Here is a 72,089-nt window from a genome sequence, read left to right as displayed (position 1 = left end):
AAACTGAAAACAGACAACAACAGACTTCCAGGATTAACTGCCTCAAGCTGGGGATATAATAATGAGAAAAGTTACCTTTGAACACACTAGAATTTAATTCTTGGAGGCAATTGCACAGTACCCCATTCAGCCTGTTCATTACAGTTTTTAAAAAGTGAGGGTGACTGGCTCTGATGCTTCTCAAGGAGGTAGTGAGTCCATGAGTTGTCTTGCTTCCTTAAAGTTGTCTTCTCAGAATTAGGGATATCTCCATAAGAACTGCCTATGAGACCCTTGGAATCCTATCTACTGTAGGACCTCATAGAATCTCCTTAATGCATCTTTTTAGAAGGTTAGAGGAAAAGCAGCTGAAAATATAGCTTTAACTGTGCTGGGTAGTTGTATTGGTTGTGTTTATTTTATAACTTTTGTCTGGTTATATGTTCAAGACATGAAAAGAAAAAGGTGTTTTACCCTACCAAGTTATAATAGCTCATCAGAGTTTGGAGGGAAAGCTCAAGGTTGTTATTGGTTTCTATTTGGGTGAAGTAAGTAAATTCTCTCATTTATATACTATATAAAACTTGTATACAAAAGATAACTAAACATTGCACTTGAGATCAGAAATTTTTTAATGGGTATTATTCCCAAATCTTTGAGTTTTCCAAATATTTCCAAGTACAAATATTTAAAACGGTGGTAGTAATTTCAGCTTTATATATGTATATGCCTTATTCATTCAAGGAGTTTCAATCTCATTAAATTAGCTCTCTTTGTAAATAATTTATACATTTGATTCTTTCATAATTTCACGTGGGTTCTAAGAGTATACCTAGACTCTATTGCACTGTTAACAGACTTGCAATTTTTAAATGCTGTCTAGCCCTTAAAACATATTTTAGAACATATTTTCTTTATATCGATAATAATAATCTTCAAAAATGAATTATACACATGAACATTGCAATCATCTTATCTGATTTCATATGAACTAATTTTAATAGAATCCATCTGATTCTAAAATAAATGCTGTCAATTGTATATTACTGAAATGCAGCATATGTGTGTATCTGATGAAAAGGAAGTAATATAACTGATATCTTGTTTTTGGTTAGAAAAAAAAGCATGTTCAATTAAGGAAAAGTAAGCAGCATTTAAGTATGCATACATATTCAGAGACTGTAGGTGCAATTGGGAACTACCCATCATTAAAATAATGAAACACTTCATACCAAGGAAAAACAGCCCCTCTCCCCAGCCTTAAACTGTGTGCCCCTGCTCTCCTTAAGGGTCTTAGAACTTCCTCCAGATGCTGCAGTTAAAGGGATTTAACTGACACAGCAAGGGGCCTCCAGGACTCAGTGGAGCATTATCTGTAATCAGCCCACATAACTAAATCAGGGATAAGCCATGGCCAAATGAATGCATGAATGTGCTATCAATAAATAGTATGGGCCTTCAACTAGCATTCTAGCTCCTCCAACTTCCAGCTGTGTGACCTTGGGCAAGTAACTTAAACTTTCTGGGCCTCAGTTTCCTTATCTGCAAAATGAGAAAAATAATAGTATCTATCTCATGGAATTGTTGATACAATTAAATTGAGTTTCTGTGTGTAAAATGCTTCCAACAGAACCTATAGTGTAAATGTCAGAGATGATGATAACAATGATGATAAAGTTCATGAAAACAATGACTGATCTGAGCTAGAACACTGCCTAAGAGGGGAATCTCTAATTAAGTGAGGTGTTTGACACTGAATGATGAGAGCTAACCTGATCATATCCTCTCTCTTGGAAATTATGGTTTACTAATTTGCACAGAAATAACAGGTTCTCTTCATTTGAGTAATAGTTCAAACACTGTCAAGCTACCATTCATATTATCTATGAGGCCAAGTGACTATCCCACAAGGATGGTAATGAAACCCCCATTATCAAAGTTATTCTGTGTTTCTGGGTTCTTCATGATGCATATAAGAACATAAATGATACAGCTAGATGAAACAGAGTTCGAAGCAGTGAAACATGTATCTATGTAAAATGCTTATTACATATAGAACATTACCGTATTTTTCGGACCATAAGACGCACTTTTTTCCCCCCAGAAGTGGGGGGGAAAAGTCCCTGCGTCTTATGGTCCAAATATAGCCTACACATATACTTTTAAAAAAAAGTTTTTTTACTTGCCCGGCTCTGTGTGGTCTCTGTGTGCTTGCCCGGCTCTAAAATGGTTCTAAATGCTGCTGTTTACTTTACAGGGTTGATTACATGTGTTTATGACTGTGATGTTGGGTTTTAATGCACATAAAATATTTTAGGACACTATTTGTTTCAGAATCTTTTTTTCTTCATTTCCCTTCTCTAAAAACTGGTGCGTCTTATGGTCAGGAGCGTCTTATAGTCTGAAAAATACGGTAATTCCTAGAGCAGTGGTTCTCAGCTTTTATATAGAATAACATTTGCTGTCTCCTAGAGTCCCCTACCAGTGTTTCCCAAACTTTTGACATATGTGTACCCCTTCTATACTTTTCGTAACACTGAGTACCCCTCATACTCATGAGAACGTAGAATTAAGCGCAACTAATTCTATAAGCATGGTGCAGTGCATATCCTCACCAAACTCCAGTGCAACGCGTACCCCTGGGGGTACGGGTACCACACTTTGGGAAATACTTCCAGACCAGTGTTGTGTGTCATTTCTTGTCTGAGCGAAGTCCAGATTAAAGAAAGAGGAAGAAAGAAGTGGGGAAGAATGAAAACAAAAAGAAGATACACTAGTACACCTTGTGTGATTCTAGAGCAACTTCTTGCCATTCTGGTTCTAATGGCTTATTGGCATGTGTGGTAATTTGCAAAGCTTGGCAGATAGAGCTAGGGCAATAATGGAGAGGGAAGGAGGCAGTGAGAGGAAGTATGAGTGCTCTGGATGGGTTTAGAATGGTGTTGCCAATATTATTACTGGTTTAAATGGAAGGTAGACCATAAGGCCCTTTGAGATTAAAGCAAGGAATATTGCCTGTAAGGTTAGGAGCAGAGTGAATGTTAAAGGAATCAAAGTTTTGCTACCCTGAAGCTGCCTTATTGGAATATTGGTTTTAAGTTGTTTATTAAAAAACAAGACTCAGAAAATTTTTTTTTTATCCCTCCTCCCTTCCTGCCCAAGAGATTCAAACAGAGAAACCTGCTTCAGGAAGGAGATCTTAGCCTAGTTTGAATTAAATGTGATAAACAAGAAGAATTGAGGCAGGGTCCTGTTAGCTAGATACCCCATGTCCCATTGTTTTTGAGTTTCCCAGCAAGGATTTTCCTGCCATGTGTGTTCTGCTCTTCTTCAACTCACTTCTGAAATCAGTTACCATATTTCACCTGGCCCCTGCCCTGTCCCCATCCCAAGCCCCTTCTCCTTTGTCCAAAATCTTATGTACCCAATGATGCCTCATAGTTTTTGTGAATTCCCCATGTGCATAAATTAAACTTTGATTTTTCTCCTATTAATCTATCTCTGTTAATGTGATTATTAGCACAACCAGAAGAATTTAGAAAGTGGGAAGACAAGTATTAATATTTTGTTTAACTCTCACAATGCAATAGTGGGGATAAAAGAAAATACATCTGATGGGCTGACCAAGGCCTACCTTTTATTTCCCTCCCATTCTCTACCACTCCTCCCCCACATCTTATTTTCCTTCTTGGTATACCACCAGGAAACAGAAGCCACAAATGAAGTAACAGGGCATGACCTTTTTAGGATAGGGAGTAGGTCTCCCCAGAATGTGCCAACATGGCCTGCAGATTATTTCAAGTTGAAAATCATTAAAGCCCAGCACCCTTAGGAGGAGTTTCTTAACCTTCCCCTCACCTGCCTAAAAAGATTCAGATAGAAAAATCTGTTTCAGGAAGGGAACCTTAGTATAGTCACCTTAGCACATATGAATTAAGTGTGGCAGACAGGGAAGAGCCAAGTAAAAATCAGTTCCCTATGTTAGTGTAGGTAGCTAGTTACTATCCATAAAGTAAGGGAGCAAGTGGAATCAACATGAAGCCTAATAAACTAGGGACCTGAATCGGACATTAAGCCTCATTCACTAGGAACCTATAACATTCACAGGCTCCCCAGGGAACCGCTTCAACCTCCACACTCAGGACCTAATCCCAGAGCAATGCCCAAGCAGGCAGGAAGCATCTCCCCAAGGAACAACCGCAAGATATGGGGACTCTTAGAAGGGGAAGTGAGCAGGAGGGGGAAATTCCTTTGTTAGGTGCATGTGCAATAGGAGCCAGGGTGGCACAGGGGGAGGTAAGCACACACACAGTAGAAACCAGATGATGCAGCAGAGCTTGGGGTGTGTGCAGTAGGATCCAAAATGACAACATAAAGGGGCAGAGTCTAACCCGGGAAAATAATCAGATTGGATAAGGGTGCGGAACCCCAGAAGTTCCAGAATAAAGACTGGTTATGGGGAGAGCCCAACACAGGCCCGAGGAAGCCCAGGAAGTAGGTTGGCTATTTTGAAAGAAAGCCTCTTCCTTCTGGAAAACCAAGAAAATGTATGGAGGATTCCCAAGGATCTCAAAGTAGTTCCTAGAAGATCCTGCCCCCCTTCTACATCCCTGAAGGCATATTATTTCCCTTCACTCCAATAAAGCATGCCACTACAATTCAACTTCTCCCACGTAGGTGCTCTTCGAATCTCCTTTCTCATGACACTCCAATAACCAACCCATTTACACCAGCAACCCATACATCCCCCTTTGTGTCCCATTGTTTCTGGGGGGCCCTGTGAGAATTTGTTTGCCAAATGTTACCAAATATTTGCTCTTTCTTATCTACCTGTGAATTTCCTACTGCCCTCTCCCTTGCCTCTTAGTCCAGAAATATATATATATATATATATATATTTTATATATATATATATATATATATATAATATTTTATATATATATATAATATTTTACCTCACTGTCTTTGGAATTTTCATGCTTATGTGAATTCCCTGTGCACACATATTAAGTTTTTATTTTTTTCTGTTAATCTGCTGTATGTCATTTGAATTATTTACCAGCCAGAACTAAAGGGGTAAGGGGGAATTTTCCCTCCCGCAGCAACCCTAATAACCATGACTGGAGGGCATCAAAGGGCTCTGTTGGAAAAACCACTTTCCCCATGACTGTTTTTATCGATATATCCATACGCCATGCCCTCTACTGCAACCAGTAGGTACACAAAAGAATTCAGGAATTTCATACCAAAGAGATCCATGTAGTCCAAAATCTGCACAAGGACTATTCTAAGAAAAAAATCACAGAGAGTCAGATAAAGAAAACCCTATAAGAAATGAACATAAGACCAGCATATGTCATTGGCATTCTACCTAACTGCACTCCTTTCTCTAATCATAGTCTTCATATGCAGTAAGATTATGTCTGAAAGATGGAAAACAGGGGTCTCAATGCATTCGGAATCCTAATAGGATTTTTTTTCTTGCCTCTGCACTTTGAGCTGCACAAGAGTTCTTTGCCAAATAAGAGGGCGGACTTGATGCTGCTATTCATCTTCATTATTATTATTATTATTATTATTATTATTGTTATTATGTTAAGATTTATTAACCCACAGCACTACAAAGAGAAAATGTTTGCTTTTGGGGTAAATAAGAATTATATTTACTAAATAGTCAAAAAGTACAAGTTCAAATGGAAGAAATAAAATGCAGGTGCACTGGAGGAATTTTGATCAAGAGAAGCACACACATTTCTCATTTTTTAGAGCAGACTAAGAGCAGAATAATTTTTTTATTCTCCTAAATTCCCAAATATGTCAAGGTCAGGGAACCCACCTGACCTCTGATTTGTGCAGAAAATACTGACGGAACAGAGCACTATGAGCGAGGAAGGGAATACAGTGCGCAAACTTCCTTCCATTCAATATGCAGCCTTGAACAGCCTGAACAGATTTTTGAATGTTAGTCACCGAGCTCAGAGCTGTGAATTGCTGCAGATCCTTACCCTTCACTGTTTTATCCACTGGCGCCTTTGCTCATCAAGGGGCTGAGGAATGAGGCAAAGCTGTCAAGAGGACATAAAGATTACCCCCAATTGCTGACAGCAGATGGTGGCTAATGGCAAGTGTTTCTAACTGAGCTTTATTGTTCCAGGTTGAGGCATTAACGTGTCGCTGTGGGGGTTCTCATGGTTTATTTATTTATTTTCAATTTTAAAAAGTCACTTTGTAAAATGACAGTGTGACACGCATTGTACTTTCTTGCCTGCACTGAGTTCCCACGTCATGTTTTTCTCTTGTTTTCCTGATGTGGGGGTCACATTGGGGGTCCACCGAAAGTGAGGTTGTATTATTTTAAGTTGTGACGACTAATAAGGAAAACTTTGATCCTTCCAAATCAGAGAGAGGAATTTTCTCCATTTCCTGAGCAATTGCAAGAGCTTTGAAATCTAAGTAAAGGCAGCCTGTTTCCACATGTCAGGTGGGTTTTCCATGGCTCAAACAGCCCCACACTTATTTGTTCCCACTACAACTGTTTAGTAACCATAGAAGAAAAAGCTTCTTAACACTATTATTTCTCTAACAAAGCAACTTTAGTCACTGCAGATTTATCTGATTTCTGGATGATTATCTTTTTGTTTTGCAGATTTATCTGATTTCTGGATGATTATCTTTTTGTTTGATTTCTAAATCCCAAGTGTTTTGTTGGACTCCAACAAGGGGTGACTAAAGCACAACATAGTTGGTTAAAGCAGACAACAAAAGAAAGCTGGAAACAAAGTCTGATACTTTTTTTTTTTTTAACACATTTCTCCCCATCATATTCCATCCCAGTTAATAATAAAGGAAGATCATAACAGGTGAGAAACTAACCTCCCTCCCATCATCCACCCTCACCTTTTGCACTAGTCAAAGGACTTAAGGAGTCTTAGACTCAGGCGAAAAGGGAGATGGGGACAACAGAGATAGTCAGGAAGTGCTGCATTTTTTTTTTTTTTAATCTCCATAAAAAAACTGAAACTTGTTGCTGGGTTCTAGAATATTCCTTCTCCATTCCCCCTCCCCACAACCTTTTCCCACCCACTGATTAAGACATGTCTTCCTGTCTTAGTGAAACCAGATACAGTAGAGTTGTGATGACGGGAAACTTGGGGATCCTACTTGCAACCAGTCTTCATGGCTGTTCTTAGACTGGTTGGAGGATGAAGTAGGAAGGACGGGTATCTGTTGCTCTTGGGGTATTTCCAGAGCAAGATCTTCCCAGGTAGGATTTGGAGCAAGTCCTTGGTTCTCATGTGGATACCTGCCCTGCTGCACTGGATTCAGGCCAGTCCCTCCCACACCTGCCTAGGTGCACCCAGGACAGCTTCACAGTTGGAGCCTGAGATCCTGGGCCACCAGCTGTTTCCAGTTTTAAGTGAAAATAACACACAAGCAAACAAAACAAAACAAAACAAAACAAAACAAAACAAAAGATCAGGTTCTTTATCTGGCAGTCAACTGCCACTTAGAACTGTTGTATTCACCTGGGAAAAGTTGGAGAGATTCTCCTTCCTATTTTTTATTGCAAAACAAGCAGCTCAGCCTCTGAGACGCCACTATTGCCACCAGGCAAAGGTGCCAAATAAACAGATTTTCTGCATCCCTCCTTTCTCCCTGCAGAGTCAAGCATCTTGGGCAGTGTTATACCTCAGCAGAAAAAGGAAAAAAATGAAGAATTTTGTACTTTTGATGCAGGCAAGAGCCTCACTACTAATTAAACCACAGCAGCCTGAACACCAAATCATCAGTTAGTGGCTACCTCCGGCAGCGTTAGAAGGTTCTATGGAGATGAGTTAATGGAGTTTTTGTACCTCAGAATTCTAGAAATAGCCTGATGTCAAGCCTACGGCCTCCTCATTTCACATCCATCATCTCTTCCCATCCGGGAAGTTAGATCTCTCAAGTCGTTTCTGCCCTTGGCCTTCACATCACACAAAGACCAGTTAATTAAGCCAAAGGTCCTTAAAGATTGCTATTGTACCAATTAATAAGACTTGAAATGCTATAAAGCATCCTGAAATATGACAGAAAATCCTACCTCACCTAGCTTAAACAGTAAGGGCAATTACGACACAAAGAACAAGAAATTCTAGCACCAGTTGGCTGGGGGTGGCTCCATAAAACAACTCAAGAGCACCAGGGCCTTGTTCATTCTTCTTTTCATTATGCCAACCTCAGCATATTGGCCTCATCCTTGGCAAGCTCCCACAAACGTGCAAGAAGACTTCCAAAACTACAAACATCATTGGCAAACAACAAAGTACAATGTACAAACAAATGAGAGGGTTGTTGATTCTCATTTGTCTTTTTCATAAGGAGGGATTCTTTTGCTATAAAAATCCCCCCAGATCTCCTTTTAATTCTCATTGGCTGGATCTCATGCCACTTCCAGTCCCACTGACTGGTTGGGAAAATAGGACTATGGTGACTGTCTAGGATGAATCAGGATTTTCACCATTACCACATGGGGGAAAGGTAGAAACCTGAATGAAATCAGAGATTTGTGAGCACATGGCTGTTGGGTATGTAACTAACATAACTGGTTCAGCTTCCAAAGCCAGATAACCTCCTGAATGCCACCGACCTGGTATTCCACGGGCTCTCTTAGCAGTAAAGTTCTGTCTGTCAAGGATAGGGGTGTAAGTAAGAAATTATTACTTATTCATATTATCTGGGTCCAGTGCTCAAAAGCTCATAGTCATAAGACTGCAGGGATGATCAAGACTAGAATAAAAATCACACATATGCTTTATTCTCTAGGCTATTTTTTTCTTCACACTAAGACCTTGGGAGTGTCAGAGACATTATGTTGGTGAGAGTATCTTATTTTTAAGATTTGTTTTCTTCGAATTTTTTAAGGAAAGCAATATGCTTCCCTCCTCCCCCTGCCAATAGCTCTGGTTATGGATGGATGGCAGCCCCCACGTTATTCTAAACTAGAATGTGTGAATCTTGCCCAGCAGAGAGACTCTCTATGCCATTAAGATTTGCAGATGTGCACTTGCCTTTCCTAGTGGGTCTCCTTTCTTGAACCAACAATTCAGGATGGGCACAGTGTTGTCTCAGTCAGAGCCTTTTCTCATAGTGATGGGAGACAAGATAAATATCAATAGATAGAGAATATAGTCTCCATAATTACATTTAAGAATGTAATATTCTCAAAATAAATATCAAAATGCATAGTGATTGAAGACACCTCTCACAGTGATGAGAGGTGGAGAGCTGATCAATGCCAGCATTTTCAATAAACAAATGCCATTATTTATATATCCCATACCATGCTGTTTGGATCATTTTTCTTGACTACCAAGGCCTTAAAGAGGAATTTCTTGCATCTGTTTCAATAATTATGTTTTCTATTGCACAGTATAGTTTTAGAAATAATTTATAGAAGTAGTGAATCATGCTGTGATGGCAAATTTTATGTATCAACTTGAGGATTCTAAGGAGTGTCCAGATAGCAGGTAAAGCATTATTTTCAAGTGTGTCCATGAGGGTATTTCCAGAAGAGATTAGAATTTCACTTGGTACACAGAGTTAAAATAAATAAATAAATAAATAAGCAAATAAATAAATAAATAAATAAATTCCTGTGTGTGTGTGTGTGTGTGTGTGTGTAGGCAGTACCTAATCTGATGAGGGCCTGAATAGGACAAAAGGGCAGAGGAAGGTGACTGTCATTCATTTTCTCCTGCCCTTGGGCAGGTTTTGGAGCCTTCAGACTAAATTACACCATGGGCTCTTCCTGTTCTCCAGTTCACACATAGCAGATCATGGGACTTCGTAGCCTACATAAATGTGTGAGCTAATTTCTATGGTCAATGCCTCTTATACATCTATCTATAGCATATTGGTTCTGTTTCATGCAGTGTCCATTGCTTGGCAAATCTGTGTGTTCTATCAACTTGAATCATTTAGAAATTGCTGGGTTCTATGAACTTTATAGGCTAAGTTGCTGCAGGGCTGGGAGGAGTTCTGGTCCTGGAAAGACAGCAGATGAAGATAATATGACAATTCTCTAGCTATAAAGCCTTAGAGAATGCTGCAGAAAATGATGAAATGAACCATTTAAATGTGCAATAAACTCACAAGTCAGAGAACCCCAAGTTGCCTGAAATGAAGGTGAAACAGGAGATGGAAGAACAGGTGGGCCAGGACTGCAGTGGGGGCTGGGGTGGGGCCTCGTAATGCTCGGTGTGGGATCAGCGACAGGGCCTTGGAATAAGTGAGTGGAGAGCAGGAACCCAGGCTCTGAAGTAAAGCTGGGAGCTTCCAGTCTTAGGGTCTCTAACTTGTAACTGGTGAATTTTGTTCATTTAGAATAATTATGATTACTGATATAAATAACTGTTTCTTTCATAATATTTGTTCTTCTAATTTACCATAGTTTTTCTTTGCCTCTCTTTCCTTCTTAATTGCATTCTAATGATAATTTTCAGGGTCTGTAAAATAAAGCTGCTAGTAAAACAGTAAGCACAATAACATGTAAAAGTCAGATAATTGCTAAGATGCAATTTACTAGGCTGTGATTCTTTCATTTCTTTTCTTTTTTTTTTTGTACTAGTTTGGAAGTTATATACTCCATCTCTAATATTTTTTTAATGGTTACTCTTTGAACTTTAGATTGTATACTTATCTCAACAAAGTCTAAAGTTAATCAGTTTTCCCTAAATGAATCTAAATTCAATATAATTACAATAAAAACACCAGCAGGCTTTTTCTGGAACTAATTAAGTGAGCATTAACAACTGTAATTTGATTCTAAATATATATAGAAAATAGCAAATGACCACCACGAAGAGCCTACATAATTTGAAGATGAAGAAGAAAGGGGGAAGAGGATGGATTCACTTTCCTAGATAATAAGACTCACTATAAAGCTAAAGTAAATAATGTGATATTAGCACAGTGACAGATAAACAGAGCAGAACACAGAGCCCAGAAATAATCTTGCCCTCCCCCTCTTTCCTCTCCCTCTTTTCCTCCCTCTCTCTCTCATTAGCACATGCACACACAATAGTGGAGTATGACAAATGTGCCATTTTAGTCAATGAGAAAAGAACAATCTATTTAATATATAATGCTAGAACAATTAGCTATCTAAGGAGATAATTTTATAGAATAAGGTGAAATTAAATTTTTAACTTATTCCATGATAACACACACACACACACATACACACACACACACACAATATCAAATGAGTTAAAGACTAAATATAAAAAAAGCAAAATCTAGCATTAATAAAATACTCAGAAGAATTAAAAAGTTGTAATAGGGGAGAATTTTAAAACTAAAATATAAAATGTACCTAATAAAAGAGTAACATGCTAATTGACCATAACTTTGTGACACCCACCAGCCAATCGGAAGTATGTATGCAAATTAACCCAACAAAGATGGCAGTGATGATGCGGGCGTTCTGCAGGACCCCAACCACTCTGGACCTCTAGGCAGTGTGGAAAGGTGGAAAGGTGGCTCCAGGCTGGAGTGAAGGTGGTGCCAGCAGCCAGAGGAAGGAAGGCCCATTCTTGCATGAGTCTTCATGCATCACTCAGGGCACATGCCCAGGTTGTAGACTCCCATTCCCAGTCAGGTGCATGCAAGAGGTAGCTGACTGATGTTTCTTTCTCCATTGAGGTTTCTCTCTTTTTCCCTTCCTATCTAAATTTAAATTTTAAAAATATATAAAAAATAAGAAATAAAAAAGATGTAGATTAATATAACATTTAAATATTAATAAGGAAATAAAACTAAGTATTGTTTGAGGACATACACATATATTGCAAATTTTCAAAATAAGCATTGCTGTGATACAAATTAACTTCAAGATAGAAGTTACCATTGTAGATGGAAGGAGGAGAACACTTAAGTGTATCTACAACATAGTATTTCTTTGAAAAAGGCATATCTGAAGAAATATAGAAAAAGCATTAATATAAGTTTATTCTTGATAATTCATACATAGATACTATTGTATTATTTTCTGAGTCTGAAATCTTTCATAATTAATTTGTTAAAAGTTTAAAAAAAAATCTCACCACCTGTTAAATTCATTGAAACAAAAGTTTAACCTTCAAGAATGACAAAGTATTTTAATCACTTGCTGTGATCATGTAGATAATATCAATAAATCCATTCTCTATCTCTCTTTTGGACAATGTTTTATAATTGTACAGGGTGGTCTCAAATAATAGGTCTTCGAATCTGTAAAGTGAGTTTTGCAGAAATCACACATATTTCAAGTGAGTGTGGTATTAATTTCAGCAACAGAAAACTCCAAAACAGGGTTTTTTGTAGGTTTAAGACAGATTTTTGTTATCCCTTAAGGAATCATGTGAATTGAATCGTTCTTCTCCATGATAGCACATTGTAGCCTCAGCTTGTAAATGGATCATGTTGGATTGCTTTCCCAAGATGTAGATTAGTAGATGGCAGTGGTGGCAGTGGTGGTAAGAGAAAAGTAGGCATTGGGACCATTTTTGAAAATCAAAAGAGTTGGGAGTCTCTCGACATACAATCTGTCAAAACATGAACTTGTTGGTTGTGAAAAATGTAAATGTTTTGTAGTCTAACTAAATCTCAGTTTGAAAGTGAAAGGCATATAAAAATCGGTGTCGTGCTCTCATCCCAGAAAGGACCTCTTTTATTATAAACTGTAAAATAGACTCTGCTGCTCTGGTCCTTCTGAAATGGCATATTAAACTGATAGCTGCAATGTTCTGAGGATATCGTGAATATAGCAAAGTAAATGATATAAAGCTGTGCTGTACAAAAACAAACAAACAAACAAACAAACAAACTAATTGCAAAGTGCTCACCATTCTGGGATTATTTTTGTCAGGAAATAGAAGTCACTCCTTGGATCTTGTTTGGGGAAGTATTTATGGTCAATCCCTGGAGTGTCTGAAATCACTGATATAAGTTGCTGGCAAAATACACTTTGCTTACTGGCTTAGCTGACCATCACACCCAAGAGGAAATATTTTTATGGAGAAAAAGTCTTTTAAATATGTGACTGACTGCTAATAGATGGAACCAATTACCCAAGAAATTAAAATGAATAGATGGTTAGTCATCACTGCTTGGATTACTGTAATAGCCTGTTTGTGACTAGGACTTCTTCCTGCATAGACAATGAGATATCCTCTGAGGACAAATACCAAGTTCTTTCATAATTTATTTCACTAGAAATTACCCTTGGTGGACCTTCTACACCTCTGTAATCCACCAAGCTGGTGGTTTATAAGGAATGTCAGCATACTCTGAACATGGCCCTTGAACTGGCCAGAATTAAGTCTCTCCTCTTTGTCCTGAACCATTTTTAAAAGAAGTTTTTGAACAATCAACTTGGCATAAAATCAATCTGATGTGTTCTTAAAACAGCCTAAAACATTGGATCAAGTATATTTGGAACTAATGTTTAAGTCACATAAACATTTTCCTGATGAACGAATGAATAGAGCAGTCCCGAGAGCCAGAATAATTTGTTTCAGATGCAGTACATAAAGGTATTGAATCATTCATACTTTTATGATCGACATCAAATTCACATTATGTCAGTGAAAAGGCTAAGAGGAATGGAATTTTTTAATGTTTGTGGAAAGTTTCTGAAAAGGGTCTCCAGGTTGGCAACTTGAGAAATATAATCCAATATCCTTGCAAAATAATAATAATAATTAAAATTTAGACATTATGTAGACTACCATATCCTAAAATGTGTTCATTTTCATATAAATCCCAAGAGATGCTACTAAAATGAGAGGAGAATCAGAGGAGAGGAGTCCTATGGTTTAATATTGTTCAGGAAACAGCATATTCTAGGCTCTTTTCAGAGATCCCAAATGTATATTCCCATTGTAAGGACTCTGAGAACAAAGAAGACTAGCTCTAACTCCGAATCATTCATATACATTTGATCAATGAATCCTAATTTTGCCTAATGCTTATTCCACACAATACACATTTGTGAACACCAATAGTAGAGACTAATCTCTCTCTTATGGATAAAGGTCTAGAAAGTTTAAACTAAGTGCCCAAGAGCACATGAGCACTAAATTGAACAGTCAGGAGTCCTGTTCCCAATCTGAGCTACTTCCTAGGATGATCCAATTTAGGTTATCTAAGTGATAGTCCAAAGTATGTGAATTTTCAAAAATAATAAAAAGTAGCCCAGCTGACTTGGCTCAGTGATTGAGTGTCGACCTATGAACTAGGTTGTCGACCTATTCCTGGTTGGGGCACATGCCCAGGTTTCAGACTTGATCCCCAGTGTGGGGTGTGCAGGAGGCAGCCAATCAATGATTATCTTTCATCACTGATGTTTCTCTCTCTTTCTCCCTCCCCCTTCCTCTCTGAAATAGCTTTATAGTGGATAGAACTAATCAAATAGAGATTCAACACTATACAGCAGGTTATATTGTCTCACTCTGATTTAATGCAAAGATCCCTCTCTTCTCTTCTTCCTCATCATCTATGTTAATACTGAAGCTCTGTGCCCAGCTCACCACTGGAAAACATGCAAGAAGCAGTGATGGGACTGAGAAGTTGATAACCCAGAAAGTTTTCTTCTTTACATCATGCTTCCAAATATACATCAGTCCTTGTGGGAGACCCTCAGGAAAATCCCCGTCTGTGCCCAAGACCCTCTGACTTCACCATGTAACCATTTTCCTTCCCATCAGAACAGACGGAATAAATAGAATGTGACAATTGTCTATTGTTCTAAGCGAGTTATGCCATGATCTGTGTGCCTCTTTCCCAGAAGATGGACAGCAGAGTGCAATGAGGAATGAGAATGTGTAATGTCTGCAACTTTCCTGTTAATAGTCTCTCTTTGTTTGGAAATTATGCTAGCTTGACTTTTTGTGCTCTATTAGATAATATAAGAATCTTGATCCCCAGTGTCCCTGATAAAATTAGACTCAGGATTGGGTGTCACTAAGAACTCACAATTTTCTGCCTTGAGGAAGCATAAAGCAGAGGACAGAATGTCTCCTTCATTGGAAATTAAGTTATTCAGGCCTGTAGACACCCTATTACTGAGTCAGTCTCCCATTTGTCATCAGTCTTCACACCACAAAGAAAGATAAGTCCATTGGGAATCAGAAATATTTAGATACTTAAAAAACCTAACTTCATGCAGAGGGCTAGAAGCTGTATGGGTAAGATCTGACTTTCATTCTTTAGTCTTTGATCCTATCAAATGTTAAGGTTGGTAAGGCTCTTTACATTTCTATGAAAGTTTTACCTGTCACCCCAATCCATGAAATTTCTAAGTCAACACTATTACACTTTTTCACAGAGATTAAGTATATAGTTCATGCTTCTGTTGTAACAAACAATGTATGTCAACCATTGATGCTTATTTACCCTTGCATTTACAAAAATTGCCTTCCTAGAACTCCAAAAGGAATCTGAAAAGGTGGAATAAAATAAACTATTATGTTTTTAGCATCTAGTGTGTCTTCCATAAGACACACATCTAGTGTGTCTTACCAACCTTATAAAAGTAGCTTTCATTGTCATTATAATTACAGATGATAAAACTAAGAACCGGGAAGGATCATTTTGTCTCAACCATGAGTATTTATTACTCCCAATTTGAAAAAGGAGAAATGGGAATAAATTAAGAGGCAGAGAAGCTAGATAATCTAAACCCTTGCTCCTCAGATGTGGCATGCATCTGTCTCTCCCAGATGCTTGTGAGAAATGCAGTCTTGGGCCACCCTGATCTCCTGCTTTTACAAGAGCCCAGGTGATCCATGTGTACTTTAAAGTCTGAGAAGCAGTGTCTACTCCACTGGTACCTGACCCAGAGGGAAGAAAAGGGAAGGGAAGGGAAGGGAAGGGAAGGGAAGGGAAGGGAAGGGAAGGGAAGGGAAGGGAAGGGAAGGGAAGGGAAGGGAAGGGAAGGGAAGGGAAGGGAAGGGAAGGGAAGAAGAGAAAAACAGTCTCCATAGGCAAGATGGAAAGCAAGGGGAGTTGTAAGAAATTAGAGAATAAAGGTTATTGTGTTATGTCTGGGAGACTGAGAGGGTGGTTGGGGAAGTTTAATTTGCTTTTCCTCTAGCTTTTAAATTAGATAGCCTTTTTATATTCTTTAGGAGAATACACTACACTTTTGAACTTTCTTTTTAATTATTCTTGATTTCTGGTCTCATTCTGGCTTTCCATTGTACCATGAATCTGCCCAGCTTTCAACTAGATTAGGGGTGTCGAACTCAATCAGAGAAGGGGCCAAAATCTAAAATCCAGCCTAAATCACGGGCCGAATGGTTTACTGAACAGTCATAAACTGACAATGTTAACCAGAAATGTGAATTTCAAATGAGTGGAACAATCTTTTCCTTAACAGTGCTGTTAACCAACTCACATGCTATCAAGCAAAACAGTAATATTGGTATCAAGCAAAACAGTAATATTGGAATGTACCTAAAATGCTCATTGTTTTGTTTTCTGGCTAGATGTCTGACACCGTTTTCCCCGGATCAATGAGTCAATGTTCGGTTTTATTTCTTGGGCTGTAGCAACCCGCAAAACAGCATGGAGGTTGTCATCGGTAATGCGTGATCTGTGCTTGTTTTTGTTCAGATTCATTATTGAAAACATCTGTTCACAAAGATAGGTGCTCCCGAACATGGATAGAATACGGGCAGCATGAAGTCGGAGCTCTGGCATTGAGTCAGGGGGCAGTAGAGGGTAGAAGTCCTCAATTTCAACATCCTGAAACCTTGATTTCAGGCCACTGTCAGACTGAAGCTCGATTATCTCCATCTGAAGGTGATGGGGCACATTGTTGACATCAACTGTAAAAGGATTGGCAAAGATGTCAAAGCCTGAGTGCTGTGTTCTAAAGTCAGAGAAGCGCTGCTCAAATTCACTTAGTAAATGGCTAACTTTGGTAGCCAGCCGACTGCAAGGAAAAGTACCAGAAATAGTGGTTGAGATACTCAAACAAACGGGAAAGTGGGCAAGATTGTCCTGTTCCAGTTGGGACTTCCATAGTTGAAGTTTACGCTGGAATGCTGTGATCATGTCAGACATCTTCGTGATGACTTGTTTGCGTCCCTGCAGCTTCAGATTCAGTTGGGCGAGATGCTCGCATATGTCACACATCATAGCAAAATCACATAGCCAGGCGGGATCCGACAGTTCAGGCAAGGGCTTTCCTTTACTTTCCATGAAAAGAGCAATTTGTTCTCTGAGCTCAAAAAATCTTTTGAGGACTGCGCTCTTGCTCAGCCATCTTACTTCTGTGTGGTATGGCACGTCTCCATGCTCTGCACCCACCTCCTGTAAAAACTGCTGGAACTGGCGATGATTCAGGCCACGTGCCCGTATAAAGTTAATTGTTTTAATGACTGTGGTCATTATGTCATTCATGTCCAGAACTTTTCCACACATAGCCTCTTGGTGGATAATGCAGTGATAAGTAATCAAGGGTGTGTGGCAGTGACTTTTTTGCATTCTTTCCTTCATTAGTCCAACCAAGCCTTTCTTTTCTCTGCACATTGAAGGTGCGCCATCGGTAGTTAGCCCCACCAACTTTTCCCAGGGTAATTTAAAATTATTTATAGATTTCTCCACAGCCTCAAATATATCTCTACCAGTTGTCGTCCCATGCATGGCAGCTACATCCAAAAGTTCCTCAGTGACAGAGAGGTCGGTCTTCGTAGCACGTATAAAGATGGACAGCTGCGCTGTATCAGTGTTGTCTGTGCTTTCATCGATAGCAAGTGAAAAAGCGAGATAACTGCATTCCTGTTCGGCCAGCTGTGATGATAGATTTCCTGAGAGTTCTTGAACTCTATCTGCAATGGTGTTTCTTGACAAACTGACATTTTGAAAACTCTGTATCTGGTCTGGGCATACTTGCTCACACACTTTTAGCATGCATTGCTTCAAAAAAGCACCCTCTGAAAAACACCTTGAAGTACGGGCAATTTCTTCAGCCACTATAAAGCTTGCTTTCACTGCAGCATCATTTTTCACTGTAGCCTTTGTAAACATTTGCTGCTGTGATTGTAGTTTGCCTTTTAGTTCTTTAACAATTTTATGCTTTTCTTCCAAAGTATATTTGCCATACTTAACATTATGTTGGGTGTCAAAATGACGACGTATATTGTACTCTTTCATCACCGACACTGTCTCATAACACAATATACACACTGGTTTGCCCTCTCTAAGCACAAACATGTATTCATTTTCCCATTTGTCATTAAATTGTCTGCCTTCACCGTCAACTTTTCTTTTCCTGGACATTTTGGGATCAATATTGGCAGGAAAAGATGTAGTTTATTGGAAATCTGCGTTAGAAGGAAAAAGTTGAAAACTGCACAGGGATAGCTTGATTTGGCAGATGGAGTAGAGAAAAAAAAAAAAGTCAGTCAATAAATGCCTGGCTGGGTACAGATAGCAGATTCTGTTGTGATTTTTATGCCTGCACTTTATGCCAGGAACTGGCAGCTTCTGCTATGTATTTTTTATGCCCGCACACTCACTCTCTCCTCTGCTCTGCCACCCGCACAACCACATCGGATGCCGGACTATAGGTCACACCTCCTGAATCTCGCGTGACTTGTTATCTATGCACATGCGTAATAGATAGCAAGTACGGCGGCCGGCGAGGCGGCCAGCGAGATCACAAGCCTCCTATGTCACCGCGCGTCATTGTGATGGAACACAGCGGAGTGCAGTGATGACAGCGCGGTGCGGGCCACATTGCAAGGCCTGGCGGGCCGGATTTGGCCCACGGGCCTTGTGTTTAACATGTGTGAACTAGATTGTCACTTAATCAAGCTTGTGGAGCTTAATTGAAAAGACCAGATAAGATTTGCTGATTATATAAGAAGAGATCTAGGCTTATGGTGCTCATGTCTTCCCTTCTGTTCTCTCAGTTTATTAGGTGTAGTATATTTGACCCTAAAAAGCTTGATTTCACCTAGAAAGCCACACTGGAGTCAAATTTGCCACTGGAAATTGGGATCCATGAACTGCTCAGCGTCTAGGAAGCCATGCCACCTAGCCTACCCTTTTGCTGCCATGGGGTCCCATGGAGCCTTGTTACTTAATGTGCAAGTCCATGGACACACGCATTGACACTGCTTGGGAATGTGTTAGAAATGCAGTGTCCAAGCCTCTTCCGGAGGCCTGCTGAATGAATTCGAATTTTACCAACACACTCAAGTAATGCATGTGCACACCGAAGTCTGCCAACTCTCCCTCAGCAGTTCACATGTCATCTTTTATAACTTCCTTCTTTAAATTGATCTCCCTTTCTTCCTAGCCTGTTCAGGCTGCTATAACACAATGCCGCAGACCAGGTGGCTTATGAACAACTGAATTTTATTCTCACAGCTCTGGAGGCTGGAAGGGTGAGATGAGGCTGCAGCACAGTTGGGTGAGGCCCTCTTCTGGGTGACAGACTTCTTCTTGTGTCTGAGAGGGCAGGGCGGGGCTAGGATGAGTTCCCGACTCCACCCCACAGGGTTCCCGACTCACCCAACCAATCAGGGTTAGCCGAGGCAGTGACATCACCACCGACCGGAGTAAAACCCCTGGACTGGGCGAAATTCGCTCTCTCTTCCGCCATGCTGCCGGCGTGAGTGGGACAGAGCCCATGCTAGCATGGAAAAGGCTCTTTTGTTTATTGCATAGGACTCGGCTCCCTGGTGGTCCTTGGGGATCACGAAGTCTGGGTGTAACAGTGTCCTCCCATAAGGAAAAGGGAAAAGGAGCTCTAATTCCAGTCCTTCCTTCAAGACCTAACCACCTCCCAAGGCCCCATCGCCTAATACATCACTTTGGGGGTTAGGTTTCAACATATGAATTGGTGGGGGGCACATTTAGACCATAGCACCCCCCAAAGCTCCCTCCTCCCCAAACCTGACCTAGGCACACCCACACATGGGCACGGTTAATTTTTTGCCTGTTTTTCTACAAATATCTTCTAGGCCAGACCTCCCAATGTGCCTCAAGAGAGAGTCATTTTGAACAGATGCCAAATACAATGTTTTGCAGAGGTAGAGCAAAAATCCTGACTTATCTATTCTAATTGTGCTGGAGGGCAGAGGGATGGTGCCTTTTTCAGGCTTTGCTTATTTAATTATAAAGCCATTTATGCCATTGCCCTTCCAGCACATCTGACTTTGAGTTTTTAATCTAAACATAAAATATTTCACTACTATCTAATGTGGACCCTTGTGGCTTTTCATATTCAATGTCTAGTTTGGTTTAAATGATTCTGATAGTAGGGTCTTTTTTTTCTTTTTTTTCTTTTTTTAAGACACAGAGAAAAAATGATGGGTTTTACCTTATGACTCAGAAATTCCACTCCTAGGCTTACACTCAAAAATGAAAACATGGATCTACACAAAAACCTTGTGCATGTATGTTCATAATGGCATTGTTCATAACAGCACCCAAATAGAAACCATTCAAATGTCCATCAATTGATGAATGGATAAATTAAATGAGATGAATCCATACAATGGAATGTTATTTAGCCATAAAAATTAATAGAAATTACTGATATAAGGTATGGCATGGATGAACCTCAAAAACATTATGCTAAGTAAAGTAAGCCAGAGACTAAAGGATACACACTGTATAATTCTATTTATGTTAAATATCTAGAATAGGCAAATCCATAGAGATACAAAGTAGATTAGCGTCTGTCAGGGGCTGGTGGGGAGGGAGGAGTATTGGACAGTGACTGCCAATGGGTACAAGATTTCTTTCAGGGGTGTTCACAAATTGACTACGGCAATGATTGCACAATTCAATGAATTACTACAAAACACTGAACTGTATACTTTATTTATTTTTTTAAATATATATTTTATTAGTTTCATAGAGGAAGGGAGAGGAAGAGAGAGATAGAAACATCAATAATGAGAGAGAACCATTGATTGCTGCCTCAGGCATGTCCCTCACAAGCCTGCAACCTGGGCATGTGCCCTTGACCAAATCAAGCCCAAGACCTTTCAGGCTGCAGGCTGATGCTCTGTCCACTGAGCCAAACTGGCTAGAGCTGAACTGGACACTTTAAAAGGATGAATTTTACACTATGTGAATGGTGTCACAATAAAACTGTTTTAAAAAGTGACGGCAACGATGGAGAGCAGCTCCAGGTGAAGTGGAAGTCTGCTGGAGGGTTGTAAGCAGCCCCTGTCAGGGACGTGGAGGATGCAGCCCTCCTCGCCATCAGCTCTCACCTCACAGGCTCCAGCAGGGGCGGCTGAACCCGAGGTTGCTAGCTCCCCACCTGGCAGAAATGAAGGTGTTCTTGGTGTAACTCCCTTCTTCCTGACTCAGGCAGGTGTTTCTGACACTGATCACATCCCCCTCTCCCAAATGAACCTCACTTAGCTTTTCACTGAGTCACATGGCAGAATACAGGTGTTTAATGCTATAATAATAAAGAAGCTAATTCTTACTGGAAGTCTGCTATTAAGTCTCCTCTGTTCTGAGTTTAGCTGAAGCCCCTGTGGGAGGGAGTAGACCCCAAGGCCACGCCGCTTCTCCATGAGTAAACAACTCTACAGTGGGAGGAAGATGGGGGCTATGTAATATGTATAGTGCAAACTGAAATGCAGGGTCCCTTGCTCATAAGTAATTAAAAATTCCATAATAGTGCCAGCAGTGCACACACAGGCCTCCTGAGTGTGAGACCCTGTGTGGTTGCATAAGCCACACACAGGGAGCTGGCTCTCTGGGCAGATAGTGAGGTGGGAGGGGGAGAGGGAAGGGGTCCCATTCTTCTGAGCTTAAAACTGAATGTGTGACCTTTATTGGACACGCTGCATCTTGTTAATCAAAGCTACTTCAATACGGCATATTACTAGGGAGAGCCTGGAGGTAATAGTATGAAGTATAATCTGATTTTTAAGGAACGCTCCCCATATTTTATTAAAATAGCATTTCAAGGGCCTTTATTGGTAAATTATTCTATTTTACCTCCCAACATTATTTTGATGTTAAGAAAAACTAAATTTTAACATCCATGGTACAAACAGGGAACTTGTCACACAAATCCCTTCGGGAGGTATCCGAAGGTAAGGGAGCGCCCCAAGAGGCAGTGTTTTGCATTTCTGCCACCTCTTTCTCTGTAAGCAATGGCATCCCTGATGGTCTGATTGAGAAACCATACTAATTCATAATACTGACATATGATGTAGTAGTAATAGTGACAATAATAAACATGTGATTAAATGTTTACAAATACCAGGCACCTTGATAATCCCTTTTTATATTTTATAGTATTTGATTTTTACACCAAAATTATTTGTGCACTGAAAGAAAAGTACTTGTCTGTGTCAAATTGTGTGTGTGTGTGTGTGTGTGTGTGTGTGTGTGTGTTGGCAGAGTGCAAGCCTAAATTAACTTCAGTTAGCAGTAATTTTAATCCATATATTTCATGTAAACAGTTCCCCAAAATGCCCAAAGTTGACCATCGATTATATTGTGAACCTAAAGTGACCTCCTGCTTCAGAGAGGCAGCACAGCCTGATGGTGATGAATGTGAACTCGGAGTCAGAATGCCGGCTTATTCACAAGGCTTGCGTTTCACTGGCTGTGTGACCTTGAGCAAGTCAATTACCCTGTCTGTGACCTGGTTTTTGTCCTTATAAAATGGAAATTATAATAGTTCTAAACATACAGTTATTTTGAGGACCAAATGAGTATATATCCAAAGTAGTGTATGAAGCCATTTTTAACTGTTGCTGTTACATAAAAAAATCAGATCACATCACAGGTTATCAGTTGAGATTGCCCACCAGCATTGTTCCCAGGCACACAGCATGTTTTGATAGTTGGCTAAATTATACTTAAATACAATGCATGATGGTTATATAAGAAGCAAGATAACAACCATTGGGGCAGAAAGAATGGGGCTGCAAAGGCTGACGCCTGGACCAGGAGGAGCAGGTAAAGAGCAGTGCCAAGCTCTTCTGAACTGTGTGAAGCAGCATCTGGCTCAGTCATGATTCCGATGACAGTTAGCTTCGAACTGTGGCTCCCGGTCAGGCCAGCCAGGAACACAGGCCCAAACTAAATCAGAAAGCGGAGTTCTAGAGAGGCAGATAACCATCCTGCAAAGCTTTCTCTGGGGAGTAGGACTCAGCCACAGAGTTTGGGTGAGGGGAAAATCATCTCATCGCACAGGAGAGGAAAGGTCATCGAGAGCAAGGCAGATCCTTAAAGCTCCGAGGGACTGGAAATAGCAGGACTCCAGGCTCCTGGGGCCAAGCTGCTGGGCAGGAGGTAGGCTGGAACTTGGAGAAATCTGATTGCAGGCCTCGCTGCAGAGACGCCAGTCGGTCTGGATCTGATTAGTGGAGGAAGAGCGATGTCAGGAATCCTGCCAGTGTGGCTGGGCCTGGTCTGCAGGGGTGATGTGAATCTAGGTGTGCAACTCCTGCAGCAGAATGAGGGGATGCCTGTGGACATACCTTCAGTCTCCATCTGGATTGTCAGAAGTGGGACCAAGAGGGAAACCACAAAGAGAGACCCAATGGTTCAGCGGTGAGAAAATGGGGACCCAGAAGAAAAAGATGGAGGCAGCACGGTCAGTCCAGCCTCTCCCGTCACCTGTGCCCACCTGACCTCTAGCTCCCAGGCAGACCCTTGTGACCCTCTGAGCCCTGTGTGCTGTGGTGGCTCCCGGACAAGAATGACATGTCCATTCTTCTCCACTAAGAACGGCACTTGCCTTCAAGGGCAACCTGAGATTCTACACACGTTACGTGCTCACCTTCCATAAGGGAGCCCTGCTGAGTGTCTGGCAGTGGCGTAGAAAGGCTGCAGGGAAGAGAGGAAGTGGTGGCTCCACAACTGATGACAAATACTCTTGAATTTTATCTTGGAAACTTCTTTGTCTTTTCATAAAACCCAAAGTAAAAGCACACATTGGGGAATGTGACTCAGTCCCTCCCCATCTTCACATTTGCTTTGCAGTCTGTAGGCTGTCTTCATGATACTCTTTCTACACTTGAAGCTAGAAGTTAATTTTACCCTAAGACTGCTTATAGGAAAATATCGGGAAGAATTGGAAGAGTACAATGGGAAACAAATGTAATTTGCTTTGGACCTGAATCTTCAAAAGGGCCTTACATCAGGCACATAGTAGGAACTCTAAAATCCTTGCTAATGGGTGGCTAGAGAAAATAATTCTTGTTAATATTCTGAGTTTGTAGTGGGCTGTCTAATGTCTAAGGGCTCTGTTTAACAAGAGAAGAATCAGTGTATCAGGGTAATACATTTACATAATAAGGTTTTAAAATGCTTAGTACATCTTTAAGCTGAAATTACATTTTCCTTGGATACTGTGTCATCGTGCCCACACTTCAACACAAATCTAAACAAAGAAAGAGGCAGAGGGACAAAGGTTCAAGACCCTGACTGACCTAGGATAGAATCAGGGGAGTGGGAACCCTTGGTAAGGCACATCTGAGGCATATAACTATAAATACTTTAAAAAAAAAATATATATATATATATATATATATATATATATATATATATATTGATTTCATAGAGGAAGGGAGAGGGAGAGAGAGAGAGAAATATCAATGATGAGAAGGAATCATTGATCCACTGCGTCCTGCATGCCTCCTCCTGGGGATCGAGCCTGAAACCCTGACATGTGCCAATGGCCGGAATTGAACCTGGGATACTTCAGATGCTCTCTCCTCTGAGCCAAACCAGCTAGGGCTGTAAATGTATGTTTTTAATTCCCCCAGTTGCTTAGACAGTTTGTCCACATGGATCATGCCAATCTAGGTAAAGCTCATACCCCACACCACAAAGGCAGGCCATGCTGAGCCCATCTATTAACATCTCAGTGACAAAACAAAAAGAAACTGCAGCTTCCTGGCAGCTTTCTGAACTGAAACACTGAAACCCCCCTAGTGGTCCTCTGGCCTGATGGTTGTGTCCTGTGCACCAAAAGGTTGACTGTTTGATTCTGGGTTAGGGCACATGCCCAGTTGCAGGCTCAATCCCAGGTAGGGGGTGTGAAGAAAGCAACTAATTGATATTTCATGCTCACATTGATGTTTCTCTCTCTCTCTCTCTTCCATTCTCTCTAAAAATCAATGAATAATTCATAAACAAAACAAAACCTGCCTATGGGCAACAACTGAAGTTGGGGAATGGCTGGGAGCGATCTGAGTGTGATGCTTTGTGAGCAAGTTTTAGCAGCCTGATTCTCAACAGTAGAATGTGCTAAAATGCCCATGCCTGAGGTTTCCCTCAAAGGGTCAAACCGGAGGTCACAAAGAATAACTTTCAGGAAAGTTAAATAACTTCTGCAATATCAGTAATTTAACCTTCTAGCCTCAGAGCTAGCCATGAACATTTGGGGTTCAAAAAAGTGATGACATAAAGAAAAACACACATATTGTTTTTAATGAACAATAGTCAGCCTGGGGTGGGTATCTGTCAGTCAATAAGTTGGAAATGATACTGGCTCCCAAGCTCCAAGTGAAAGATTTGAGAATTTTATGAGATGTGGAGATTCTACTTGACGTATAATTAAACCAGGGTATGAGTTGAAATCTGTTGTTTAAATTCAGCTGTTCTTTCTTTTGCTGATGCTCATAATTATGGTCCTAATGGTTTCTGGGTGTGCTTTTTTCACCCCCTACTGTGCATTATATTGGCATGTTCCATTACTGTCAGAAGTGAGGGCTTTGAGTTAGCCCACATCATTGCCCTCCATACATGCTGCTAAGAGTTTAGGAGTTACAGAGAAATAAACTATTCATGATTTTTCTCTAATTCTTTTTTTTTTTTTAACATATGCTCTAATGTAGCCTGTTTTCTTAGGGATAATAGTTAAGAATCGTTTTTGTGTTCCAGAAGGGTAATGATGCACCATAATAAATGACTCCAATGTCTCCCATGAAATTACTAAATCATTGACAGTAGAGATATCTGTGCCTGAGAATATATAATGTGTTAATTAATCTAGTCAATAAATACCTACTAATTAAGAGAGGCATAATGAAATTGCCATGTTTGAAATCCCTAGATACTTCTGTGCAAAACCAGAATATATAAACATCATCTTAAATGCTCATCAGCAACCCCAAACACCCACATATGTGAAGCCAAGGTGAACAGAGTTACATCAGTGAACAAAAATAGCCACGACAAAAAGTTTATAAAAACTGCTTGTAGAAGTAGGATAGCTATGCCAAAGAACAGCCCAAATTCCTTGAGCTAGGTGATTTCAGGTGGAATCATCTGGACTTCTGCTGGGAAAATCCCAGCTGATACCAGCAGTCACATTTTCATCAACCTTTTTTTCTTTTTTTCCAGCAACAGCAGCCATTGGTCATGCCTATTAGTCAATGACATCAGGCTTGGCCAGAGTTACTGGCCTGGAAATTCCTCTCTTGTACAATACACAGCAAGCACCCATATGCCTTGGAATGTGGTTTGAAGAAGACCATTGACCTTCTACTCTCTTGTTACCCTTCAAACTTACAGTTCCTTGTTTCTCTCTCCAAAACACTCAGAATGAATCAGTATATTCCCATATGCAAGTGAACCCTGAGGTTTAGGCAGCACAATCACATAGTAGTCTTATAAAATAGAAACAGACCCCACACATTTCCAGCTGACAGTACTTTGACAGTTGTCTTCTGAAGACAGTCCACATTAGGATCACTTGTAGTTGGACTTTGACAACCAGCTGTGGATGGAAGTGGCTTACAAACTTACTCTAAATCTGATTTCTTGAGGAACAGTATTAATTTTATCTATATCTTAAGCAGGAATCCTTTAGTTGCATAAATGGAATTTTACTTATTAAGGTAGGTTATGTCTACCATGAAATTTCATTGACAACAGCCTCTCCCAGGAGTTAGAAGGTGAAGGTCAACAATGGAGAGGCTGCTTCTCTCTCTTTAAATGGACCCCATGGTCTTTGGCTTCTTCTCTGCTCTTCTCTTTTCAGATTGAGAAGCTTCTCTGCTTCCCTTACCCTTCAGCTTGCATGAGATTTTGCTTGGCCCCCAAATTCACATAACTTCAGTCCATATTTCCTCCATTATATAATTCTAGTCTCCTCAAACTGTGTCTGTGGACCAATTTGTTAAATTGTTACCACTCCATAAAAGAAAAAGTGCAGAAATTGAGGACAAATGTTTAGAAATTTTCATAGCAATTTGATCTCACCCAGCCATCCGAGTGCATGATGGGAGGACTTAACCTTTTGCATAGGATAGATACCAGTGTGAGTGTTACTAAATTCTGGCAGTGAGTTGCAGGAGACCACATTATATGCAGTAAGACTATGTTACATGTTTAAGGTTATTTTGTCAACTATAAACCAAACATGTATAAAATTCAGAATTCATTTCACTAACCAAATATTTTTAAAATTTAATTGTAATTTTATAGGTTATGTTTTTAGATCTGACCACTGAATGAAACTGAAGATTAATTTTGAAAATACAATATATTATCATCTATTTCATTTTGGATAGAAGTTAATATCCTGAGTTTGTGGAAATTCTTTTAAAATATCTTCTTTCATTCCCATCAACCTACTTCTGTAAGGTTGGCTTCTCTGGGTGCTGTTAAATGAAACACAGAGGCATTTTAAATACAAATTATCTTATGTAAGTAGAATAATAATCAATACAACCTGGATTAGATTTGTTAACGCGCAAGAAGTAAACTCATTAAAAACTTTAAATATTGATATACATAGTGTGCATTCAAAACAGGTATGCACTATGGAGAATCACTATTAAAATCATAAATTTTGTTTAGCTTTGTTTTTGGGATAACTAAAAGTTACAAGTGTAATAGTGACTCTCAATATTAATTGCCCTTTATGTATACCTCCAATGAACAATGTGCATAATTTTGTAATTCTTTCCTTTATTTTCATAGCTTATGTTGGTTCTGTTTACATTTATTGAAAAGTAATTTTATGTCAACTAAACCTCATATAAAAATTTGGGTCTTATAGTTTGTATATCATTTTTTTCAATTTAATATTTTGGTAATTCACTTTTATTGTATTTTACAACAACATTGGTGCATGGCACTTTGAAAAATAATGAAAACAATGTGATCCTTCCCAATAAGTGACCTGAAAGGCACTTCTCTCAGTCCCCTTAGACATTAATTCAAGATCCATAGAGTGGACGTATTAACTCACGTTAGGTCATGTGTTCAGCACTGGCCCAGAGAGTTGTGTGAGGTAGGGGAAACAGAAGTTATCACATTGACACTGGGCTTCCCTGTCCATAGGCTGGTATTGACTTGAAGGTCAAGTTCGTAGCCATATTCTTGCTCTGCTTCATTAACATCACCCTCTCACAATTCATAATTTAATATGATAAAACAAAATTACCAATGGCCTGACAGCCAATTTCAGCACTAAGTTCCCTGTAGGCCTTCTCTTGCCTTGATCACTGGGAAGAATATCTATACTCCACAAAGAGAAAAGGTAAGCTCATGTCAACTGAAAGAAGAAATGGTGTAAGGATTCTCTGGAGATAGTCAGAGAGTGCAGCACAGGTGCTTAGAGCACTTAATATGTATATATGCTTTTCTCCTCTGCCATACATTCTTATTGAGGATAGGTCTCAATAAGAAGGGACAGTGCTCAAAAAGCAAGTAAATCATTTAGGAAACATGCATTGAATGCCTATTATGTACAGGCTCTGTGCTACATTCTGCATTTTTTTTTTAATTATCTTGCTTCCTTCAAGGAGCTCAAAACAACACAATATAATGAGTGTGTAAGGTAGACACAGATATGCACCACCTAGATTCCTCATCAGGAAATGGCATTGCCCAGCTATCGACTACAAAGGTCTTTCTTGCCCAAACTCACACCCTTCTGGGCACCCATATCCATTGATTGGGTCAGGCAGATTATAAAGGTCTATGTCCCAATAGTGGACACTCTGATGGGTAATACCTTCTCCAGAGATTTCCACTGGGTTGTCTTAAGATTTCTCAGATCTCCATCACAGCTATATGTCTTCCTCCATCTTCCACTCACAAATGCTGGCCCTAAATAAATACCTTGTACCCAAAACTCTGCATTAGTGTCTGCTTCCAGACACCCAAGCTTACCCGGAGCCATCTTAGTTTCTCATATGAGACATGTGAGTCCAGAGCAAGAAAACTAACTGAGATGTGAGCCAGGGTGCTCAGAAAAGACTGTCCAGGGAAATAAATATAAAACTGGGGCAGGAAGCAGAGCAAGGTGGCCATGTTCTCATCCGGGTGCAGGAAATGGATTATGCAAAAATAAGAAGGCACACTATTAGCATAGTGGGCTCTTGTCACTCAACCATCACATCCTCCAGAAGAGCTTGTCTCAGCTCAACCATCACACCCTCCAGCTTTCTCTGGTCTTTCAATTTATAGTAGCCACCCTATTCCTGCCTAAGCCACTTCCACATTTCATAGAAATGTTAAGAAATGCATCTAGAATTGTAGTCAGGGAGCGCGCCAGAAAGGAGTAAGTCAGGACTTAATTTGGAAAGCCACAGAAAGACTTTGGGAGATGGGAAGTGCACTTCCTGTACCACCTGAGTTGTGTCTTCAACATGTTCTTGGCAGCTGCTTGAAGACATTAATGAAGTGGGATACGATGGTGACAGGAAGATCAGTTCAGAGGCTTTTGCAGTGATACTGATTTAAAAGATAGAGCCCAAAGGAAGGTGTGACAGACCATGTGAAGCAATGGTTCTCAAACATGAAAGTGTATTTGAATCACCAGCGGATCTTGTTAGAATTCTGATGCAGGAGGCTTGGGTAGGAGTCAAGTCTCTGCAATTCCAATAGCCTCCCAATGGTGATAATGCTACTTGTCTACAGGGACATTAAGAATCTTTTTTGGAAGTCATTAACCAGCAGGGAAAGTGTACCTACCTAATATGGAGAGGACTACAGATGTTCATAATTCTGTAAAGCATAACCACAGTCTCTCATGCCAAATGACTAGGATACATATGCATAGGTCTTCGATGCATAAAGAGTTGGAAGCACAGTAGTCAAAGAGATAGCTCTCTCATCCCAAATGATCATAAACCTCTCCAAGTATGATATTTGGGTATGTGGTTCATTTAACTATGGCTTCATGATGCCTGCTATTGACCAGGAATTAGATCATTTAGCTACAAATGAATTGAGTCAGCTTTTGGCTTCTGCTAGAGCCCTAGATTCATCATATTTTCAGCTGTTGTTAGCTCCTGGAAAATGTGGTTTTCACAGGAAATACCCCACATCTAGCCAAATTCTTCTCTTGGTTAATATTATGCAATATTATTGTTAAAGGCAATTATCAAATGCACCTTCAATGGCCATTTTAGATGGGTGCATATGAGCACTTAATTATCCATTGAAGTCAGTTACAAAACACACTTTTATTATGGCTACACATGAATACATGCATACCAGCCTCAAGCAGCATTGCTTATTTTTAGACTAAATGGTTGGTTTTTTTTTCTCCTTCTTCCCTCGCCTCCTCCTGCCCCCATATCCATTAGATATTTGTCACCCAGCTGATTATGAAATTCTTTGCACTTATCATTGAACCTCAGTTATTTTGAAACTAGTGGCCTGATGCATGAAATTCATGCAAGGGTAGGCCCTTGCAGCCCTGGCTGCCTCAGCCCTCAAAGCCAGCCCAGCTGCTGCCTCGGCCCTCACAGGCCCAGCTTCATCTGGAAAGTCATCTGGACAATTGTCATTCTGCTGTTCAGTCTAATTAGCATATTAGCTCTTTATTATATAGGATTGATTTTTCTTCTTGTTTCTTTAAATCTGATTGAAGAAAACTTGGAAAAGCTTCAAATTCTTACTAAATTTAATCTGCTATTACGAGAGGCCTAGTGCACAAATTTGTGCATGAGTGAGGTCTGACTGGCTTGCCCCAATGGGGGCCCAGAAGGCTGGGCTGGAGTGGAGGAGGGGCATCGCCGATTGGCTGGCTGGCCCTGACCCTAAGCAGGGTGTTGGGGACTGATTGGTCTGGCCAGAAGGAGGGGCTATGGGTGGTTGACCAGCTGGTCCCTCTGCTGATCAGGGTATTGAGGGCCAATTAGGGACTGGATCAGGCTGGTTGACTGCTGCAGTGCGTGTCATAGCCACAGGTCATTCTGGTCATTTAGTGGGTCCAGTAGCTGGGCTTTTATATATATATAGATGCATATTGATATATTGCTGTCAAATAAAATGAACATTACCTTTCTATATTGATCACCAATAAAATGAAATGGTGCTTTAAAAATACTTCATTCTCACACATGATCATGTGTTCACATGCACATACATTGTTATAGTAGAATTTAGATACACACACACACACACACACACACACACACACAAAATAAGATATTTAAAACTGAAGGGATGCCCTACCTGGTTTGGCTCAGTGGATAGAGTTATAGACCTGCAGACTGAAGGGTCCCAGGTTTGATTCCGGCCAAGGGCACATGTCTGCCTTGTGAGCTTGATCCCCAGTAGGGGGCATGCAGGAGGCAGCCAATCAATGATTCTCTCTCATCATTGATGTTTCTATATCTCTCTCCCTCTCCCTTCCTCTCTGAAATCAATAAAGAAATATATTTTAAAAATAAAAATAAAAAACAAGGAGTTTGGGGAGTGGGTCAATATATTTACATGCAACTACTCAGTTATCTATTGGTTCTTATTCTTTAGTTGTCTCTTCAGGAAAATTAAAAAGTACTGTGTTGTTATTCTCAGTTCACATGGCAACATACAATCTGAAAGAAGAAATACTGTGATGTGCCACAGGGACCGGCAATTTCACACAGGGAGGAGGGACAGGAAATATTAATTATAAGGTTGTGATTCAATTTGGAAGACTCTAGGGGTGTTGTCTAAATTTAGAATGGATGTGTCATAGAGTGTTAGTAAATGTGCCTCTCACTGCTAGTCATTTCTGCTTGTATCCTGAACTCGTTTTAATTAAGATTGAACCTTGTGAACTGGGCAACATATAATATTGTCGCAAGAGCAAACTGAGCGAAAAAAAATCACAGAATTTTAGAATGAAATGGGAAATTCTACAGAGAGCCCATAGCCATTTCTGAGGCAAAAATAATGGTACAAGCAGATTAATGTATATGAAACTGCATTGAAAGGTATACAGTATGATACACCTAGGGGATTATTACTATTACCATTTAAAAGAATGCTGCAAGAGGCGGAGAGGCCCCTTAGTGGGAAAATTGGGGATCTGCAGGTTGGGAAAGTAAGCAAGGGTACATCTTTGGCAGAGGACACAGTGCCAATATGGAGCACGAACAGCAGCCAAGTAAGCCCGAGAACGTACCCGCTGCGGGGTGTCTTCAGGCGCACCATTGGGTGCAATAAGCCACTGGAGCTCAGCCACGCTGTGGTTATCACCAGGGGGCTTTTCATTCCCACAACATACTTCCAGCAGACCCATGAGCAGAGCCCCGAATGCTATGACATTATTGCACAGTCACCCGGTACTTGCACACTAATCAGGGATGGGTCCAGTAAGGAGTTCATAAAACAGAGCTCCAAGGCCCCTCGCTCTCATGCACCCTGTGGTGCTGCAGTTGCTGGAGGAGCAGAGGGTCCTGAATGACCAGAGCTTCAGGCATTTGTTGTGAATCTTTTCCTCCCTCTGCGTAAGTATGCACACCCACCCCAATGTTTATATTTAAAACAAAAATGAGGCATCGGACTTGGTTTCTTTCCTTTTGGTTACATATTTCAGTATAACAGGAAGTTTAGTATAAGCTGACCTGTCTCAGAAACTCTAAAATGCCCACAAGCCCAATTTATTCATCAGTCACCAAATCCTTATTGAAGCAGAAATGACACTCAATAGACCATCTAGAATGGTCTAGATCTTGCTCACAGCACCCAGTACCTCAGCCCTCTGGCATCGTTGAGAGGTGTGCTCAATCAAAGCTTATTAGTTTTCCCTCCCTTTCTCTTCACACATTAAACATTTACCTGTTTGCTAAGTCCTGCTTTTGGGATTTTGTAGATATTTATGAGTTGTTTCATGAAAACTCTTAAAGATAGGTATTAGCCCCAGCTAGGGAGACTCAGTTAGTTGCAGCAGCATTCTGTACACCTAAAGGTGGTAGTCAGGGTGCATACAGGAGGCAACTGATGGATATTCTCTCTCATATCAATGTTTCTCTCTTTCTCTCCCCATGTTCTCTCTCTCTAAAGTCTATGAAAATCTATTCTCAAGTGAGAACTTTTCTAAAAGGATTGGAGCTAATACCACCCCCACTTTAGCTGGTGAGTGGTTTGGTCTTGATTCAAGACAGTAGTCTTCCTTCAGAGCCAGACCTGAATCCCTGGCTACACTGCCTCTGTGAATCAAAGCCCCTCACAACCTCCTGCCAGGGTCCTTTCTCCAGCAGACCTATGAGCAGAGCAGGGCATGCATGTTCTGATCCATCTATCAAGTGAACGGTTCTTAACAAGAGGCAGTTTTTCACACATCAGACATTCGGCATGTTGGAGACATTGATGATAGTCATGGTTGGGGAGGTGCTACTGGCACCTACTGGGTAGAGGTCAGGTATGCTGCTAAATGTCCTAAAGGGCACAGAGCAGCCTCCACAACCCAGAATTCCCCAGCCCCAAATATCAATAGCATCACTGCTGAGAAACCCTGTGTTCAATCAATAGCAAATAATCCAACTCAAGCGCATATCCCTCTTTAGTGTTTCCCTATTTCTTTCCAGATCAAATTGACAAGCTTTGGACTTGAAATCTCTGCCTTTCATAAGATGTCTTTTCCTATGTGTACACTTTTATTGTTTCAGTTCTGCCACCACTATCTTTGTCCCAACATAGCCTATGGTAGTTCCACCGAACAAAAGACAGGAAACATGGGCCTTGCTCCTGGCTCTATCACGAATTGCCTTTGTAACCACGGGCACATCACAGTCTGCGAGGCCTCCATCTCCTCACCTGTGAAACAGTGGGGTTGGCCCCCTTCCAGCAGGGCCACTTGCTCCACAGGAGGAGGCATTCCCAGAAAGAAGGCCCATCTCTCTGGCTGGCACTTTGCTGATAACCAGGTTTGCTGCCAGAGCAACAAGTGACAGAAGTGCAACAAGGGCAGAGACTAGACTGTGGGCAGGAAGGAAGACAAGAGAGCAAGATCCACAGGGAGGAGGAGGAGGAGTGGAGACAGCAAGACAAACAATTTCACAGTGTAGGTCACCAGCAAAGAAAGAACAAGGAGAATAGAAATTATGGGCGCTCCTTCTCACCAAGTGTCAGACACCCACCTACATCAGCTCATGTACCTCAAGATTGTCAGTGGACTCTGAATAGAGCCTCCACGTCAACTTCTGACCACTCCCCAAGCAATGAAGAACTTCTCTTTTCTCCTCTGCCCCTCTGCCTTCCTGGCACCTTTCCTTCTTGAGAGCCTAGATAATACTCTACTTACTGGGGTTTGTTTGTTTGTCGTGAGTAAGTGAAACAATCTCAAATGCTCAGAAAATTTGCAAGAACAGTACACGAATGTTTTGTTTTTTTTTTCTGAATCATTGAAGAGGAAGTTGTTAACATGTTGCCCTAGCACTCCTGAATGCTTTGATGTATAATTCCTAAAGCAAGAACCTTCTGTCACGTAACTCAATGCAATCATTAAAACTGAAAGTAACAGAGATGCTGGTACCATCTAATCCTCAGATCCATTCAAGTCTCACCAGCTGTCACAATAATGTCCTTGATAGCAAAATTAACAGTCTGAAATCACATGTTTCCTTTACTCATCATGTCTCTTTAGTGTCCTTTAATTTGAAAGCTTTTCTCAGTCTTTCATAACCTGGACGTTTTTTAATTACCGACAAGTTATTTTGTAGACCATCCCTCAATTTGGGGTTGTCAGATGATTCATCATGATTAAATTCCAATTACAAATCTTTGGCAGGAATGCCACTTAAGTGATGCTGTGTTCTTTTCACTGCAACCCCTTAGGTGGCACATGACTTCAATCTGTCCCATTGCTGGTGATGTAACTTTGATCAGTTGATTAAGGTGGTGTCTTCATCTTCTTCACTGTAAAAAACCCTTTTTGCCTTTGTATTTAACAAGTATTTTAAAGGGAGGTACTTTGAGACTTGATAAATGTTCCATTCCTCATCAATTTTCCATCTATTTATTTAATAATTGATATCATCATGGACACATAGATGCCTGTTCTATTCAGTGACTTATAATACATTACAATTGTTACGTATTTTGTTGCTCAAACTCTCTGATTTGTTCAATAAGAGCTCCTTCAGGCTAGTTTCTGCATCCATTTGACATGTGCCCATCATTCATCCGACATGTCCTTGCTTTCTGGTGCAGTGCAGTGGTCCAGGATTACTAGTCTTTTCTCTGCCCCATATCTGGGACATCTTCATGGACCCTTTTGAGTGGAGAATGGCAGTTAGTTACCAAGATCTGTCATTTAATGTGTTTATTGCTATTGGGTGTCCCTGCTCCCCGACTCCATGGATAGAGCTAGAGAATATATGCATGCCGCATATACATTTAGGTCTGTATTTGTTTCTCTGTTTTTCTATCCCTCTGTCTATGTACCATAGGTATCTATAACCTACCAAAAACTATGATTTCACATCAACATTTCCAATTCCCATCTAATAACATAGGGTTTATTCTAGTTTTCATATTTGTAACTCTTTTTTCTGACAGTAAAAAACTTGCTCCCACTATCTTTAAAATGCTTACTTATTTTCTCAATCCCTCTGTATATATGCACTCAACATCCTGTTGCTGCTAGATTTACTATCCCATTGCTGCTATCCTTTAAAAAATAATAAAATTTTCAATTGCACTCTACATTCCAATATGATATTGTGTTAGTTTTAGGTATACAGCACAGAAGTTAGACAATCATATATGTACACAATGCTTCCCCTAATATTTCCAGTGCCCAACTGATAAATGCCCTCTTTATCCCATTCAGGCTAATAGCCCTTCACACAGCCCTGCACTCACACAGATACCATCCTCCTTTACTCATGCATCAACCACCCCACATCAGGCCACTGCCAAAGCTGATCCCCAACTCTGCACTGGCTCCTCCCATCCCAGCCACACATGCAGAGGGACATTGTCCCCACCCTGCTTAGGCTCCACTACCCTCTGCCACACGTCTCCCTAAGAGTGCCTTCCTCACCAGGCTGAGACTCTGATACCCCTGGCCAGGCATCTCCCTGCAAGAACACACTCCTTGCCCTACTGTGGCTTCTGACTGCCACTGCCACCACCCTCCCATTGGATGCCTTGCTCATCCCAGCTGGGCTTTAATGGCCCCCAACAGGTTGTCCTTCTTCCCCAAGGATGTCTATCTTGCTCTACCCACATACTGCTTTTGGATTGAATTGTTCAGGAAAGGAAGAGAGAAAACACAGAAAAAGTGAGAGAGGAAGGAAATCACTGCTTTTTAATTTTATTTTGTTTAGAAGGTTTTTGTACACTTTCTTAGGTCAGTCAATGTTTGTGTGAAAAACAGCACAGCACTCCAGGTACTTTAAGCAGGACGGTATTTACTTCAGGTAATTGGATGCTTATTTGTTCATTAGAGGGGGAAGCAGCAGGTTCTCGGCTGAGCTCTGGAATGACTTCTGGAAAAAAGCAGGACAGAGGCTGCTGTGAAGCCACACCGGCTGGAGCCCGAAGCTGCAGCCCCTCCACAGCAGCTTCTGGACACGTGGAAACCAATAAAGGACCTAAAAATTTAGCCACGTGTCAGGCAATCAATCTAAGACAGGGGATGCTTCCATCACTGTGTCTTGACAGCCAGAACGCTGGAGAATAAATTCCAGAAAATGCTGCAGGAAAAACTACAAACTTTCTAACCAGTGGCAACAAGCAGAAGCCAATCCGTGTCTCTCATTTTTGTTTTCTAAAAGTGCAGTTCATTGGAGGAAGTGAATTCATCAGGACTCAAGTTCGAGAAGGTTCTGGCAGATGTTTATGGTTCTCAGAGATGGGTTTTGTTTTTTCTTTCTTAGAGTTTGTCTCTTAGATTTCCAATTTATTCAAATAAAAGGAGGGTGAAGTGGAGATTGAGTGGCCAATTCCAGCAGTTCCCCTCTCCCTTGCTTTCTCTTTCCATTATGCTTTCCAGCTATTTGTCATATCAGGGACCTATGTTTTGCAGAAAGCCTAATAAAATTATTAGCATTTTAATATGCAAGCTATTAAAATCTTTTAATGAATGGTCCAAATATATACATGATCAATTCTTAAGTCAATATTATATTTTCTGTTAAAGTCAAGCAAAACATTTCCTTAAGAGAAACTTCAAATACTGAAAATTAGTGGGTTAGTCTGTGGCCATCCCCTTTTTGCTCGCAAACCTGGAAGTCCCCAACCCACCTGGCCTCCTAATACATCTCCCAGTTAGTCTTTAGATCCCAGTTCTTTTTTACCATCACTTTTCCTTTTCTTTCATTTCCCCTCCACTCCCAGACTTTTTTCATTGTTCCCCCTCACACATATGAGCAAGATTTTACTTTATTGCTTTTTCTCCACCTTTTACGACTCATTATTGGCACCAAAACAGGTCCATTTACCTTTACCATGTGGTGATTGTCTATGCCTTAGACTCTAAGGCAATTGTCAAGTGAGTTGTTACCCACAACATTCAGTCAAGGGCTTGTTGGGGTGGAAGATGCTGCCAGTGTCCAGGCCAACACCCTTAGGTTCTGCAGGCCTTGGAGTGTGTTTCCTCTCCCAGGAGCCAGCTTCCGCATCTCTTTGCTGAAGGCATGGAGAGTGAAAGCCTTGATCTCTCCCTGAGTTTCTTACAATGACCACGGATGGGGAGGAACTCAGCTTTCTGATTAGGTGACTCTGAAGTATGACTTCCAAAGCAGTCCTCCAAGACTAAGCCATAGTTTCCTTCCATTCAACTTTACATAAAATTCCTCACGCTTGCTTTGCCTCTTTCCTGTCCCACGCACACTTTCCTACTGCCCTGTCTTTTCTTGAAAACACTAATTCTCAGGGGCTGATTTGAGGGAACTCAATCTGAGACACATGGAGATATTAAATCCATTCTTTTAGTTCCTTTCCAAAGAGGGCATTTTGTAAGCTTTATGCTTACATCTGCTAATGCCTCTTCTAACAATATAAACCCATTTAATTGTTAGCATTTATATTTGGAGGGTTTTTTTTCCCATTGAAACTACTATCAACACTTGGAAAACAACAAGAGAGGCTAACAAGATTCTCAATTTACACATAATTTTCTAAAAAATAAATAAATAAATAAATAAATAAATAAATAATAATAAATAAATCTTGTTTTCTGACTCGCTATTAAAGGTGAAAAACTTTCAACTTCTCTAGAAAAAAAATAGTGATACAAAGTGAAACCAAGAAGGAATGCATTTCTTAATTATCCAACTAGAAAAAAAAATTTGAAAATTATCTTATTCAATCTTGGCAAAGGTGTGGTGAGATGTATTCACATACTGCTTATGGGAGTATAAATTGGTATGGCCCTCCGGAAAAACAATTTGTCAAAATATATCAAGAGTCTTAGAAGCGTTCCAGCCCTTTGGTGCAGTTTACACACCTTCCAGCATCTATCTCAAGGGAAATAATTTGAAATTTTGGATAAATATTTATGCACAAAGATGCTTATCATCCCACATTGGAAATAAGCTCAAGAAAGTGCAGTGATTAAATAAATAAATAAATGAATAGTTATTTGATGGAAGACTTTTATATAGTTGTTAAAAGATAAAAGGAATGTTTAATATCATATGCTTTTAAAATTATGTCAGTAAGTTGTGTATGCCACCTAGAAATAATGTTTCAACAATGCAAAACTTTTTCTTAAGGAAAAAAACTAGGAAGGAAATATAGCAAAATCCAAAATGAAAATAGCACATTGTTTCTGTCTGAGAGGAAGTGCAGATTCTGGATGGCTTTTTCCTTTTTTTTTTTTTTTTTTTTTCTCTTCCTTATTTCATCTCAACATCTTCTGCTCTAGGCATATATTCATTTTCTAAATAAAAAAAACATTATTTAAATCATCACAAGCTTTACCCTCTGAGTTTTCCAGGAAACAAACCCTTGAACCAGGCTTGATTACATATTTTTTTCTTTATCCACATCATACTAGTTTTAAGGTCTAATTTAAGAGGACGCTTTCTTGTAACAATTAATCAGAAAGCAGGTGATACTCTATTTTAAGCTCAAAGGAAACATGCTAGACACCACTCTGGTTACACAGCTCTTTGTATACGAGTCTCTCTTTGGCTCTTGCTTCCTTATACAATAATCTGGAACAAAAGTTCAGGGAAGTTTAAAAGTATTCCTCCCCTCTTAGTGCCTATCCTGTCACAAAAACCATAGGAAGTGTTGTGGAAGTCATGCAACCCACTGACAATAGCCTACGGACCTTCAAATCTGCCAAAAAGGAAATGAGGGAGGCAAGCCAAAAAGCAGGAAAAAGAAAGGTCCAGTAATAAAACAATACATATGGAAAAAGACAAATAGGTAAAATAATCTGACCCCTATTTCCATTATGGGGCTTATTAAATTTTCTTATGATGAATGAACATTGTAAGAACATTTACGGTTTGTTCCTATTTAACACTTACTAATCATCAATTAAACTGTCTCTGCATATAATGGAAAACAGACTTTTCTGTATTATAATTTCCAGGCTTCTAATCAAAATAAGTCCCCTGGTCCCAAACCTTCCTAAGCCACCTAGAGAAAGCATTAAATAGTACAATACAGACCTTAAAATTTACACTAACAATTTCTATCTCTTTTCAATTTTATATTCGTTGGAAATATACTCTGATTCTCTTGGTGGGTAAAAACAGTTGACTTGAAAGGCTTTAGACATGATAATAGATACAGTGTGCCATCAATGATTGAGAGGCAAGAGGACAATACGCGAGGAAATAGCCATCAGATACACTTGGGTCCTGAGACGCTCAAGGGGGAGAGATGCCTAAAAGAGAGAGGATTAGGGAAAAGGATGAGATAAACCCAAGAAAATGAGCTGCGGTGGGTGGCCGGGAAGACTGCAGCTGGCGTTTAAGAGTGGCCAAGAGAGAGAAGAGGAGAAAAAGTACTGAAGAGGATCTTGAGCGATTGAGGGGGCCTTGGGAGGGAAGTGTGTTCAAAAGGTCCTGGGAAGTAATCCAAGGAACCATGCACTGGTTTAACAAGGCCCCAGCGGTTGCTAAGAGCATGGATTTGGCATGAAGTCCAGGGCTGGGCTTGGAACCCTATAGAAGAGAACAAGTCATTCCAGTGAAGGCCAGTGTTAAGAATCAGTTGTCTGACCCAGAGGAGAGGACGAGAGAGAGAGAGATGGGGGGGGGGGTGTTTCCTCTTGTGCTCAGTTTTTAAAATGGATATAATCTGAACCTGCCTGAGCGAGCAGACGGGGCCCATGTGGTTTGCTTTTCTCCAGGAGCCTTTGGTGTCCAATATTTCCACGGCCCCTTCGCTTTGGGAGCATTGCTGAATGATAGGTGATGCAGGATAAAAAGTAGAAGTGATAGTGATGTTTCCGGGAACTCTGAAGCTCTACACCACAGAGAGTGATGAGCTTTCTGATGCAACATCCTGGGAAGGTGCCCAGAAGTTGTATAAATTATCGCTTTCAGCCACGCTGTGTGAGCAGGCAGGAAGGGGCCCCAAGTGAACTGGGGTGTGATGATGCTCAGTGCTACATGGGCTTCCTTTCCCAGGCCACTCTGGCAGTGTTGTCTATAAGCTGGAAAATGTTTCCTGATGGGTATACAAACCAAGACTTTATTCATCTGATTACAATAAGAGCAGAAAAAAACACACAATCTGTATCCTTGAGTGGTTCCTGTTGGAGAGTGCCTACCTCTTTTTTCACAGAGACCTGCACCCCAGAGAGGGAAGCGGAACCTAGAGCTGTGAGCAGCCCAGTACCCACCTTCAGCTCCATACTGGTTTTCTCAATTTTAGCATATTTATTTATTTATTATTTATTTTATATATTTTATTGATTTTTTACAGAGAGGAAGGGAGAGGGATAGAGAGCTAGAAACATTGATGAGAGAGAAACATTGACCAGCTGCCTCCTGCACATCCCCACTGGGGATATGCCTGCAACCAATATGCATGCCCTTGACCAGAATCAAACCCGGGATCTTTCAGTCCGCAGGCCAATGCTCTATCCACTGAGCCAAACTAATACTGGCTCAATGTTAGCATATTTGTCCTTGGTTGGATCCCTTAATAATTTTTGTTCTTTCTCCATCAATGAGAATTAAGAACATTTGCTCCAGGGACAAGGAGGAGGCAGAAATTCATTCAAGCCTTTGCAACTAAGGTGTAACTCTTGGAGCTCAATGTGTGGTGTGTCAAATTGGGGGGAGGGGAGGTGTCAAGCTGTGCCAAGATGAAAAGATATAGGCCCTAGCAGATCCGTGAATAGAGTAAGAAAACACAGAACTTGAGATTCTTCTATTTTTACCTGGCAGTCAGGTAATTCATCTTGGGACAAATGCCTGGGATAGGCCTAGGACTCTCCTCAGAAATCTCATGTGTAGCTTCCTATTATCGTTATCTACTAGGGTCCCGGCACATGAAATTAGTGCACTGGGGGCAGGAGGATCCCTCAGCCCAGCCTGCCCCCTCTCACAGACTGGGAGACCTCAGGGGATGTCCTACTGACAGCTTAGGCCAGCTCCCTGGGAGTGGGCCTAAGCCACAGTGGCCTCCCCCTATGGGAGGTGACTGGCTGATCAGGGGAAGGCGCCAGCCCCATCATCCTGCTGCTGCAGCCACTGCCAGCCATCACAGCCACCAAGGTGTTTTCATTAACACGGACTCCAATCCCTTCACCATGAAAAAAATGACATTTTCAAGATGTGGCTTTCATAGGAAATGACTTTTCTTTCTTTCTTTCTTTCTTTCTTTCTTTCTTTCTTTCTTTCTTTCTTTCTTTCTTTCTATCAATATGTTTCCATTGATTTTTAGAGAGTGTGGAAGAGAGAGGGAGAGATAGAAAGAAACATCAGTGTGAGAGGGACACTTTCATTGGTTGCTTCCTGCATGAGCCCTGACCTGGGCCCCGGCCAGGGAGGATCCTGCCACCTAGGTACATGCCCTTGATCAGAATTGAACTCAGATGCTGCAGTCGGCAAGCTGAAGCTCTATCCACTGAATGAAACTGGCTAGGGCAGGCAGTTTTAGTCCCTCTAGCAGTGGACCTTCGTTTTTTTTTTTTTTTCTCCAGGAGTGTGGTGGAAAAACCCTAGATCACCTTCTTGGATTCTTATTACCCAAGTTACTAAGAACACTGCAAGTGGCATACAGGGAGCTTAGCCAATGAGTGGTCAGAAAAGGTGTTTAAGCTCGAACTGGTTTGTCTCAGTGGATAGAGCATCAGACTGCAGACTGAAGGGTCCCAGGTTTGATTCCTGTTAAGGGGCATGTACCTTGGTTGGGGGCACATCCCCAGTGGGGAGAGTGTAGGAGGCAGCAGATCAATGTTTCTCTCTCATCGATGTTTCTGACAGTCTATCCCTTTCCCCTCTTCTCTGTAAAAAATCAATAAAATATATTTTTTAAAAAGGAAAAGAAAAGAAAAGGTATTCCTCTGCAGCCCATGTGCAGAGGATTCCCCACACTGTGTCCATTGGGCTAGGGGGGTGTCCCCAGCTGCCAGGGGAAGGCTCCCAAGCCCAGCGACCGCACATGTGCTGTGTCTGCCAGGCTTGGGGGGTGTGGACCCGGGCCACTTGGCACCCCCAGCTGCTCATCCAGGACCTGGGCCACTTGGTGCTGGTGCCCATAGGCCACTCAGGGCCTACACATGGGCCTACAGGCTCAAAGCAGTCTGGGTCTCGAGGATGTTCCTGGAACTCAGGCCACTGGGCTCCTGTGTATGCAAATTAACCCACCCTCTTTGTTGGGTTAATTTGCATACTCACTCCTGATTGGCTAGTGGGCATTGTGGAGGTACAGACAATTTGCATCTTTCTCTTTTATCAGAGTAGATTAGAGAGGCAAACAGGTTGAGGGTGCCTTGCTAAGAAGACTGGCTGTGGGATCAACTTTGCATGGGGAATCTGGAAAAGGAGAGGGCTGTATTGACACCTCTGAATCCAGCCTTGGCTTCTTCCATGAATATCAAGGCAAAATTGTGAAGTAAGCCATGTCTGAACTGGGTATTTTCCTATTTCTTCTTCCTGCCTTCCTATCCCATACCATCCACATCACCCAAGATTCTCATACTGGCTGGCCTGCTCAGGAACTCTTTATGCATTGCACCCTCTTTTGTCATTCAAACATGAATTGAACATCTAATATAATCCATGCATTTTGTCTAATAGCTAGAGATATGAAGCTGAAGAAGTCTGGGAACTCATAGTCATATAGAGATAAACCTAGAGATAAACAAATGTGCTAATCTGCAAGTCCTGGAATGAATGTATAAATAGGCTAAGGGACCACAAGGAAGGGAAATAAGAGGCTTCATGTCTAAGAGTGAGATTAGGGAGTGAAGAGTCCAGGTGGATCTTTTCACAAGAGGTGACATTTTAGTCAGAGAAGGAGTGGATCTGCAGAACAGCCTAAGATTAGGAGAGAGTGTGCAAGGCACTCTGTGAAGAAAGAAGACAATCAAGGAGGTTAAAGAATAGGATAAATGATGCTCAGAGGAGGGGCAGAGAGTAGCCAGAAGAAAGCCTAACTGGGAGGTTTGAATGTTTTGAAAAGAAGTTTGGGCTTTCTAGACAACAATGGGTTCCTCAGTGCTTTTAAGTAGGCGAGTGGTTTCTATATAATAAAAGCCTAATATGCAAATTGTCCCCTCAGGCAGTCGTTTAACCAAGAGTTCCATCAGGAGTTTGACCACTCGCTATGATGTGCCCCTACCACTAGGGGGTGGTGCGGAATATGGCAGGTGTCAGCCATGCAGAGCTGGCAGTGGGCAGCAGTGGAGGCACTGATTACCCCTATAGGCCCTGATGAGAGCAGGACTGTGGTGGGATTGTGGAGCAGGTAAGCAGGCAGTGCCAGGCCAAGGCAGGTGTGAACTGGGCCTGATCACCCTCCTGATTACCCAGCAGACAACAACCAGAGGTGGCAGCAAGGGACAGGTCCACTTCTCAGCTCACAGGTGCTGAAGGATCTGGGTGGAGGGAGGAACCCTGTCCCATTTGATTACCCTGCAGGTGGAATGGTGGAGCAGATGAGGGGACAGCACCAGGCCAGGGCAGAGTGCCAGAAAAGGCTGCAGGGCTCTGAGGCTGGGAGTCTGAGCGGGGGCCCGATTCCCATAGGCCACCCTAAGGGACTCCATCTGTGCACAAATTTGTGCACCAGGTCTCTAGTTTTTAGAAAGAGCATTGTGATAATATGATGGGAAATGAATAGGAGGAGAAGAAATCTCTGGTTAAGTGTGTAATTCAATAGACTGTACATAAGATGATAAGAATCTAAAAAAGGAGAGTGGCAATGAAGAGAAAAGAGGGGATGTTTGGAGAGACAGTTTAGAAAGAACGGGATTGATTTATCATAAAATATAAGTGTTGAGAGAGATTTAAATGCAAGAGAACTCTGAGGTTTCTAGCTTGGCAATGGCTAAAGTAGTATGTCCATGGGCTGGGACTGGAGTTTTGGGGAAATGCACAGAGGAACTGGTGAGCTCAGATGGGAATCTGTTGAGCTGTAAGTGTCTACAAGATGACCAGATGAGTTGAGGTCCAAAGCTCAGGGGAGGGCTAGGGCTGTGGACATCAGTTAGAGAATCATAAAAACATTATTGAGTGATATCTGAAGGGAATAGAGGAAATCGACCAGGGAGGGCCTTTAGGTCTTACGTTGGACAAGGCCTTTTATTTCAAAGTTAGTTCTCTCTTTCTCACATCTGAATTAAAACTCTCAATCCTTCATGATCTCAACACACTCTTTAGAAGAAAGTAGATGTCTGTATTATTTCTAACTAAACAATAAATGACTTATCTCTAGCTTGTTGAGAAGAACTTGCCTTTGAGGTCAAATCTAAAATCCCACAGATAAGGTTGTAAAAAAGGTATATCACTAAAACTGACATCACCACCATGTAATTTTATAAAACTCTTGGGAAGCATCTGGAAATGATATTAGTTTTATTACATAGATGAGTAATCTAAGATTTAATTATTTAATGAATTAATCTAAGATTTGGAATAATTTAATGACTTATCTGAGTTTACATATGACAGAGTTGGGATTTGGTCTCTGTTTTCCTAAATTCTATGTTAGTAGGTTTTTTTGCCCTTATACTGGTCTGCTTTTCAAAAACAATAGGTAGGAAAGCCAGTATTCTTCTTCTTCTTTTCTTTGTTAATTCTCACCCAAGTATATTTTCCTTTTCTTTTCTTTTTTTCTTTTTTTTTTTTTTGAGTATATTTTTTCTATTGATTCTTACAGGACAGTGGAAGGGGAGGGGGAAGAAGAGTAGAGAGAAGGTGATGGGAGGCGGAAACATTGATGTGAGAGAAACATCAATTGTTTGCCTCCTGTTTGCACTCTGGCCTAGGCTGGGAATCAAACCTGCAACTCAGGTATGAAGCTTTGACCAGTAATTGAACCTGTGATCTTTTGGTGCATGGGCTGACACTTTAACTGCTGAGCCACACCAGCCAGAGAAGAAAGGCCAGTATTATGTTTTGTTTTGTTAAACCTCACTAGAGGATATTTTTCAATTGATTTTTAAAGATTGGAAGGAAGGAGAGAGACAGAGAAAGAGAAACATCGATGTAAGACACATTAATTGGTTGCCTCCTGCCCAACCAGAGATCCAGCCTGCAACTGAGATACATGTCCTTGACTAGAATTGAACCTGGGACCCACACCAGCCAGAGCAGAAAGCTCCATATTCTTGAATGCTGTTGAAGCACCTTTCTTTCTTATTGTGAAGAGGGAAGAGGGAGGTCAGTGAAAGTTTATGATGGCAAAAATGCCCAGGAAATCCCATGTGGGGAGTATTTCTCCAGATTTTCTTTCTCACAGGCTTTCAAAGGTGAATGCTTTGCCCAAAGCCTGCACTTCTACTGTGAGTTGCGACTACAGTGGGGCTTCTCAGGTCACAGCACCCAGGTGTCCACTCTGTAGTTTGCCCTCTAAAATCTGCCCCCATCTTTCAATTCTTGGCCAAATGGCAATAAATTCATGCATATTTTCAAGCAAAATCACTCAATTATCAATGTTAAAACAAAAGACTAGCACCTTTAGTGTTATTTGTGTTATAAATATCCCCTAGTTTTCAGTCCCAGAGTAAATAGCATAAGCTTAATAGCTTTTCATTGTAATGCACTTTTATTTACCCAACCTGCTTGGGGAAAGAGAAAGAGAAAAACTTAACCTTTTGCAGTTTTTTAAAAATGCATTTTATAGTCTGCTTAATCAACGGTGGTTGTTTCAGCTATATTTTGTCCTGTAATCGATGTTTTAGATGGCTTCACCAGAGACCCGCAATAGGATTTTTATTCAATTTACATTTTTTACATTTAGAATGCAATTTTCTCCGGCATGTTATTTTTCTTGTAAGTTTCACTAAAACATGGTGTAATAAGTAGATTACATTGCTAAATAAAAAAGAACAAATAATAAACTAGAATCAAATTATTAATTTTTTTAAAGACTGAGTCAATATACACATTTGATTATGTTTAGAATCTAGAATATTTAAAAAGATATAAAACAAATAATTTTGAAATGGCTTTATAAACTGGAAAGGCATAAGAGTAGAAAATGTACTTTGAAGATGAAGATCAGTTTCACCACAACATCATTGGTATTCAACAGACATTTATTAAACGCTAAGTTACAATCAGGGAGCTAGCTGGGTGCTCAGGATAAAGCCACCAATCACTCAGAAATAGTTGTATCCCTCATGGAACTTTCATAACCTAGCAGTGGAGAGAGAAAGAGAAAGAAAAAGTGAGAGAGAGTGTGTGTTTGTATGTGTGTGTGTTTCTACACATATAGATGTGTGTACATGTTTATATTTTCACACATATGCATATATAATATGTACATAGTTACACATATATTCTACTAATTTACAGATTTGATGAGGGGATCACATCATTGCAATTTTAGCTGACATTTGATTTCTAAGTGAGCTTAAATACTCCTTCATAATTTTTGTCAATTATCTTTCTTCTAAAAAAAAAGGCTATTCATATAGTAACTTACTTTTGGCTTAATAATATTTTTATTCATTTATATGATAATGTCATATTTACTAAAAAATGTTTCCCAGTTATATATATATATATATATATATATATATATATATATATATATATATATATATGAAACGTCTATCTCTCTGAACTTAAATAAGTTATTATATAATCAATCTCATCAATCTTTTTTTTCTGACCTTTGTTCAGATTTCCAAGCTTAGAAAGTCTCACCCACCACTCTACTCCCTTTTCTCCCACCAACCTGAGTCCAACAGAGGAGAAAAAAGAAATCATGTTGTGTGATCCTAATGCTATATAAACTGACTTATACATGCGTAGTACTTACCATATATTATTTAATTACAATAAAAATTGGATCATAATGTATCTACTATCTTGTAACTTTGGATTTTTGCCTTTCTTTAAATAATAAACATTTCCCCAAGTCAATAACTACATATGTAATCATGTTTATTGGCTATGTATGTGCAATTTATATACCCCTCAAATAATGAATGCTTAGATTTGTTTCAAATTAAAAGTAAGGTTGAAGTGGACATCTCTATATATTATTTTTCCCCTGATTTGTCCCTTAAGATATATTTTTATAAATATAATTTTAGGCTCAAAATTTTGGGGGTCAAAATATATCTAAATACCTAAATACATTTTTTTTTTAGATTTCTCTATATATGTTGCCAACATGCTCTCCCAAATGATTATGTATCCATAAGAAAATAAGGATCTAAAGACAGAGAGATCTGGGAGAATATGAGGTCATAGACTCTAAGATGAAACACAATGGCAAGTGGTGGCTAAAGCTGATGATTCAGGAGACAAGGGAAGACTGGAATTCCTGAGCAGGTTATAGGAGATGAGATCCAGTGCACAAGCATTTGATAGCAACTAGGAAAGTTTATTTATCAAGAGAGAAGGCAAAAGATAAAGGTACAGATACAATTAAGTTGACAAGTTTGGTGTTGTAAGATATATTTTTCTCTTCTAATCTTATTTCTCAGAGAAATAGCAAGTGAGATCATCAGTTGTAAGAAAAGGAGAACAGGTTTGAAGAGACAGAAGGTGTGAAATAATCTTCCAATAGAGTAGGAAAGGAAATTGACTAGGGAGAGGAAGAAAATTGGCTGAGCAGTGCTGAGGATCCGCCTGAGCGTTGTGGTTGTAAATTTAGAGCAATTCCATGTGGCATGGTGATAGATTTTTCTCCCCTGGCCATTCTCTGCTCAGATGCAGGAAAAGAGGGCAGGGAGTTTCATTTAACCAGGGTTGTGGTTTTTCCAGGTGACTCTTACAGATGAAAAAGGGGGAAGGATGATTAGGTTGTAGACAAAGGAGGGATGGAGCATGGGACTTTGTCTAGTTAAAGAAGACAGAAATGAGGAGTACAACATAAAGGAAAAAGGAGCATGGGTAATGAACCGAATGGAGTTTCTTTAAATGTTGTGATTAGAGTACTGGGATAAATATGTTAAAAAACCAAGAGTCTTTGTCCATAGCATTCTCAAAACCAAAATTTGGAGATGTTAAAGGTAGTGATGAGATCTAGATTGAACTATGAGGGTAAGTGGCTGAAGTGGATTCACTGAAGACATTTCAAGTAAAGAGGTCAAGTTTCTGGGGGGACAGGCTGTTGAATGGACCATCTGCATGATTGCTGATGTCACCAAGAATGCTGACAGGAATAGTGACCATGAGCCAAGAGCTTAAAAGCTTTAATGAGTTGTATGACTGAGAGATCAGGGAATGGTTGAAGAAGAAAGAGTAGAAGGTAGTTTTGTCTAATGACATATGCTGCCCATTAGGTTGAGGTATTGAGAGAAGATTGAAAAGACCTAAAAAAAACAATGGCAAATTAGGAGAGCACCAATCATTACCTCTTGGGTCCACAGTATGAGCATTGTGTGAGGAAACAGCCAGTACCACTTACCACTTACCCTTCAGGGAAAGTAGCTGGAACCCACCTTCCTTGACCTATTTAGATAGATTGTAAGATAAAGGGGGGGGGGGGGGTGTTCAGAGGAAAGACTAGGAAGGTGGAAGTGCCAAAGAGAGAACATACCGTATTTTTCGGACCATAAGACGCACTTTTTTCCCCTCAGAAGTGGGGGGAAAAAGTCCCTGCGTCTTATGGTCCAAATATAGCCTACACATATACTTTAAAAAAAAAAGTTTTTTTTTACTTGCCCGGCTCTGTGTGGTCTCTGTGTGCTTGCCCGGCTCTAAAATGGTTCTAAATGCTGCTGTTTACTTTACAGGGTTGATTACATGTATTTATGACTGTGATGTTGGGTTTTAATGCACATAAAATATTTTAGGACACTATTTGTTTCAGAATCTTTTTCTCTTCATTTCCCTTCTCTAAAAACTGGTGCGTCTTATGGTCCGGAGCGTCTTATGGTCCGAAAAATACGGTAAGTGACAGAGCAGAGTAGAAGGATTTGGTTGATGTGGGGTGCAGATTGTTATATGTAAAGTTATTTTTGTTTTCTTTAATGACCTATGCTTTGAACTTCTAGGAGAGACTGAGGTATATGAGGCACAATAGCATTAGTCCTGATGGTTTCTTAGGGGAAGGCAGGGCATCAATTCCATTTGTAGTCTTTTTCTTAGTTATAATAGGGAGAATCTGATAGTGAGAGTAATGGTCTTATCATGGGCCTATGAAATATGGAAAAGTTTTTGAAATCCAGCTGAGAGTAGTATTATAGTGTACTGAGCTACCCACATTGCTTACCCCTCCCAGAATGTTCTTTGGTATTCTGATCTGTTTACTTATTGCATGTAATGTGATATTATATTGCAAAACATAATGTTTGATGTTAATTCTTAAGATTAGTTTACAGCTTAGTAGAAAAATATCAGAATTCTTTTCTTCCTTCCATTTAAAAAAATTAAAAAATTCCCTCCTCTGAATTTTCCATGACCTTTTACTTTAGTACTTGTAATTTTTATTATAATTTTTGTTAATGCCTTGTATCTATGACTTAAACAATTTTCTATTACTCTACAGTGCTCAACAATGTATCTTACATACAGAAGATCTTAATACATATATATATGTATAAATTTTAAAAATTAATGAGCAAGCTGGGAACCAGAAAGCCTGCATTAGAGAATCATTGGGTCTCTCACAATGTACATACACTTGAGTGAGTTATATAACTTCTCATATTTGCATCTATAAGGTAGGGATAGTAATGATCCTGTCTACCTATAGGCTGCTGAATTTGTAAGAAGTGTGAGAATTACATGCAGCATTAGAAAATGCTTTGAAAATTGATTCTCAACAAGCTATTTCAAAACGGACGCTCAAAAAATATTATCATTCATTACTAGACAATTTGATAATTTGTAGCAGGCACTTAATATATGTTTGGCAATCATTTTTTGGCTCAGATATATTGGAAATAAAAAGCCTGGTTAGGCTCAGATAATAACTAGGCTCTGTCTCTCTGCCATCTTTCCCATACTTCAGAAAACAGCAGCCAGGCTGAAACCGGTTTGGCTCAGTGGATAGAGCATTGGTCTGTGGACTGAAGGGTCCCGGGTTCAATTCCGGTCAAGGGAATGTACTTTGGTTGCGGGCATATCCCCAGTAGAGGGTGTGCAAGAGGCAGCTGATCAATGACTCGCTCTCATCGATGTTTCTAACTCTCTATCTCTCTCCCTTCCTCTCTGTAAAAAATCAATAAAATATATTTTAAAAAACCAGCAGCCAGGAACTTACTGACTGTAGTTTTCACCTCCAAGTTAAACAAAAATTTTCCATGGCTTCATACCATACCTGAAATCCCAACATTACCACTTTATTCCCTGGAGTTAAATAATGTCTTTATTCTCCAAATTACATTTCAAAGAAAATAGAGAAATAGCACCATACATGTGTCTTGGATTTGAATTCCAATTTTGTGGTTTAGTGGCTCAATGACTTTCACAAGTTTCCTAATTTGTAAAATACATATAGTGATAGTATCTTCCTCTTAGAGTTGTCATGAAGACAAAATAAGCTAAAGTATAAGATATTTATATGGCATTCTGATATGGTACCTGGCCAATATTAAAAAAATATATAGGTATTTTTAAAGCCATCACGAAATCTCTAATAACATAGTGAGAATGATAGATGAAATGAAAAACAAAAATATAATACAGAGAATCAACAAATGTAATAGATTAATAATACAAGCAAACTCATGGGGAAATTTATCAAGGATAAAACAAGAAGAACGTACAAGAAATTCTAGAAATGAAAGAGGGATATATCTGCAGATACAGCATAGATTAAAATTAAATAAGAGAACATTGTTAATGCTTAATGCTCAATAAATTTAAAAACTTAGATGAAATAGATACATTTCTAGAAAAATATTATAAATCACCAAGCTTAGAAAGAAACAGAACATTAAAATAATCTTATACAATTAAAAAAATAGAATCATTAGTTTCTCCTCACAACAGGTTTAGATAATTTTATAAATGAGTTATAACAGAGTTTCAGAGGATAGATGATACCTCTGTTCAACCTAGAGAATAGCAAAAGAGGTAATTCCACCCCAACTCATTTTGCAAAATGAGTATAACTTTGATATCAGAATCACCAATAAGAATATGAGAAAATAAAATTGTGGGTTAATCTTATAATAAATATAGATTCAATAATCCTACCAAAACCAAAATTTTTTTTAAAAAGTCTATTAAAATAAATGAATACAATATACAAGAATATGTGTAAAATATGTATTCAAGAAATCAAAGGTTGAAACATTATAAATCTATTGTTATAATTTAACAAGTTAATATATTTAAAGAAGAAAAATCATTTGGTCATCTTAATAGATGCAGGTAAGACAGTTAATAAAATTCAACAATCTTAGCAAAGTAGGAATTGAAGGAATCTTTCTTAACTTGATAATGTGTGCTTACCAAAAATCTTGGTAGTGGTGAAAAATTAGAAGCATTCCATTTAAATTCAGGAATAAAGTGAGGATATCTCCTGTTACTACTTTTATTCAACAGTGTCCTAGAGATCTTAGAAGGAAAAGTGAGGTGAAATATAAAAAAGAAGTGTATTAGTTTGTTTGGGCTACTATAATAAGATATAATAAACTGGCTTAAACAACAGATAATTATTTCTCATATTTCTGGAGGCTGAGAAGTCCAAGATCAAGGCACTAGCTAATGTGGTTCCTTCTGAGGGCTCACTTCCTGGCTTGGGAACAGCTGTCTTCTCTTGTTGTGTGCTCCCATGGTGAAAGGGATAGAACAAGCTCATCATGAGGATCCCATCATGAGGATCCAAGCCTCATGACCTCATATAAATCAAATTGCCTCCCAAAGAACCCATCTCCAAATTATATCACATTGGGAGTTAGGACTTCAACATATGCTTTTGGGGGGGAGGGGAGGGGGGTTGGAGTTTCAGGGAACACACAATTCAATCCATTGCAAGAAGATATCAAAACACAGAAAACCAAAATGGATCCACATAGAAATGTATCTACTGACAAATACTGTTAAAAACTTTGGTTGTCAAAATGGCTGGAATGAGATTAACAGACAAAAATCAGTTAAATTTATTCTACCAGAAACAAACCAACAATAAATATTTTTGAAATATAGAATTTAAAGTAGCATTGATAACATATAACACCAAGACTATATCTTTGAGAGAACAGCTAAGAAAACTTTATTAAATAACTTTATTAAAGAAGAGTTTAATAAATTTTAGAGAGGAGACACTATGTTAAGTAAAATAAGCCATACAGAGAAAGACAAATACTGCTGACCCTTGAACAACAAGGGAGTTAAGGGTGCCAACCCCCTTCTTCCCAGCAGTTGAAAATCTACACCACATGTGTCAAACACAAGGCCCACGGGCCAAATCCGTCCAGCCAGGCCTTGCAATGTGGCCCACACCGCGCTATCACTGCACTCCGCTGCGTTTCCATCACAATGACAGTTTATGACTGTTCAGTAAACCATTCGGCCCGCGATTTAGGCTGGATTTTAGATTTTGGCCCCTTCTCTGATTGAGTTCGACACCCCTAATCTACACATAAGACTTTTGATTCCCCCAAAACTTAACAGTAGGCCCTTGGAATCCACTGGGGAGTGATTTCAGGATCCCCTGCAGATATCAAAATCCGGGGATTCTCCATAGTTGGCCCACCCAGTTACAGATTCCCAACCTCAAACTGAACATACTGTTTTCAATCAGCAGTGGGTTGAATCCACAGATCTGAAACCTGTGGATATGGAGGGCTGGCTGTGTTTATTGAAAAAATCTGCATATAAGTAGACCCACATTGTTTAAAACTGTGTCGTTCATAAGTCAACTCTACTGTACACTCTCAATTAATGTTGTATCTAAGAAAACTTATAGAAACAGAGAACAGATTAGCAATTGCCAGAGACAGGGGTGGGGTAACAGGTGAAGGTAGTCAAGTTATAAGATAAATAACTTCTGGGGATGAATGTACAATATAGTAACTATAGCTAGCAATACTATAGTGCATATTTTAAAGTTGCTAAGAGAGTAGCTCTTAAAAGTTTTTATCACAAGAAAAAAAATGTAATTATGTGAGGTGATGGGTGTTAACTAATTGTGATTATTTTGCAATACATCTATATATCAAATTATATTTCATACCTTAAACTAATTCAATGTTATTTGTCAATTATATCTCAGTATTACTGAAAAGTAAATAAATATTTAAAATAAAAAACTTATGTTCAGCATAGAAAACTATGAATTTAATAGACTTATGTTATAAAAGAAGATACTTGGAATGATTAAAACAGATAAGAAATTAATATTGAGAATATGTAAGAATATTATTGTAAATCAATAAGAAAGAAGTAACCTTAATAGGAAAATTGTCATTCAATACAAACAACTAAGTGACAGAAAAGGAAACCTAAAATGCAAATATGCATGCCAAGAGTCTCAAAGTCATTGGTTACAAGGAAAATGCAGATTAAATATCGATACACTAAAAATGCTTTATAAGATTGGAAAGTTAGAGAATGCAACAGGAAGGTAAAGATTAGGAACTATGTACTACACCAACTGGGGAGTAATCTGTCAGAACGGGGTCCTGTTAATCATAGGCATGCTCTGTGACACAACATTTCTGCCTCTGAGTGTAGTGCCCTCCAAAGAAATTCACCTACACCCCCTTTTGAAGCCATTCTTGGAACCACTATTTATGTCTATATAAAGGGTTGGAGTGAGTTGAAGGTAATCTGGGTACCCCTAACTGGGAGTGAATAGGTAAAATAAGGTAGCTTTAGAGGATGAAGTTCTATGCAGCAAGTAGCAAGAACTGTCTAGATATGCATATAAGCACTTTAAATGTATCTGTAAAACAGAACTGAGACTCAGAAGAAAGTAAGAAAAGATAGCATACAGAAATTAAAATACATGCAAAAGCATATATTGCAAAAACACATACAAATGAAAAGATTTACATCAAACAAATTAGCATGCTTGCCTATGGGGAAGGGGATGTGAGAAGAAAAGAAGAGGGAAAGAGAGACAAGGGAATGAAGGAAGCATGTTCAATGATCCGAATACTCAATATTATAAATATGCCCATTCTCTCCAAATTGATTTATAGATGAGATAAAATTCTAATAAAAATTTCTGTAGGGTTCTTAGTGACAAGTTGATTCTAAAATTTATGTAAAGGCACAAAAGGTTAAGAATGGTAACTATACGCCCAGGAAAAAATTACAAAGCAAGAAGACTACAAAAACCATGACTTATTGCTCAGCTTTAATAGTTAAGAACATGATCTTGGCATGTGCAGCAAATAGACTGATGGAAAATAATATAGAACATAGAGTAGAATATAATATAGAACCCCACATATATAGAAACCTGGTATATGACACGGGACATAGACTATGCATTCCTTCCCACGCCATGTATAAAATCCAGTTGCAGATGTTTTAAAAACGTAAGTATAAAAACAAAATTTTAAAATTTTTAGGCTACAAATAGAGTATCTTTAATTTTGTTGTTAGACATAATTCCTTAAATAAGATAAAAACTTTAACCAAAAATGTTGGTAATTAAAATTAAAAAGTTCTGTTATCAAGGGGCTTCAAAAAAAAGGTAAAAAAAGATGTTTATCACATGTAATAACAATAATGTGTTAGTATCTGAACATAGTGCTGTTGTTTTTTTAATTACTATAGATTAACAAGTAAAAGACAAAAAAAAAAAAAAAAAAAAAAAAAAAAAAAAAAAAAAAAAAAAAAAAAAAAAAAAAAAAAAAAAAACAGAGAAAAAACAGCCAAAAGGTATGAATTCAAAAAAAGAAAGTAAAAAAATAATAAAACAAGTGGCAATAAACATGAAAAGGTATTCAGGCTTATTAGTATTCAGAACAGCACAAATTAAAATCCTAACAATGTTCTATTTCCTACACCTCAGAATGGCAAACATTCTAGTCTGGCAACACCAAATGTTGGTGAGGCTATGGGTCGGCCCAGTCTTTCATATATCATATGTGCACACGTACAACCACGTTGGAAAGCACAGGTCTTAGGCAGTAAAACTGGTGTTAGACGTAAGCCATGACCCTCCCTCTTTCACATATATTTTGTGCTCTAGAGAAACTTGTGCATGTGGACACCAGGAGGCAGGTAGGAGAATGTTCACAGAAGCAATGCTCATGTTAGTCAGCATAATTAGAAAGAGCTTACTGTCTATAAAACAGTAGAATGGGTAGTGTGCAGCCATAGCATCTAATGTTCTATAGAGGTGAAAGTGAACTGCATTAATTCATACTACGTTCAGCTACATTCATAATATATACAACACTAGAGGCTCAGTGCACAAAATTTGTGCACAGGTTTGATCTCTAGACCTGGCCAGCAATCAGGGCTGATTGTGGCTTTCCTTTCCCTGGCTGCCTTTGCTCTGTGCCGCCCCCTCATGATCAGCGCACGTCATAGTGAGCAGTCAAACTCCTAGTTGATCAAACTCCTGAGGGGACAATTTGCATATTAGTCTTTTATTATATAGGATAGATTGGCACAGGTGAATATAAAAATTATATGGAGTGGAAACAGTATGTTGCAGACAACCCAATTAAGCATTCTGTTTATGCGATTTCTAAAAACATATAAATATATCAATGCTTGTTCAGGAATACTTATATGTATAGTGAAGTACAACAAAATGAAAGTTGTAAGCATTAGAAAGAAGGGGGAAGAATTGAACTGGAGGTGTGTCAAAAGTATGAAGAAATTTATCTTTTTTTCTAGCTTTTATTTCTTTTGCTGTGTGCTATGAATGTGGGTGTTCCCTTATTTTTCTTTTTGCTCTAGGTTACATATACATATAGACACACAAAACTGAATATGTAAATATGTTCATTGACATATTTATATTCATTTTATTATATTCATTTTTTTTTACTTTTTAAACACATATTTTTATGTTTTAGTTATAATTGACATACAATTCACTCTTTTGTATGTATGTAATATTTCATAATAAAATTACAAAAAAAGAGTGAAGCTTCCAGTTAGCATATACAGTTCAACCTCAATTCTCAAACGTCTCCCATTTTGAACAATTCTGTTCTCAACCAAATTGTTCAGAGAAAAAAGTCTCAGTTGTCAACCAAACTTTAGTTTTTGACCTGACAACCCTTTCATGCTGATACCTCAGCATGACATAAAGATGGCTCTCGGGGAAACAAAGAAGAGAATGCTTTTGTTGCTGGAAAAAGCAAGATTAGCACAATTTTAAAACATAAAGAGGCCATCTTGAGTACTAATGTTGCTAAGGGTGTGAAAGAAACAATGATCACAGGCAATTGCAGAGGTAGAGAAAAGATTGTTGATTTGGATAAACAAAGAGCAGTTAGCCTCTGACATTTCTGAGGCAGCGATATGTGGCAAGTAAAGATGCTGTACGCTGATCTGAAAGACACCCTGGAATGCGTGCTGCAAGTGATTCCTTTAAGGCTAAGAGGGGATGGTTCGATAAATTTAAGAGAGGAAGTATTTATTTATAGATGAAATAGTACATTAGACATGTACTGTATATAAGAAAGGTTAAAATAGGTGATCATTGAGGAATCTGGAATGGATTCATTCAACTTATATTATTTCTAATGGGGAAAAGTGATTTGGTTTTGAACAAATCACGTCTTGAACAGCCTTCCAGAATGAAATAAGTTTGAGAAGCAAGGTTCCATTGTAAAAGGTTTCAAGTATAAGCTAGGACAGTGGTCGGCAGACTCACTAGTCAACAAAGCCAAATATCAATGATTGAAATTTCTTTTGAGAGCCAAGTTTTTAAAACTTAAACTTCTTTTAATGTAAGGTGACCAGATTTTAACATTGGTAAAGCGGGACACCAATTACGAGAGGAGGGGGGAGGGGAGTGAGGGAGTCTTGATTAAAAATTTGGTTTATATGGAGCAACAAAAATTTTCATAGAATGCAAAAATAGTATTGCAATATATTTTTTAAAACTTCAACATATGTACAATTTACAAATATAATAAATAAAAAAATTATGTATAGTATTATTTTATTCTTTGGCATATTTCTCATTTGAGTGAATTTTTTTAGTAGATTGCTGTCTTTGTTTAAAAAGTCATGAAATTTTTCACAAGAATTTGTTAAATTATATTTCACACATAGAATGGCTTTCAAAATTTCAACACTTAATTGTAACCTAAGTCATAAGTGTCACTTTCAAGGCTGGCGCTAGACTTTGCTGCCACTATAAAATATAAATAATACGAATACTGTCTGCTAACTTCAAGAAAATTTATGTATTTATGAAATAAATAAATAAATTCCTTACCTAAATTATCTGAATAGCTGATTTGTAATGACATCACTTGTTTAACTAGCTTACTAGCACGCAGTACGATGTGTATCGTCTGAGAGACAGTTGCAAAACGTTTTCATCGTTGTGAACTTTGATAAGCAGTTCTCAATAATCAGTTCTCAACAATTATTTGTTACTATTAAAGTTTAACATTATAAAATTAACAAAAATAATATAAAACTTATATCCTGGCTAAATAGCCACAGGGCCGCCAAAAACCATAAGTGGTGCCTCGCATAAAGAACGCCTCGCACAGCGAACGCTGCACACAACGAACTTCATTTCATGATTCGTACAACGAACTTCGTTTCACACAACGAAGTCGCCCGAGCTTCCACGACCGCTTTGCCCGAGCTTCCACGACCGCTTTGCCCGAGCTTCCACGATCGCTGCCGATGTATTGCATCCTTCCGCGCAGGCACTGCAGGCAGTCGTTAGTCACTGCGCTTAACTTAAGCACCTATCGCGCCAATCGTTCTTCATTACGAATTAAATCACGCACGTATCACGGCAGTCGTCCTTTTAAGTTAAACTCAATATTTTTTTATATCATGGCTTCTAAAAAAAGCAGGAAGGTGATTTCTGTTGAAATGAAACAGGAAATAATTAGGAGTGAATGTGGGGTAAAACAGTGTGACCTCGTCAAAGAGTTTGGCCTCAGCAAGACCACCATTTTCACCATTTTGACAAATAAGGATGCAATCAAATCAGCCAAAGTAGCCAAAGGAGTATCAAAACTATTTCATGAAAAACATAGGTCTTCAATCCACGAGGAAATGGAGAGGCTATTAGCGATTTGGATTAAGGACAGGCAGGTGAAAGGTGATGTAACAACCCAAGATATTATCTGTCACAAAGCCAAGAGAATTTATGACAATCTAAAGAAAAACGTCCCTGGAAGTAGCAGCAATCAAGATAATGAAGAAGAATTCAAAGCCAGCAGGGGGTGGTTTTTTAGATTTAAGAAAAGGTGTGGAATCCACAGCGTTACTATGCATGGTGAGGCTGGCAGTGCTGACAAGAAAGAAGCAGAAAAGTTCTCTATTAACTTTCAAAAATGTATTAAGGATGAAGGATACTGCCCACAACAAGTGTTCAATGCCGATGAAATGGGTCTTTTCTGGAAAAGAATGCCGAGCAGAACCTTCATTACAAAAGAGGAGAAGAAATTGCCAGGACACAAAGCCATGAAGGACAGACTTACCCTTATGTTTTCGTCTAATGCCAGCGGAGACCTCAAGATCAAACCTCTATTGGTTTATCACTCTGAAAATCCAAGAATTTTCAAGAAAAATAACGTTATTAAGTCCAAACTGCCCATCCAGTGGAAGTCCAATCAAAAAGCCTGGGTGACCCAAGTTATCTTCAACGAATGGATTCTGGAAACCTTTGCTCCTGCCATGAAGAAATTCTTGCAGGAAAAAGAACTGCCGCTCAAAGCCCTTCTGATACTTGACAATGCCCCTTCTCACCCAAAAGACCTAGAGGAAATATTGCAGGAAAATTATCCTTTTATCAAGGTGCAGTATTTGCCACCAAACACCACATCCATTCTTCAGCCAATGGATCAGCAAGTTATTGCGAACTTTAAAAAACTCTACACTAGAGCCCTCTTTAATAAGGTGTTTGAAGAATGCGAGTTTGGTGGAGACAATATGACTGTCCGAAAGTTTTGGAAGGAGAAATTTGATGTCCTTATGGCAATACGACTTATACAGAAGGCCTGGGAAGAAGTGTCACAAAGGACCCTCATTTCTGCTTGGAAGATGCTTGTGCCTTCGTGGACCCAGGAAGAAGCAGTAGTTGATGGCACAGAAGTGGTGAAGGACATCATCACAGTGGCCCAAAGGTTGGAATTAGAGGTAGAGGAAGAGGATGTAGAGGAGCTTATTGAGGAACACGAAGAAGAGCTGACAACTGAAGAGCTCCAAGCACTTCTGGTCCAGCAACAGGACAATGCTCAAAGGGAAGCGTCATCTGATAACGAGGAGCAACAATCAAACAATCAACCAATCCCAACTGCTGACATCAAGAACATCCTGGTCAAATGGAAAGCAGTTCAGGAGTTTAGCAATGCCCACTATCCGGATTCAGCTGAAGCAAACAGGATCAACGATCTTTACTCCGATACTCTTGTCCGTTATTTCCGGCAGATGTTGGAGAAAAGAGAAAAACAAACGACTTTGGACAGGTTTTTCATGAAACCATCGGCCAAAAAGCAGAAAATGGATGAAGATGTGCAAGATTCGGTAGACTCTACTTAGTCTGTCTTAAAATTAAAAAAATGTGTGTTTTTTTTTAAAAAAAATTATGTTTTTAGATGTATCTAAATAAAAATAATAACAAAAAATTTATCTTTTTTATGTCATCTTAGCATATTTTATGCTACAGAACGAATTATTTTTTTTAACATGTATTGTTATGGGAAAACACGTTTCACATAATGAACTTTTCGCATAACAAACTTGCTCCTGGAACGAATTAAGTTCGTTGTGTGAGGCACCACTGTATTCCCTTCCTGTTCACCTGCCATTCCCTAGCTTGTCGTGCATTTTTTCCAAAAATTGGGACTTTTTAAAAACTCCATGAGACGAGGGACAAATTGTTAAAAATCGGGACATCTGGTTAACTTATTCTGATGCCACTTCTTCAAAATAGACTCGCTCAGGCCGTGGTATTTTGTGGAAGAGCCACACACAAGGGGCCAAAGAGCCACATGTGGCCGACCACAGAGCTAGCACAATTGATGCTCAGGCACTGTTTCTTCCCTAAACTGAAATTTGCCTTACCTTGTGATTTTATGCAAAAATAATTCCAAACAGCCTGAGCTAGGCACACGCACACACACACACACACACACACACACACACACTGCTGCCGCAGTTGTCACTCTGCTTTCTCCTTCTCCAGCTTCACTGCTGAAACTAACAAATTAGCAGGCCTCCATCACAGATGGAAGGGGGACCGTGGGGAACAAAGCCAGCCAAAATGCTGAACCATCTAGATTTCCTTCTAGACCTGCAGGGGGAGGGGCTGGGGCCCAGGGAGGGGAAACTCGGCAGACCCTGGAGGGTTTTCAAGCAGGAGGGAGCTGTTTGAAGAGCTCTCAGGAATGCTGGCCTGTGGGGAAGGCTTGTGTGGAGTTGACCTTCTGAGAGCAGAGTATCAGGCATATCAAATACACTCACTGTTCTGAGATTCCTTCTTCCTTTGGACGTTGCTAAAAATGGAATCAGCTGCAAACAGTATGTGACTGTGTATGGTAATTTGCATAAAGCTTGTTAAGGGAAACATTTAGCCAGAAACATGGTATGGTCTGGGATCAAAATATTATTTTTAAGATGAAATGGAGTAGCATTCTGGCAAGCCAGCGCAACCTCGGAAGATTGCCTACCCTTTTAAAATGGCTTTCTTCCAAAATACCTCCACAAACTCCTGCAATGTCTAAGCATGCCTTTGCAGTAGCTTTCTGCACTGGAGGTAAAAACACATCACTCAGATATTGGCAGTCCCGGGGTCCGCCTCGTACTAACAGGGCCGTGTCAGTCCTGAAGCAGGGAGTCGTGAAATCCAAGAAAACTGGGTAGATTTGTAGAGTGAGTCCAGTTTGTGAAATCACCGTGTTCTTTCTATAGCATTTTTTTTTCTTGTGAATTGGGACCACATGGCAATAGAAAAAGTTGCATTCAAGCCTTTTACTAAAACATAGTATTGACATGATTTGTCTGCCTTTGGCACATTGTCAAACCTACCTCTGCTAGAAAATACGCTTAACTTTAGATGTTTTGAATTAGAGGCACTGGAAAACCTAGGAGTCCAACCCATCAGCTGCAATAAATTTGTATTAATTCCAAGAACTGGAAAGCTTTTAAAGAAAAAAGAACGTTTTGGGGTTTTTCCTAATCATTCATGTGTGTCACCGGATATAATAAAATCATACCTCATTGTGCTTTATTTTGTCACCAGGAATGTTGATCTTGAGGGACATGCCATGGCGTGTCTCGCTAATGGAATTAGCTTGAGGAAGGGCTGTATTTAATTTAAACTTGGTAAATGGTTAGCATGACCTGGATCTCAAGTTGATTTTTGGTGTCTTAGTCTATTTGGGCTGCTGTAACAAACTACCATAGACTGAGTAGCTTATTTTATTTTTAAATATGGTTTTATTTATTTCAGAGAGAAAGGAAGAGGAAGAGAGAAATAGAAACATCAATGATGAGAATCATTGATCAGCTGCCTCCTGCGCACCCCACACTAGAGATCCAGTCCACAATCAGGGCATATGGCCTGATTGGGAATCAAACCATGACCTCCTGATTCATAGGTTGATGCTCAACCACTGAGCCACCCCAACTGGCCAACTGGGTAGCTTATTAACAACATAAATTTTATTTCTCACCATTCTGAAGGCTAGAGTCAAAGATCAAGGTGCAGCATGGGTGAGTAGGGGATTCTCTTCTGAGTCACAGACTTCTCTTTGTTGTTTCCTCAGAAGGTAAAGGAAGGGACAAGCTAGCTCTCAGGAGCTTCTTCTAGAAGAATATTAATCCTATTCATAAGAGCTCCACTCTCCTAACCTCCCAAAAGGCCCCACCTCTAATATAATCACTTTAAGTAACTTGATTGGGGGGGGGGGCACAGACATTCAAACCACAGCACTTGGGTTTCTCCCCAACCTCTTAATTGCTTCCCCTAGATGCGCAATAAAATTAGAGGAAACTTCAAAAGTAAGGAAAGGGAGACATTAAAAACGGAATATAGAAAGAAAGGAAGGAGACCCTGGCCATTTTGGCTCAGCTGATGGGAGTCATCCTGTACACCAAAAGGTGAAAGGTTCAATTCTTGTTCTGGGCACATATCCAGTTTGCAGATTCAACCCCCAGTCTGGATGCATATGGGAAGCAACTGATTGATTTGTCTCTCTCATGTTAGTGCTATCTATCTATCTTCCTCTCTCTTAAAAAAAGGGGGGGGGGAAGGAAGTAAAAAGAAAGACAGGGAGAGAAAGATGAATTGAAGAAAGAAAAGTATAAAACAAGAAAAAATGGAGAAGAGAGAAGAAAGAGAGGAAAAAGCAGAGGTGAAACATTCATTTAACACCTTGAACTGAGCAAGCTTCCATGAACCTCAAACTGCATACTGGTGACTCTGCCTCCCTTTGGTAGAAGCATCAAGTCAGGGTCTCACTGGAAATTGTTTTTACTTTTTATCCCTAAAAGAAAGCAGTCTATTAGATTAACAAGTAATTCGAGCTTGGGACCTGTGAAGTCTAATTAAGATCCAGTTTCCAGCAAGAAGGGGAAAGGTGCTCTGAATCCTGAGCCCATGTGCTCATGCTTGACATTTTGACCTTTCAGCAATGCTCCCAATGGCATAAAACGGACAGCTCTCATGTTAGGTTTGCAGAAACAGAATTTAATCTAAAAGGTATATCATTTCCCCCCCACTGCATTTTTTAAATTTAACTTACACACACACACACACACACACACGCACACGCACACGCACACACACACACACACACCATGCTTGAATTTAAAGCTTTTCAGGTACTTGAGCAGAGGCCTGTTACATATCATTGTATCCTTCCATAACACAACAACATACCTGCCGTTTCAGGCCAGCGGGGACATCCCGTAGTGATTTCTGTAAAAGGGCCATTCTTCCACATAATCACTGGCTCGGCAGCTTTGGTGCCCCAACTTTTCTTTGTGTCAGCAGCCCTGAATTACAATGTCACTCTTTCTTTCTTACAGTTCTGAGGACAGGCAGAGAGGGAGAGGGAGTTTGTTATTTATTTGCCTAACACAAAGAGGAGTTCATTTCAAAAGCAGACAGTGCAGGGGAGCTGGGCCATACTTTTGTATTTGATGAGCTTTATTGAGGATTTGCATACGCAGGAAGGAAAATGGACATTCTATCTGCTCCATGTTATTAGCTCACATGCTATAAACTACTCTCTTTTGTCTAGTTTGAAGCCCTGGAATGTTCCTCTTAATTTTTTGTAGTTTTGTCATTCCCTTAGGGGTACAACCTTAGCAATGTCACCAAAACGAAACAGTGAGAGATGGATTATATCTTTTGAAAATGACATTGGTTGGAAAGGAGAAAAATATTCATGGTTCCATAGCTAATAATCTAACATTTACATAATGTTAGATTATCTGAACATTATGAGAGTATTCATTATTTTATTTTATGTTAAATATATTGGAATGAGGTTTCAGGTGTAGGTTTCTATGTTATAAGATCTGGGTTTTGCACCATGTGCTCACCACCCAAAGTCAAATCTTCTCCTGTCACTATATATTAGGACCCAACCCCATCCCCTTCTGTCTGGTAATACCATGCCACCACACCTCTGTGTTCATGAGTTTCAGTTTTATATCCCACATATGAGTGAAACCATATGGTTCTTAGCTTTTTCTGATTGACTTATTTCACTTAGCATAATGTTCTCAAGATCCATCCAAGTTGTTGCAAATGATGGTATTTCATCCCTTCTTATGACTGAGTAGTATTCCATTGTGTTTATGTACCACACTTCTTTATTCAGTCCTCTATTGCAGGACACTTTGGTTGTTTCCATGTCTTCCACCGTGAGTATTGCTGCAATGAGCATAAGAGTGTATATATTTTGTGAATACATGATTTCTATTTTGGGGGGTATATACACTTAGGAGAGGGATTTCTGGGTGGAATGGTTGCTCTATTTCTAATTTTTTGAGGAATCACCAGACTGATTTCTATAGTGGTTGTACTAAATCTACATTCTCACTAACAGTGAATTAAGGTTCCCTTTTTCCCACAACCTCTCCAACACTTGTGATTGCTTGTCTTGTTGATAATGGCCACTCCAACAGGTGTGAGGTGGTATCTCATTGTAGCTTTGATTTGAATTTCTCTAATTGCCAGAGAGGTTGAATATCTTTTCATATATCTGTTGGTTGTTTGTATGTCTTCTCGAGAGAGGAGTGTCTTCAGGTCCTCTCAGAGTATTATTTAAAAGGAGATAACAAAAGGTTACATGTAGAGTACAGCATTATGTCTCATTTACTTTGTCCCACTCACTGTACCACACATCTTTACACATGACGTCTTCACCTCAATCCCAGGAGATAAGTATCATTATCCCCATTTTACAGATAAATAAATAACCCAACACAATTAAAGAAGTTAAGCAACTTGTCAAGGTCATTAGCTACTAAAGAGGAAGAGAAGGGATTCAAACTCTGGCTGATGAACTCTAAAACAACATTTCTTCTCTAACTTTGTCCTGAATTAGACTGGGTTCAAATCCTGGTTCAGCCATAAGATATATATATATATATATATATATATATATATATATATATATATATATATCTGTTACTGATATATAACCATGAGCTGATCACTCAACCTTTGTACTTAGTTTCATTATCATGAAATGCAAATAATAATAGGAACTCCATCATACAGCTCTTATGAGAATTAAGTGAATTTATAAGAAGTTAAGTGCCTTAACCACATCAATCGTAAGCTCCCATCAGTGTAGCTATTAATAAAAATTTTTGTAATTAATAGATATAGTCACCCTTTATTGTATGCTACTTATTATTTTATCCTGGTTTTAATAAATATATTGTAGATATGTGCCTTTTATTAAAAGCCTACTCAAATCTGTTTTGGAACCAAAATGGGAATAAGTAACAAGTGTTTGATTAATTCCATATTTTGCTGTACTGAAGGGCCTGTTGCTCAATTGTTTGGCCTGTCTCCTTTCAGGGGACCTGCATAGGAACTGTTCATGAGGACACCATCTGGTGACCCTGAAATGGTGCCCTCACAGCATGCCATCACCGGGAAGATGGGCAACAGATGATTAGTGAAAATAAAATTTTAGCTGGAAACTATGTGGGAACGATTCTGCTTTCACATATGGGCAAAGCCTGACCGGAACTGGGGAGATCGTCCCTTCCTGGTTTCTTTTCAAGGTCTTGCAAAAAGCTCTGAAAACCATCCCATGCCATCTGGACTATTTTTTTAAAATAATTGTGACTTCTGAAAGTAAACATGGTTAGAGGAAGTATTTGGAATAAAGAAATTAATAAAATTCTTCTAGTTTCATGGGGTTGCCCTAAGTCTCAGTCACTTATTTTTTTACTCTCCCAGTCATTAATTCTAAAGCATCCATTATGTACAAAGTGCTGGTGTGGGAAATTCAAAGATGAATATCTTACTAATGACTATTTATTGAATCTTTGTTAATTTAGCACACTATGAAGAGCAGAAAACCCTACTCCAAAGGGCTCAAGGAAAATGAGAAATTTATTGTATGTAAATAAAACATCCACTGGTAGATACCAGCCTTCAGCAGAGCTTGATCCAAAGACTCAAGTGATGTCATCAGGATCTCTCTCTTTCTCTCTCTCTCTTCTCTCTTTCCCTTTCTCTCTCCCCCTTTCTCAGTTCTGTTTCTCCCTGCAATGGCTTTAGACTCTGAAGACCTCCAGGATACCCTCTCATAGCTTCAAGGCTGTGGCAGGAAGGGCATTTCTCTTTGCCACTTCCTTCAACAAAGTCTCAGGATTCACTCTTATTTGGTGCGTTTAGCCTGAATCACACCCCCATCTCCGATGGGCTACACTTGGAGCATTTGTCCTTCACTGGAGTATAGAATAAGATTCATCTATAGGCCATAGATTGTGAGATGGAAAGGATGGTGCCAGAGGAAGAACAGGGTATTGTAACCAGAAAAAGGAAAATGTAGTGAAAAGGAATGAAATGTCCATTATGATTAGATGGCATAAAAAGCTCTCCCAATCTATTCCCCTTCGATTTTTAGTTGGGCTCACAGCCACACAGTTAAAGAAATAAGCTCCAACTTCCCTTGAAGCTAGGTTGGTTTTTTGACTAGGTTATAAGATGTAGCTGAAGGCTAGGGTGCAGTTTCCAAGTATAATATCTTCCTTAAAAGATAGCAGGTACTTGCCCCTTGCACTTCTCTTCTTCAGCTCTTCTTTCTATCACCCTGCTGTGTTCTGAACCAGAGGCAGATGGTGGTACCCTAGGGCCAGCTAGAAGAAGCCAAGAAATGCCACGGCCAGAATACAAGTAGGGATTGGTTTGACTTTAAGTCTATTTTTTTTCCATTGAACCATTTTATCAAGGACTTGGACAAAAAGAGATTTCTGAATTAACAAATGTAATACAAGTGAATAATGTACTGAAAGACGTCACAATGGAGTCTGAGCAAGTTTCCAGCTAAGTATTGACTCTGTGGACTTTGTAATTATGGACCAATAAAGAAAATTTTTCAAGTCTCAGTTTCCAGTATGTAAATAAGGATATTGCAAAGATGTAATATCATTACATCTTTGTATTGATATTACAAAAGATGTAATTGCAAGGATGAAGGTAAATATTGGGGGGGGGGGGAATCTAATTGCTGAGCTACAAAATTTGAACTTGATTGATAATGGAGACATTTTAGGTTTTTAAATAAAGCTTTTAATCCAACCTTTGATTTAGAAAAGATAATCTGGTAATTGTATGTTGAAAGACTTGAAGGAAAAGAACCGAATTAGGCAGCTCATGTGTGTGCTGTTACAAGCCTAGGTAACAGAAAGAACTAATAGAAATTAGAAAGTTTTAAAAATGCTATTTGGGAGATGAATGATGAGGAACTGGGGCCTGGATATGTTCTATCTAAGAGGACATCAGGACACACAGTAACCAGTGAAAAAGCAGATCTACAGTTATTTAAGGAGAAGTCAATAAAATTTTATGTCGCTGAACCAGCTTTAAGCATTCTTTGTTCCTGGTTTCTTCCTCTTCTGCTGGCTCAGCTTTAGCAGCCATGACCCTGAACCCCAAAGCCAAGGTGGCCTGAGCCCAAACATGTTGGCAGTCAACGTTAGCATGGGCCAGGGGGTTGTAGGATGTGTTGTGGACCAAATTGGGGCCTAGGGGCATAATGAATATGCTTTTTTTAGTGCTGGAGACATCAAGCTTATTAAGGACTAGAGCCCCAATGCACGAAAATGTGTGCAAGAGTAGGCCTTCCTTCCCCTGGCTGCCAGTACCAGCTTCGCTCTGGCACCCGGAACCCAAGCTGGCTTCCCTCCAGCCCAGCTTCATCAGGAAGGACATTCAGTCTAATTGGCATATTTCTCTTTTATTATTATAAATAGCTAAGTGCTTCTTCATTAAGTACAAATTTAACGCCCAACAGCCTCCTTAGTAGCAAACAGAGCAACAATCCAGGATGACATCACTGGGTATGGCACCACCTCCAATTGGAAAACTGCTGAAACAGGTGGATTTTTACATTTATGAAGGTCTTTATCTCAAAATAATAACAAAAGAATTTGAAGCTGCAAATGAAAAGGCACTTTAATTTTGGGAACAAATCAAATATGCACAGATGTGGCCAGAACATCTCTGCCGAATTTGCTGATGTCTTAACAGAGGCTGTAGTTGACTCCATATTGACCAGTAAAAAATAAGATGAACCATGATCTCGTGGTTGAGATCATGGAGATGAAATATAAATCTAAAACTGATACAAACTAAATAAGGGTCTTGTTTTGGACCATCGGGCATGGCATCCTGAGATGAAAAAAAGAGAAAATAATCTTCACATGCAATGTGTCAGAAGTGAATCCTGGCTTTTTTATATAAGAGCACTGAAGAGAAAGTAACTAGTAAAAGCTGAAAGAAAATTCATTGACTATAGAGTTAAAAAATGATAGAACTGAAAAGGAAAGCCTGTGATGACTCAGATAAAGGATTTGTTGTTATTAAACAAAAGAGAATTGACCCATTTTCCTTAGGTGCTCTTGCAAAAGAAGGTGGAGTAGCTCTGCACAGAGCTAAAAGGATAAATATGGAAATGTTGACTCTTGCTCATGGTGGTGTAGCTTTAAATTTTTTTGATGACCTAAATCCTGATTGTTTTTGGACAAGCAAGACTTGTGTGAGTAGAGAAGAGAAGTTCATCTTTATTGAGAAATGTAACAACCCTTGCTCCAAGGACCAAATAAGCATGCATTCACTCAAATCAAAGATGCAATAAGAGATGGATTGAGGACTGTTATTAATAAAATGCTATTGATGATGGCTATGTACTTCCAGGTGCAGTAGAAGTGGCAATGGCAGAAGCCTGACTAAATATAAGCCTAGTTTAAAGAGCAGGACCCAACTTGAAGTCCAGGATTGGTTGAAGTTCATTTACTAATTATTCCCAAGGTTCTTGCTCAGAATTCTGGTTTTGATCTTCAGGAAACACTAAAGTTCAAGCAGAGTATTCGGAATCACGTCAACGTGTGGTTGTGAACCTGAACACAGGTTATTCAATGGTAGCAGCAGATATAGGCATATGGGATAACAATTGTGTAAAGAAACAGCTCCACTCCTGGTCAGTGAGATTATGTGAGATGGAATGTCTTCCCTAAAAGGTTAACTTGAAGCTTCCCTTGTATTATCGAAATCATGAAATGCTACAGAGTGATCCTAAGAATACAGCTATAGGATTTTTGTCCAAGCTACCAATAATTTTCAAAGGAATTTTTCTTTCTCATATGAAGAAAGGAGAGAACATTGGCACCTATTCAAATTCCAAAGGTTGGAATTATAATTACAGTATTTTTTAAATTGCACTCAGTGTATACACATAAATCAGGCCATTTTCACCCTAAGTGCATAGGATATTATGCTTTAGCTTCTGTGATAAAAAAAATAATAAAATATTAGAAAAGTATGTTATCTACCTTATTAAATATACCTTGAAAAATAAAATAAAATTTCATGTCATTCTTCAAATTCTGGAATTTAAAAAAATAAGAACAATAACACTAGCAACAATGACAATAATAATTTGGGTAAAAGTGATTATGGTTATTTTTATTTAACTCATTCAACCACCTTGGGGTCATATGGTGGTTCAAACTGTCATCACTATTAGTTAGCAAGTAACTGAGCTGCCTTTAAGAACTTGAAGAGCAAAGCAAAGTGGAATGTGTGTAACCCAATCCCATCAGTGGAGCCAACCCACAGAGTACATATAGTTGCCTATAGCTGAGGCCGCATGCCCAAGCCTGTAACTTAATAATCTTGTCAAAGTAATTGGCCACAGGTGGTCCACACAGCTGGGTGAACAGCTGAGCCTGCTTACTACTTTTGAGGCAGTCTTAACAAGTTGCTTGAAGTTGGGTGTGTATGATCTCTCTGCTAATCTAGGGGTTCTCACCTAGAAGCAATTTTGTCCCTCAGGGAACACTGGGCAGTATCTGGAGATAACTTTTCATTGCCACAATGTGCTGCTACTGGCATCTAGAGGGTAGAGACCAGGGATGCTGCCTAAACATCCTACAGTGCTCAGGACAGCTCGAATAACAAGTAATTACTCAGCCCAAACTGTCAATAGAGCCAATATGAGGAAACCATGCTCTGTTAAAACACAGTCATGGGCTCTGTGTCTTCCTCTAATAATTTATTTTGTTTAACAGAACACAATGGCTGGGCTACGATCAGAAAACAAAATAAAGTAGATTTATGCCAGCCCTAAACTTAAACTTGGCAATGGAAAAGTGTGTGCGTGTGCGTGTTTGTGTGTGTATATGTGTGTGTGTGTGTATGTGTGTGTTTGTGTGTGTGTGTATGTGTATGTGTGTGTGTGTGTGAGAGAGAGAGAGAGAGGAGTCATTGTAAAAAATAATTTTCAAGCAGAGACAGTGATCCAAATCTGAACCAAGAAAATTGTTTAATACTAAGCTCTGACAGCACATACATAGCAATGTCAGAATCATGAATGAGTGGGACAAATCTAACCCAATGGACTCCATTAGAGGCACACGAAGTATGTGTAACAAGCACAGTCCTCCTTCCTCCCCAACAAAGAACAACAAAAAGCAAGTTAGGCAAATTCAGCCCTTCACAAAAAATCATCCTGTAATTTTCTACAGGTTGGCAGTAATCGAAGGAGTAGCATAACAAGAACATTGAGAGGACAAGGGAAAATGGCATTCCCAGAAACAGTCAGCTTGGCAGCACTTCTCTCCTAGATGTTGTATAGTATCTTCCCAGTGAGTGGTCTAGGAGTAGCCAGTAGGGAGGGCTCAGCAGGAACCAAAAATGATAATAGGAACAGTCAACTCTTGTTCTAGTCTAATGCCTAAAAATCAGCAAGTATGAAAACTCTGGGACTATGGTTTAGAAAGAGCAGAATAAACAAATTTAGAAGCAAAATGAAAGATTATACAGGGGAAAAATAAATTATACAGAGGGAGAAGTCCTTTCCAAGGCTACCGTGTACCCACCACCTTACTCTTTAATGTAGTATCAAGAAAATGACCCCAGTCACCTTCAAAGTTGGCTAGCATATTCCTGAGAGAAAAGACTATACAAGCCATCAATTCTAGAATCTGTAACCTTGGGATTGGTGACTGCAAGTGAAGAAATGTTCCTTAAGAAATTCAAATGACAGTTGCCAATGAACTGTCCTTTTCAAGAGAAACATTGGCTTCTCCTGTGGCATTTTCTGCTCCCCTCATTGTTGTTATTTTAGTGGCCTCCCTGTCCATTGCACATAAATGTTCACAAGGCTTATATTCTTTTGTTGTATTGATCCCATTAGCATTATGTAACGTCCTTCTTTCTCTCTTGTTCCTAGTGTTGCAAGACCATATTATTACAATCAGTGGCTCAAAATAACACAAATTTATTATCTTGTGTTCTGGAGGTCAGAAGTCCAGCATGGGCTAAAATCAAGGTATCAGCAGGACTGCCTTCTTCCTAGAGGATCTATGGGAGGGTTTGTTCCCTGCTTTTTCAGGCTCTAGAGGTCACTTGTGCTGTACATCTCAGGCCTCCTTCCATCTTCAAAGCTAGCAGTGGCCAGCTGACTCGCACACAGCATCACTCTGACATTGACTCTTCTGCCTCCCTCTTCCATCTTTTAAGAACTCTTGGGTTACATTGAG

General features: G+C 39.5%; 1 pseudogene; it reads left to right on the top strand.

Annotated features, from left to right (window-relative positions):
- Window positions 1–32,221: 32,221 nt before the first annotated feature.
- On the top strand, window positions 32,222–69,563 carry LOC118715415 (annotated as a pseudogene).
- Window positions 69,564–72,089: the final 2,526 nt, after the last annotated feature.

Source organism: Pipistrellus kuhlii, unplaced genomic scaffold, assembly GCF_014108245.1.
Source record: "Pipistrellus kuhlii isolate mPipKuh1 unplaced genomic scaffold, mPipKuh1.p scaffold_m20_p_1, whole genome shotgun sequence".
Taxonomy (NCBI): Eukaryota; Metazoa; Chordata; class Mammalia; order Chiroptera; family Vespertilionidae; genus Pipistrellus; species Pipistrellus kuhlii.
This window is presented reverse-complemented; position numbering and strand designations above follow the sequence as displayed.